Source organism: Papaver somniferum, chromosome 5 (genome assembly GCF_003573695.1).
Source record: "Papaver somniferum cultivar HN1 chromosome 5, ASM357369v1, whole genome shotgun sequence".
NCBI classification, from domain to species: domain Eukaryota; kingdom Viridiplantae; phylum Streptophyta; class Magnoliopsida; order Ranunculales; family Papaveraceae; genus Papaver; species Papaver somniferum.
The window spans coordinates 150,029,707-150,101,795 of NC_039362.1; the positions used below are offsets into that span (position 1 = coordinate 150,029,707).

General features: G+C 40.4%; 2 protein-coding genes across 3 annotated transcripts; both read right to left on the reverse strand.

The window, feature by feature from the left end:
- Positions 1-33,153: 33,153 nt before the first annotated feature.
- LOC113283181 lies at positions 33,154-38,786 on the reverse strand. Of its 2 annotated transcripts, none has more exons than XM_026532355.1 (12): positions 38,433-38,786; positions 37,852-38,120; positions 37,692-37,765; positions 37,511-37,605; positions 36,838-36,935; positions 36,182-36,265; positions 35,415-35,495; positions 35,243-35,326; positions 35,073-35,168; positions 34,774-34,853; positions 33,944-34,029; positions 33,154-33,870 (listed from the first exon to the last, which is right to left on the reverse strand). In XM_026532355.1, the coding sequence occupies exons 1-12, from the start codon at positions 38,563-38,565 to the stop codon at positions 33,374-33,376; spliced, it is 1,677 nt and encodes a 558-aa protein (XP_026388140.1). In that variant the 5' UTR covers positions 38,566-38,786; the 3' UTR covers positions 33,154-33,373. The 2 variants fall into 2 exon arrangements, with proteins under 2 accessions (XP_026388140.1, XP_026388141.1); XM_026532356.1 differs by having other exon boundaries at positions 33,154-33,852; positions 38,433-38,785.
- A 6,443-nt stretch (positions 38,787-45,229) lies between these two features.
- On the reverse strand, positions 45,230-47,602 carry LOC113283182 (probable alkaline/neutral invertase F). Its single transcript, XM_026532357.1, has 4 exons — positions 47,008-47,602; positions 46,491-46,922; positions 45,852-46,410; positions 45,230-45,741 (listed from the first exon to the last, which is right to left on the reverse strand). The coding sequence occupies exons 1-4, from the start codon at positions 47,386-47,388 to the stop codon at positions 45,356-45,358; spliced, it is 1,758 nt and encodes a 585-aa protein (XP_026388142.1). The 5' UTR covers positions 47,389-47,602; the 3' UTR covers positions 45,230-45,355.
- Between the last annotated feature and the right edge of the window lie 24,487 nt (positions 47,603-72,089).

Here is a 72,089-nt window from a genome sequence, read left to right on the forward strand (position 1 = left end):
TAACTCGCTGACAGGGGATTCGCAAGTGTTTCGACAAACTTACCTCCCATACCAGACGGGGGATCAACCGTTGTAGTCGACTCAGGCCACGACTCCTATGTCATGTACGAACCCGAGGGGCCGAGGCGATATCGTAATCGCCGTCCTTCTCTGCAAAAAATTGATATTTAAACTACCCTTCCGTATGGTTTAAAAAAAAAAGTCCCAAAGTCCACAGTCCAAAAATATAGTGCAAAAGAAAAAGGTAATCTAAAAACAAATTCTAAAAAAATAAAAAAAATGTCTTTCTCTCTCTCTTTTTTTTTATTATTATTTTTTTTTTTCGCTTTGTCTTTAACTCTAAATCTTTAAGTATTCACCAAAAGCTTTGGCAAATTTTTCTTTCGATCCAAATTCCAGAATCTGTAGTAAAAAGACAAAAACCCAAAAACGTAAAGTAGAACAAACAAATAAAAAAAACTAAAAAAAAAAAAATCTAAAAACTCTAGCCTAAAGACAAATCCGCGTCGGCGGCGCTAAAAATTGATGTGATTTCAAGTTGTTGTAGTAAAAAGTTTGTTGAGATTTGTGAAAGCAAAAGATTCTAGATTTACTAAAAATAAAGAAAACTTAACTCAAAATTTGATTTCAAGATATTAAAGATAACCAAGACACTAGAATCCACTATTACACATGAATGAATGATATCAAATATTTCATAACTCTAATTAGCCTTTATATCCTTTATATCTTAATCCACAAATAATCAAACATATTCTCAAATATTAATTGTGTTCCCTAAGCATAGACTATCAATTGATTAATCAAAGTATAATCTATCAAATTGAATCACAAATAATTAATAAAATTATGTAAACATTTAAAAACTCTGCAAAAGCAGTGATTGAGTGAATTATAATTAAACATTAGAGAAAATGAAATAATTACCCATTATTCATGTGTAAATAGCTTCATCCATTGCCTTGGTTACGCGAGAATTTAGCCTCTCATCATGTTGGAAACACACTCAGTATTCGATTTCATTGCTCAAAAATGGTTTACAAATGATGAAAAGGGAGAAATAATTCAAAACCGGGTTTGTAACAATTATATTTGTTACAAACCAAAGAACGATACAGAGGATGTGTCACTGTTACTGTAGCTCTAAGACTGTTACTGAACAGTCGCAAATACCATAGCAAAATAAGACTGCTTCTTGAGGTCTTATGTTCTTCGTGTTCTTCAATGGCAACAGCAGCAACAGGTTTCTCTGGTGATCTTATTTTGCCTCTGTGATGTTCCAAATCCTTCCCAAACTCTACGTCCCCACTTCAACTCCTCCGCACTCCATATATAGTCGATATGAACAAAAATAACTTCTCATCACTCCAAAATATTCTCACAGTAAATATAATATCTCCGGAATATTTTTGTTTCCTTTTCTTCATGTGTACGTGTCTGCAACTTTCAATCTTTATTCCAACACGCATTATTTGGTTGTGTACACCACCAGATGGTGAGAATCACTCTAGAAACATACGCCAACACACCAAGTCCCAAGAAGATCTCTCGGAAAAACCACACGCCTCTGTTTTCTTCATCTCGACGATATAGTCAAAATTCACCAGTTTTAATGGACTTACCGGTCCTGTTAAGATGAACAGGCCCAGTCCAAATAATTGCAGCGTTTTAATCTCTATAGAAGTCGTCCAAAACCAAAACAACAATATTGGGTTTTTCGAAACACGTAACTCCATGAGTTGTTCAATCTGAAATTCCAGCCAATTCTAATCCAAAACATTGGTCATACCATGCATGTTAAGCTTAATCAAGTCGTCCCAAGAAGTTTCAGTCATTGAGTCTCCATGAATCCACTCCAAAAGCCGAACCCTAATTCTGCAAGTTACTGCCACAAATTTCCCGCCAAATTTATTTTTGAAATGTTGAAGATGATCTGCCCCTTATCCGAGACCTGAGGTGCGAATAGCAGGTGGCTCTCTGGGATGCCCATTAGTAACTGGGTGCCCCTTATCTAATCTGAGAGTCCGCATAACAAATATCCTCCGGGGGGTGTTCCGCATAATTTTTCGAGCTGATTTTTCCAAAAATGTTTATTGGCCAAAAATACCTACACACACATAAAATACCATAATTAGTACAAAAATCGAGCACTAACAATACACACATTGAGGACAACTCAGACACAAAAATGTGTCTATCACGCGGCAAGTCATGGCGCGGACGGCTTGGCATGGTGGGGCCAAGGTAATGGCGCGGACGTCTTGGCATGGTGCGGCCAAGGCAATGACGCAGACGGCTTGGCATGGTGGGGCCAAGGAAAGGCGCGGTTTGGTGAGGCAAAGCATGTGGACGGCTTGGCGTGGTGGGGCCAAGGCATGGTGCGGACGGCTTGGCATGGTGGGGTCAATAAAATGGCTCGGTTTGGTGACGAAAAGTATTCACGGACGGCTTGGCATGGTGATTTGTCTTCGCTGGGTCAGTCTGCCTCTTTTCCATACTTGACTCAAATAGGAAGTCCTTTCCTTATTCAAACTCCCAAGTACCACGCCTATAAAAGGGGGCCGGCCTCTCCTTTTATTTCACACCTTTGAACTTATTTTTTCATTCTGGCCGTGTGTAACAGTAAAGTGGACGAGCGAATCCCAGGTATGTCTTCTAGCACTTCCTCTTTAACTTGTTTTTCTTGTTTTCTTGTGTTAGTGCAAACCCTAGCTGTAGGCGTACCTTTTCATGAACTTGTAAAATATTGTTCTTTTGTGTTGGTATGAATCCTAGCCGTAAATATGCTTTGCGTGAACTTGTAGTAATATTTAGGCGTGAATACCGTAATAATGTTTGCCGCCTCAATTACTGTGCAAAGTAGGCATGCATGAGCTAGTAACTGACATTCCCTTCCCGTGAAAACCTAGCTCCTAGGGTTTGCTCCCTTTTCCCGGTGTGCCCGTGTGTATTGTTCCCATGGTGGGGCGCGCCTCCTCGTCCGGGCGCAAATTTCCTGCTGCAGGATACGGCCTTGGCATGAGGTGGTGATGCAGGGTCTGTCAGTTCCCATTTCTTTTCTCATGTGCATTATGACTTTGCAACTAATTGGTTTGCGTCCAGGATGGATCTCCTGTGTCTGATAAAATAATTTTCATGCACTTTCCGTAATAATTTCTCTTCGTATTGTTCCATAGTAGTTATTTCGAAGGTAAAAGTAGCGTGAGAGAATTTCGTTAGGATGTCATTTGAGAAAAGTTCCGTACCGAAAGATGTTGGAAATTCCAAGCCAAACATAGAATGATGAGTTCTTTACAACATCCGCCACAATTAGGAAAAATCATCCCAAGTATGTGTCGATTCTTCTGACTGGTCCGGAAAGTGAAGGAGAGGCCCGGTCAGTTCGGTCTGGAGGTGTAATAAGGTTTTGTCTTCATAGGAAAGAGTATTGTGCTTCTACCATTGACTTAAAAATATGTGTGAGTCCGTTGCGTCCTTTTGAGAAATGGATGCGATTCATGATGAGCCAGGAATGTGTAAAGCCAGTTTGACCAAGGCGCAGATTATTGATGTTGTCGCGGCTTCCGCAGTGCTTCAAATTAGGAAAGATATTCCAGGCTTGGTTGCTTTTATTTCCATATGGTGTCCGGACACTCACACGGCCATATGCAGGTGGGGTGAAATGACTATCTCTTTAGAGAGCGTGGTCGTCTTGCTGAACCTTCTCGTAATAGGAAACCTCGATGTCAAGTTGTCTGAAGATGAAGAATAAATGCGCGCCGCTCTGGTTGCGAAATCAAAAAGATTCATCCGGAAAGAAAACGAGACGAGGTGCTTCTATGGATGGTGGGTGTCTCAATGGTTTCCTGATGAGTTGGAGCTAAATCAGAAAAATAGTGTACTTCATGTCGCAGCGTTCTTGGCTCTTTGGTTATCCAGAGATATTTTCGATGACGGCTCTGGTAAGAAGGAGATAAGACAACAACTTATCAAGTTTTCCATAAAATTGGCAAAAGGTGTCGTTATCCCTATTGGCGGCTTGTTTCTTGGTTCTCGGTACACACACTTGGATCATTTGGTAGAAGGTGTCGTTCTCCCAACTATTCTCGATGCTAGTGCTCTTGTGTCGGGTAAAAGTCTCCCTTTTCCGCTCGCGGAACTAAATCCATCAACAACCTCCAAATATAACATATTTTGGCAGGATGAGTTTCTCGCTATCCATGGATTCGTGAATGATGTGGTAGAAAACCGTCGCGGTAAGCCTTCTCCTGCAGTTTTAGCGGAGCACCTACTGCTGAGGGATCCTTCTTCGACCAAGCGAAAATCCATTAGCCCGAATGCAGATAGTCTCCAAGTGAAGGAGCGAAGGTCTAAAAGCCGTGCAGACGGTTCCCAGTCAGATTCGACAGCCCTACTGAATTTCAGTTCGTCTAATATGCGGGTACTATGCTTTTCCTCTTGATTTTAGTTGGATCGCGTATATCCTTGTTTCTTTTCTGAGTATCCATCTTTGTGTCTTTCCCAGGGTGTCAGCAACATGAACACCTTTACCAAACTTGCAAGTAGTCAGAAAACATCGTTTCTCGAGACGGAGGGTAGCGTGCTGAGCCTATCCACGGTGATGGGGAACCCGAGAAGGATGAAATTTCAGAGTACAGTGATGGCGAGAGTAGTTATTCCGACAGCAGTGCTGAATCTTCCTCTAGTCGGTCTGAAAGTGAATCAGTGAGTCTCTTGCATGTTTTTTATTCTTTCCTCTCTTCCTTTCTCTTTGGAAAATATCTAATCCTTGATATCATAGGGGGAAGTCGTTTCTGAAGATGTCCCTGAGACGGAGACTGGCGGAGATACAGCTTGTCTCCAACTGTGACAGCTGCACCGGGCGACCTTGAAATGGATGTTGATCGAGATGAAAACGTCGTTGTGACTCAGACAATGGAGAGTACTCCAGTGGACGCAGGTGCAATTGTCGTTAGGAATCCCTTGCCGGTTGCTGATGCAGTCGCGGGCGCCACTTTCAACCCTCCATATCTGGTTCCTCATCCGGATCATGTGTTGGTCGAGGGATTTAGCGTGCCATCCAAAAACGCGGTGCTATACACCAGGATATGGGAAAGCTACGGACATATCGCCACGACCAAGAAAATTACTAGTCGATTTGCGTTGGTTAAGCGTTTGGAGGAAGCTTTGTCTTCGATTGACGACATGTGCAATGTGACTGGTAATACTGTTCCCGAGGATGTAGTATCGAGCTGAAGGTTCCATCATGACACGTGTGTAAACTTCGAGTTCAATGTTCCTTGGTTCGTTGAAGGTTACTCTGAGGTTGAAAAGTTGTTGGCCGAAACAGTCGAAGGTCCTTCTGCGGATATGGTGAAGAAGCAGAAAGCGGAAGTCGAAAAGTTGTCCAAGAAGCTGAAGTTGAAGAGGGCGGCTCTCCAAAGCACGAAAGAGGCTTTTGCCAAGAAGAGCAAGCCATTGTTGAAAAACTTTCCTTGAACGCATTTCTGTCTTCTAAACTTCTTATTTTAGTTTTTTTTTTTTGAAAGGCAAATGAAACGCCTAGTTTACGATTTTTATTTTCTGAATTTTTGGTTTGACAGACAAATGTTACCTTGAGGGTTTTGGATTATTATTTGGAATGAACTGTTTTTAGAATAATGATGCTTTTTGGTTATGATTGTGAATGGCGCAAACATCCCAGGAAAGCCACTGAATCGTGAGCATTGCTTGTCGATAGAGAGCATGAGATGAAACATAACATGGATATTGGTTTTATCATTCCCATGAAAACCTGAAGTAGTAAACCACATATTTTTTCTAGGCAAGACTTACTCGGTTTTTGGATCTTTTGGTGAAAAAGGAATCTCCCGGATGTAAGACCGAGTTTTGTTGGAAACATCGCCGTGATTGTGGAAAGTACCCAGTCATTCCTTGTCATGTTGCCGATCCCTGGGCGGATCATTTGCTTCTTACCCCTCGGAAGTCCCCAGTCGTCCCTTGTCGTGTCACGACTGGTAATCGAGCCGCCTAGTAGCTGAGTCGTCGATTCCTGAACGGATCGTTTGATTTTACTGTCCTGACGTCTGGGTCGAGGTATGAGATCGAGGATTGAAAATTGACATCGTGACCGAAAGATCAACTTCCCACTGTGGTCGCCAATTGTTTGAGGGTGAAAACGATTTCTGGTGATTTTGGTAATTTCGGGTGTGTGGGTGAGAAACGAGTTTAAACCTTAAACAATGTACTGCAAGGGAGTACTTTAGATTCGAGAGATTAATCTGTACAAATCCGGCCTAAACCAAGAAATGGTTGTTCCAGACTTGCTTCGGTCACAAAGTGAAGGAGAAGGGTTGGTTTTGGGAAGGGAAGCGAAGAGAGTGTTGAGACCAGAATAGTTGATTCTGGAAGAGTAGTTGTTTCACGACTTGAATCAGAAAGTGGGAAGCTAACAGATTGAAAGCTAGAAAATATTTTCTGAGTGTTGTATCCTCCTGACATGAACTTGTCGTTCGGTGGAAATAGGTAAGACCTATTTATACAAGTCGAAGTGAAACGTACTCTGGTCTCGTAAGAAATGGAAAAAGGATGAGTAAATGGGAGGAGGTGGTAACCGGTAACGCATGGAATTGATGTTCCATAAAAGAAATCATTTCACCATTACTCCTTGTATTTACTAACCACCTCATCCTTATGACACTGTCTTATAACGGGCGTAGTGCATGCCGCACGCTGTAAACCGCCAAACCAATACCCAATGAGCATCCCCCAGTTTGTGACATGTGTTGACGTCTCGAGTGTTTTCATGGAAAACATGTAGCATGTTGTTGTTCGGCAAGTTGAGCTTGGAAGACTTGCCGGATCGGTGGTGACCTTCGACGATCGAGATTTTGCATCTTGAGAGGAAGGGTAGCCGTTGATTATTGCAACCCTTCATTTGGTAGCCAGTGGCATGAACGCATGGTCGGTGCGGCTTTAATATGGCCTAGTTTAGGCGCGGCCAAAAGTTAGGGTTTTGGCTTTGTTTGGGCGCGACCAAACTAGGGCTTGGCGTCGGGCCAAAGGTTGCCATGCGTCAGCTGGTAACCTTGGACGTCTAAGATCTGCATCTTAGATGGAAAAGTGGTCGTTGATCTTTGCAAGCCTTTGTTTTGGTAGCCGCATAAGGAAAGTCGGCATGGTATGGCGCGGCAAGGTGGTTGGCATACCATTGGCACATGTGCATGGCTGGCATGCCTTGGCGCGGTTTGGGCGTGGCCAAAACAAAGGTTTTGGCGTTGGTCCAAAGGTTACCATGCGTTGGTTGGCGACCTTGGACGACTAATATTTGCATCTTAGATGGAATGATGGTCGTTGATCGTCGCCAGCCTTTGAATTGATAACCGCATAGGGAAGGCCGGCATGGTATGGCGCGCCAAGGTGGTTGGCATGCCATTGGCACATTTGGCATGGCCGGCATGCCTTGGCGCGGTTTGGGCGTGACCAAAACTAGGGTTTTGGGCCAAAGGTTACCATGCGTTGGTTGGCGACCTTTGACGGCTAAGATTTGCATCTTAGATGGAAGGATGACCGTTGATCGTCGGAAGCCTTTGTTTTAGTAACCGCATAGGGAAGGCCGGCATGGTATGGCGCGGCAAGGTGGCTGGCATGCTATTGGCACATGTTGCATGGACGGCATGCCGCGGTTTGGGCGTGACCAAAACTAGGGTTTTGGCGTTGGGCCAAAGTTTACCATGTGTTAGTTGGTGACCTTGGACGGCTGAGATTTGCATCTAAGATGGAAGGGTGGTCGTTGATTGTCGCACGCCTTCATTTTTGCAACCGTGAAGGGAAGGCCGTCATGGCATGGCTTAGGCGCGGCAAGGTGGATGGTGAGGCATGCCATTGGAACATGTGGCATGGACGGATACCTTGATGTTATTTAGGCGCGGCCAAACTAGGGTTTTGGCGTTGGTCCAAAGGTTACCATGCGTTGGTTGGTGACCTTGGACGACTGATATTTGCATCTAAGATGGAAGGGTGGTCGTTGATTGTCGCACGCCTTCGTTTTGGCAGCCGTGAAGTGAAGTGTTGCATGGCATGGCTTAGGCGCGGCAAGGTGGATGGTGCGGCATGCGATTCGCACATGTGGCATGGTCGGCATGCCTTGGGGTGGTTTAGGCGCGGCCAAACTAGGGTTTTTCCGTTGGGCCAAAGGTTACCATACATTGTTTGACGACCTTGGACGGCTAAGATTTGCATCTAAGATGGAAGGGTGTTCGTTGATCATCGCCCGCCTTCGTTTTGGTAGCCGCGAAGGGAAGGTCGGCATGGCATGGCTTAGGTGCGGCAAGGTGGATGGCGCGGCATGCCATTGGCACATGTGGCATGGTTTAGGCGCGGCCAAACTAGGGTTTTGGCGTTGGGCCAAAGGTTACCATGCGTTGTTTGGCGACTTTGGACGGCTAAGATTTTCATCTAAGATTGAAGGGTGGTCGTTGATCATCGTACGCCTTCGTTTTGATAATCGCATAGGGAAGTCCGACATGGTATGGCGTAGCAAGGTGGTTGGCATGCCATTGGCACATGTGGTGCGGCTGGCATGGTTGGCATGCCTTGGCACGGAGGTGCGACTGGCATGGCATGCCATTGGCATAGTGGTACGACTGACATAGTTTGCATGCCTTGGCACGGAGGTGCGGATGGCATGGCATGCCATTGGCGCAATGGTGCGGCTGGCATGCCTTGGCGCGGAGGTGCGGCTGGCATGGCATGCCATTGGCGAAGTGTTGTGGCTGGCATGCCTTGGCGCGGAGGTGCGGCTAGCATGGCATGCCATTGGCGCAGTGGTGCGGCTGGCATGGTTGGCATGCCTTGGCGCGGAGATGTGGCTGGCATGGTATGCCATTGGCACAGTGTTGTGGCTGGCATGCCTTGGCGCGGTGACGTGGCTGGCATGGTCTGCCATTGGCACAGTGGTGCGGCTGGCATGGTTGGCATGCCTTGGCGCGGTAGCATGAGAATTACGGTTTGGCATAGATGATGTCAGTCAGTGTTAAGGGTTCTGCCGTGGAACATGACCCATGTAAAAAGAAAAAGGTACCCCGATAATTATTACGTAGGCATGCTGATTGATTCAATAAATGAGCTAATGGTCATAGTGATGTCATGTCAGATGTACAGTTTTACGATTTTGACCCTAAGCTAAAAACCACCATCAACATTAAGTCCCCTGCTTAGCTCGGAACTGGAGCATTGTTAGGAGGTAAGCATAAGATGGTGACAGGCGAGGACAAAAATCGAAATGACAGGTCGTGAAAAGATGGTCACGATAGTCCGACTAACCTTTTTTGAGAGGCAAGGAGAGTTCATGATCCGCATGTTTAGTGGCCTTGCGTAGATTCTATTTATGGTGTAGACCGTGAAGTGGTGAGATGAAGATCGTCGGCTTAGTCTGGCCATGTATCACCTTGGATGGGTTAGGGAACATCATGACGCTGGCTTGGCGAATTGTTGGTATTGGCGCGGCAAGTCATGGCGCGGAAGGCTTGGCATGGTGGGGCCAAGTTAATGGCTCTGACGGCTTGGCATGGTGGGGCCAAGGCAATGGCACGGACGGCTTGGCATGGTGGGGCCAAGGCAAGGCGCGGTTTGGTGAGGCAAAGCATGTGGACGGCTTGGCGTGGTGGGGCCAAGGCATGGTGCGGACGGCTTGGCATGGTGGGGTCAATAAAATGGCTCGGTTTGGTGACGAAAAGTATTCACGGACGGCTTGGCATGGTGATTTGTCTTCGCTGGGTCAGTCTGCCTCTTTTCCATACTTGACTCAAATAGGAAGTCCTTTCCTTATTCAAACTCCCAAGTACCACGCCTATAAAAGGGGGCCGGCCTCTCCTTTTATTTCACACCTTTATACTTATTTTTTCATTCTGGCCGTGTGGTAACAGTAAAGTGGACGAGCGAATCCCAGGTATGTCTTCTAGCACTTCCTCTTTAACTTGTTTTTCTTGTTTTCTTGTGTTAGTGCAAACCCTAGCTGTAGGCGTACCTTTTCATGAACTTGTAAAATATTGTTCTTTTGTGTTGGTATGAATCCTAGCCGTAAATATGCTTTGCGTGAACTTGTAGTAATATTTAGGCGTGAATACCGTAATAATGTTTGCCGCCTCAATTACTGTGCAAAGTAGGCATGCATGAGCTAGTAACTGTCATTCCCTTCTCGTGAAAACCTAGCTCATAGGGTTTCATCCCTTTTCCTGGTGTGGCTGTGTGTATTGTTCCCATGGTGAGGCGCGCCTCCTTGTCCGGGCGTAAATTTCCTGTTACAGGGTACGGCCTTGGCATCAGGTGGTGATGTAGGGTCTGTCAGTCCCCAGTTCTTTGCTCATGCGCATTACGACTTTGCAACAAATTGGTTTACATCCAGGACGGATCTCCTATGTCTGACAAAATAATTTCCATGCACTTTCCGTAGTAATTTCTCTTCGTATTTTTCCATTGTAGTTATTTCGAAGGTGAAAGTAGCGTGACAAAATTTCGTTAGGATGTCATTTGAGAAAGTTCTGCCGTACCGAAAGATGTTGGCAATTCCAAGCCAAACATAGACGATGAGTTCTTTACAACATCCGCCATAATTAGGAAAAATCATCCCAAGTATGTGTCGATTCTTCTGACTTGTCTGGAAAGTGAAGGAGAGGCCCGGTCAGTTCGGTCTGGAGGTGTAATAAGGTTTTGTCTTCAGAGGAAAGAGTATTGTGCTTATCCCATTGACTTTAAAATCTGTGTGAGTCAGTTGCGTCCCTTTGAGAAATGGATGCGATTCATTATGAGCCAGGAATGTGTAAAGCCAGTTTGACCAAGGCGCAGATTATTGATGCTTCAAATTAGGAAAGATATTCCAGGCTTGGTTGCTTTTACTTCCAGATGGTGTTCGGACACTCACACGACCATATGCAGGTGGGGTAAAATGTCTATCTCTTTAGAGAGCGTGGTCGTCTTGCTGAACCTTCCCGTAATAGGAAACCTCGATGTCAAGTTGTCTGCATATAAAGAAGAAATGAGCGCCGCTTTGGTTGCGAAATCAAAAGGATTCGTTTGGAAAGAAAATGAGACGAGGTTTTTCTATGGCTGGTGGGTGTCTCAATGGTTTCCTGATGAGTTGGAGCCAAATCAGAAAAATAGTACACTTCATGTCGCAGCGTTCTTGGCTCTTTGGTTATCCAGATATATTTTCGATGACGGCTCTGGTAAGAAGGATATAAGACAGGAATTTATCAAGTTTTCCATAAAATTGGCAAAAGGTGTCGTTCTCCCTATTGACGGCTTGTTTCTTGGTTCTCTGTACACACACTTGGATCATTTGGTCGCGGAAATGTGCGCTTAAAATGGCTACATGAAAGTGGATTCGTATATTCATGCCGCCTTTCTCCAAGCGTGGCTGTGGGAGCACTTCTAAAGGTATGCTCCAAAACTGTTGGTCGTACTTCTCAAGCCTTGGGGTGGTTCTAGGATACTGCGTTGGTCGAATAGGCGTCCAAGATTGGTTCGAACCTGGTTGGATACCTTGACAACTCGCACACGGTCAATTTTCTTCCACGGGCTCCGGTGCATGCGTCCATAACTCAGATCAATACCTTTGCTCCTGCTCCGAGTATGTCTTTGTCTTCTAATAAAGAGGATATGAGTGTTGGAGAGATGGTGGTCATGCGAAGCTTCACGCCCGGTCATGTGTCGTCTTTCTTTCGAGGATCTTGCAAAGAAGTTTCTTACAATATCGATAGGGAGGCTCGGCATATGGGTTTTGACCAAGCGGTCCCACTCGTTCGTCAGCCGGTTGTTCCAGAAGACTCGTTGCCAACTGTTCTCGATGCTAGTGCTCTTGTGTCGGGTAAAAGTATCCCTTTTCCGCTCGCGGAATGAAATCCATCAACAACCTCCAAATATAGCATATTTTGGCAAGATGAGTTTCTCGCTATCCATGGATTCGTGAATGATGTGGTAGAAAACCGTCACGGTAAGCCTTCTCCTATGGTTTTAGCGGAGCACCCACTGCTGCGGTATCCTTCTTCGACAAAGCGAAAATCCATTAGCCCGAATGCAGATAGTCCCCAAGTGAAGGAGCGAAGGTCTAAAAGCCGTGCAGATGGTTCCCAGTCAGATTCGACAGCCCTACCGACTTTCAGTTCATCTAATATGCGGGTACGTATGCTTTTCCTCTTGATTTTAGTTGGATCGCGTATATCCTTGTTTCTTTTCTGAGTATCCGTCTTTGTATCTTGCCCAGGGTCTCAGCAGCGTGAAAACCTTTACCAAACTTGCAAGTAGTCAGAAAACATCATTTCTCGAGACGGAGGGTGGCGGTGCTAAGCCTATCCATGGTGATAGGGAACCCGAGAAGGATGAAAGTTCAGAGTCCAGTGATGGCGAGAGTAGTTCTTCCGACATCAGTGCTGAATCTTCCTCTAGTCGGTCTGAAAGCGAATCAGTGAGTCTCCCGCATGTTTTTTCTTCTTTCCTCTCTTCCTTTCTCTTTGGAAAATATCTAATCCGTGATATCATAGGGGGAAGCCGTTTCTGAAGATGCCCCTGAGACGGAGACTGGCGGAGATACAGCTTTGTATCCAACTGTGACAACCGCACCGGGCGACCTTGAAATGGATGTTGCTCGAGATGAAAACGTCGTTGTAACTCAGACAATGGAGAGTACTCCAGTGGCCGCAGGTGCAATTGTCGTAATCCCTTGCCGGATTCTGATGCAGTCGCGGGCGCCACTTTCAACCCTCCATATTTGGTTCCTCATCTGGATCATGTGTTGATCGGGGGATTTAGCGTGCCAGAAAAACACGCGGCGCTACTTGGTGGCTCTCTAAAAGAGTCACAAACTAATACCGCAAGTGCACGGCGTCGATGTAGCTAATGTGCAAGTGCGAGTCGATCCACAGGGACAAGGTGTGTGTAGTTGAAGCTTAAGGTTTCACTAAAACTGAGTTGTAACAAAGAGTCTTGGTTGTGTTAAAACACACATGAGATGATGGCAGTGACTGAACTGAAAAACAGTAGAATGTAAAGCAAGTAAACAGGAACATGCTAGGGCTTTTGAATCCACCTCTAACTCACACTGATTATTCATCACTGACAGTAACATTTTTTTTCTATAACCACCAGCAAGAGGGATGTCTATCCTCTATATAGCAAGGGTCATTTTGATATGAAATCTCCTATCACAACTAAGGTATCTTCCCTAAGTATTAACTGTCTGTTTAAAGCACAATTAATCAAAAGAACAATATATAAAATTAAGCATGAGTTGCAGTTCAGCAACACTAGATGATTCTAACTACAGTGGATGCCTGACATCCAATGTGAAAGACTAGTGTTGAAGCCCTAAGATGGAGTTTCACTATGAGCATTTACACACATCATGGCTACTGACAAGAGCATGAATAACAAGCAATAAGCTTGGGCTTCATCTCAACCCTAGCAGAACAGGTTAGAACATAATTGACAGTGCAAAACAATTGAAAATAACACAAAACAGTTGAACTAAAAACAGGACATGAACAATTGAGGAACTGGCTAGTCCAGTCCTCTTGGTGGTGCACTGGCTAGTCCAGGCATGCCCACAACAACACCAAACACCTTCTATTTATACCATAATTAGGGTTCATACACCCAATTCCTAAAAATATCCAAATACATTTGAAATTAGGGTTTGTTGAATCTTACCCATACTTCTCTGATTTGCTTCATAGCCTTCGAACCATTCTTCTGCTTCCTCCCATGCTTCTTTGGTGCGAGTTGGTGCCCTAATCCTTACCCCTACTCCAACTAATATTAACCTAATTCTTCACTGAGAGGAGAAGGTGAAGATGTAGGTTGATAATAGGTGGATAGAAGAGTGATGGTGATGTGTGAGGGTTTGTTTACTCGAGCTTTGCTCGAGTTGGTGGAGGCAGCAGGAGAAGGTGGTGGGAATGGTGGTGCGGTAGGGTATGGTGATGTTGCAGAGGGTGAGGGAGAAAGAGAAGAAGTCGATGGAAAATGGATTGGGGTGCGTTTGTTTTGGGTATAGGGTATTTGGTACTCGGGTGTTGAGCGGGTTTAGCAATTGTTGATGAACAGCGAGGATGCGACGTTGGATGCGGAAGATGATGGATCGATCTAACGACGAGACAGAAGGAAGCGAGGAGCGACCGTTGGATGCGGAAGTACAACGAAACTGACGGCTCAAGATGGAGTTAGGTGCTGTAGTGTTTGACAGGAGCTTCAGACTTCGATGCACGACGATGAAGCGACCATAGGATGCTGAGATGATCCAATCTGACGGCTAGAAAGGGAAACGGGTATGGATATAGGAAATGGATTTGGGTGAGGGTTTTGGGCCTTGGGTATGCCAATCCCATATCTTCTTTAAGGACAATTCTTCCTCTTCAAGCCCAGTTCTAGCCTTTTGGTCTTGCGCACAACATTCTTCGCGGCTTCCTTGTGTAATTCCTCCCGACTTTTCACTACTTTTCTGCTCTTTTTTCTCCGCTATTCATCCAAACTTTATTTATTACCTAAAAATGCAAAATTAGTTAATAAAAATATTTATTCTTGAAAACAAAGAAAATACAGAATATGGGATAAAATGTAGAATTAATGCACAAAAGATGAGTTAAATGCCAAGAAAAATATATAGAAATATGCACTTTTTAGGACTCATCAGCTACACACCAGGATATGGGAAAGCTACATGATGTAGTTTTTTAAGTGGTAAATAAAGTTCGTCCAACTCGGACTTGTGTAGACTCAATTTCAGACTTAATAATAGAAAACAATAAAAATAAAGAAAATATATACACAAGGTTTGTCACAATGTCGAGAGATTACTGAGACTCAGGATTCCACCAAAAAAATACCTTGTGGTTCAAAAATCAATTCTTAGACAATTATAGCTCTTGTTTATTGACTTTAATTCTTTGCCAGGGTATATTTTTAAAAGCTTAACTGTAAATCACTAGCATGATGCATCAAAAGCACTTAGACCAAGCATACATCATCATACGACTTCACAACTAATTAAGAAAAATCATAAAACGATTAAATTAATGCAAAAAGTCATAAAAAGAATTAAATATAATTACCACACTATGCAATATGGCTTCCTCCGTCATCCCAGTGTTGGGGTTTAGCTCCTCATATTAATCATGATCTCAAAATATGTGTTTGTTGCTCAAAAAATGATTAAAAGAGTGAAAAGTAATAACACGGATTGTTTGCAACATTGTATTGGTGTTGCAAAACAGCTGTTACAATGGAACAGTTACGGAAAAACTGTTGCTTTGTCGCTGATTTTAAAACCCTAGAATAAGACTTCCCTGAACAGCGACACTTTTCTGCGACTGTCTACCGAGGGTCAATGTTCTTCAGCTGTTCTTCTTCTTCAACAGCAGCAGCAGAAACAGAGTTTGGTAAAGCTCTGATTTCTTCTTCTCTGTCTCTCCTTAGGTTCCCAAACTCTCGACACCTCTTCTATATGACCCAAGACATCTATTTATATCAAAAATACCGATTAAATCTCTCCCAAATCTTCCAAAATCTCTTTCCTTCTCTTCACGGCCAAGTTGCGGCAATTTCTTGTTTTATGATTTCTACGCGTTTCTGAGCTTTCCTTTTTATTCTAAACTCTTCCTTAGATAGATACAAATCTTTGGGAAGGTTTACATCGTTTTAATCACTCTAAAATTCCCTAAAACAGGTCACACACGTGACTTTCCATATTTTCTTGTTGTGAGAAAAATCCGTCGTTTGAGCCCAATCTAATCGATTTAAACACCAATATCAGATTCCTAGACCCATAAGGAGTCCATCCTATGAAAATCAGAGGTTTAATCGACCTCAAACTCCTCCAAATCACGATTGCCAAAACTGCTCTTTAACTACACTTTTTCCCGCCAAAACCTGATTTTTGAATGTTGAAGATGGTTACCCCTTATCCAGAGTAGGGGTGCGATTAGCATATGTCTGGAAATGGGATGCCCCTTAGTAATTAGGTTACCCCTTATCCAAAGTGAGGGTCCGAATAGCAAATGTCCTCCCATGAACGCAAAAAACACTTTTCGAGCCAATTTCGCCGCAAAATCTTATTTTTCCAAAAACACCTACAAAGACATAAAAAGCCAAAATAAATACAAATCGAGCACTAACAATATATACAATTGAGATTATATCAGACACAAAAATGTGTCTATCAAATACCCCCAAACCTATTATTTGCTAGTCCTCGAGCAAAAATAAAATAGAAATAAAATCCTAACTCACTGTCGCAGGCATCGTCGGTTGCATTTAGCGTATGCAATAAGCCTTTAAACCCCTAGGTGTCCCTAGTGGCGGAGTGTTGTCTCCGGAGGGCTTACCATAGGTATACCCACAAAACCTTTTTACTCCAGACCCTATCTATCTACACAGAACCTTGCAAGGCACTAAAGAATCTCCTTGGTTGGCATACTTATTGACTACAGGAGGAAGTACCCTGATGTGAAATTCCAATTGTTGTACACGAGTTTGCACTCAAGCATACTAAAATTCATATGAAGTGACAGAGCTCTACTCAGACAGTCGCACTATAGACATCAATATCCAGATTCAAAACTAATCACATGGATAGATCAAGAAGATGGATATATAAAAACATAGATGGTTTTGATGTTTACTAGGTGAACGGTGTTTCTCATATCTGTCTGAAGGCCTCCGCCAAAATGAACCTATCCTAATGGACTGAGATACTAGTCCGACTAATATCAACACACTGGCATATACAAGGGAACCAGTGGCAACTGGCATATACAAGGGTTCCAGTGGTCGACTTTATTGAATTTATTCCAGTTGGTTTGATGGTCTGGTCTCTTCTTTTTTTTTCAACTTTTTTTTCCAACTTTTTTTTTTTTGTATCTCAATCACTCTAATTCACCCTAGCATTGGTAACAACTTGAATCGTGAGCCCCACCTAATCCCTTAGAGAAACATAGTTTAAAAACAAAACAAAATAAAAACAGAAGTGAAAAGGACTCAACGAGATATGGTGAAACTATCATGTTATTTCTAACACCTGAGCTCTGTGCTTTTATGAATAGACTTTTTAGATGTTGCCATCTAGTCAGATTGGTTCCTCAACTCCTACAACCAAAATGCTTCCATCCACTTAGATTGGTTAGTGCCATCCTTAATAAGCATAAATTTCTAGGCACTGGAGTTTAATTATGCAACTAAAAAGTTTCTCCTATACCCCCAAACTTAAATCTAACATTGTCCTCAATGTTCTAAAGATCAAATTAAAAGCATGAACAAGGAGAAACTGTTACCATTTGAAGCAAAAGATATAAGGAAAGATATTACCGTGTTGCATGAGAATGGGTTACCTCCCAAGAAGTGCTAAGTTTAATGTCTTCAGCCAGACTAAGAAAGGATTAGTCACCTTATAAAATCATAAAGTAATAGCCGAAATATCTGTGGGTCATCAAAACCAAATAGAGCTATCACAAGTAAAAGGAATCTGCAACATGCCAAGAAAATGAACAAATAAAGCACACCCTTGTCTAGTTTCCTGTTTAAGACAACTACATCTAGTTGTGGTTCAGGTTCAGGATCTATAACTGGGTCCAAATAAAATATTTTCATGGGTTGCGTTTCCTTATAGGTTAGATCCAAATGTTCAGGTTCTAGAGTCTGGAAAAACTCAAATAAAAACTTAGAAGCACATAATAATAACTTGAATAATTGAGGATCCTCTAAGTCAATCAGATTTGACTTACACAGCTGACCACAATGAGAGTGGTGATCTTCCTTAAAAAAGTATGTCGACCCTAATCTCCTAAAGTAATTAGGTTTAGTCTCAAAACTTAATATTCGACACATTTGAAAATCAAACATTCCCACATTTGGAAGAAAAATATTTGGTGGGAAAACAAAGTCAATCTGGTTATCATAGCCTGGGTAACCACATCAACCAGAGGATGGGTTTCTAATAACTGAAATTTCTTGTGGACATCACTAGGTTCAGGAAAACGTGTATAAAGATAATCTTGTAAAATGGTTGAGGCACATATGTCAAGTCCCAAGTGAGGGATCTCTGTAAGAGCTAAAGTTAAGGCACAAGGAAAATGATAATCACCCCCAAACTTAGAGTTTTGTGTGTCTCTATAAAGACTAGTCACAACTTCCCTAATTTCAAGGTCATCTAATTCAGGAAAATGGTCAATTGATTCTTCTAAGTCAGGTACATCCTCACTCATCTCGACGAGTTCATTTTCTTTTTCTAAGTCTATTGTTTCTAAATCGCTAGATTCAAAATATACTCGTTCCTCTAAACCATTATTAGCTTCGTAATCAAAAGGAAATACTACATCGTCTAAAACGGGGGTATATCTAGTCAAATCCTCGTCCTTTTGAATAGGTGAATAATTATTAAAATTATTTGGATTTGAACTAGAAATAATATTATTATTAATCTCAGTTGGAGTAGCAAATTCCTGATCACTATGCCTATTTATTTCAAATTATTCATCAACACTATCCTCATCATAATCATTATAATAACATGAAAATGGTTGAACCTCATCTAAACAACAAGTAGTGTTACCAATTATATCCTCGTCATCTTGATTATGCAAATAACTATCCTCATTTTCAAGGGTATTATTGGAGACATTGTATTGAAAATTAAGATTATTTCGAGCAATTCTTTCGTTCGTCTCAGCTATCAGCTTGATGGATTCCTCTAAAGAAAGTTTTATTTCGTCATAAACTAAGTTATTCATCTCAGCTATCCTACGTGTCGACTCTTCTAATTTCCTGAGAGACACTTCTAAAGGAGAAATATAAGAATTTTGCTCATATGATCGGTACTTATGTGGATAGTAATTGGGCTCACCATGGTATGGACCATAATCTTCAAAAGGCTGATATTCCCAACCACTATTCACACTATGGTCAAAGTAGTAACATCTATTTTGAAACTCAGTCGGATATTCGTTGTATTGGCTATTGTAATACCAGTTCGACATTCTACTGCAGGGGTGTGAGTTGTCACACAAAATAAAACCCACTGACAGGGGATTCGTGGGTGGATAGAGTCTTACCTCCCGTACCAGACGGGCGATGAACCGTTGAAGTCGACTCAGGCCACCGACTCCTATGTCAGTGTACGAACCCGAGGGGCCGAGACAGTATCGTAACTGTTGTCCTTCCCTGCAAACAGTTTATATTTAATTTTAACCCTTCCTTAGGGTTTAAAAATAAAAATGTCCAAGTCCAAAAATAAAAATGTCCAAAAAGGAAAAGAAAAATTACAAAAATAAAACCCTATTTACAGTTTCTAAAAATAAAACAAAATAACTATATACAAAATCTTCTTCTTCACTCCTTTCAGATTCCTCTTTTCTTTCCTTCTTTGGCGATGCTTTCCTTTTATAGTACTTTTCTTTCCTTGTAGCTACGCTCCAAATCTGAAAAGAATCGAAAAATACCAAAACGCGTAAAAAAGAACAAAAATAAAAATAGTAATAAAAATAAACCTAAAACAAATCTAAATAAAAATCCGCGTCGGCGGCGCCAAAAATTGATGTAGTTTTTTAAGTGGTAAATAAAGTTCGTTCAACTCGGACTTGTGTAGACTCAATTTCAGACTTAATAATAGAAAACAATAAAAATAAAGAAAATATATACACAAGGTTTGTCACAATGTCGAGAGATTACTGAGACTCAGGATTCCACCAAAAAATACCATGTGGTTCAAAAATCAATTCTTAGACAATTATAGCTCTTGTTTATTGACTCTAATTCTTTGCCAGGGTAGATTTTTAAAAGATTAACTGTAAATCACTAGCATGATGCACCAAAAGCACTTAGACCAAGCATACATCATCATACGACTTCACAACTAATTAAGAAAAATCATAAAACGATTAAATTAATGCAAAAAGTCATAAAAAGAATTAAATATAATTACCACATGTATGAAATATGGCTTCCTCTGTCATCCCAGTGTTGGGGTTTAGCTCCTCATATTAATCATGATCTCAAAATATGTGTTTGTTGCTCAAAAGATGATTAAAAGAGTGAAAAGTAATAACACAGACTGTTTGCAACAATGTATTGGTGTTGCAAAACAGCTGTTACAATGGAACTGTTACAGACAAACTGTTGCTTCCTCGCTGATTTTAAAACCCTAGAATAAGACTGCCCTGAACAGCTTAATGTTCTTCAGCTGTTAAACAACTACACTTTTCTGCGACTGTCTACCGAGGGTCAATGTTCTTCAGCTGTTCTTCTTCTTCAACAGCAGCAGCAGCAGAAACAGAGTTTGGTAAAGCTCTGATTTCTTCTTCTCTGGCTCTCCTTAGGTTTCCAAACTCTCGACACCTCTTCTATATGACCCAAGACATCTATTTATATCAAAAATACCGATTAAAATCTCTCCCAAATCTTCCAAAATCTCTTTCCTTCTCTTCACGGCCAAGTTGCGACAATTTCTTGTTTTAGGATTTCTACGCGTTTCTGAGCTTTCCTTTTTATTCTAAACTCTTCCTTAGATAGATACAAATCTTTGGGAAGGTTTACAGTGTTTTAATCACTCTAAAATTCCCTAAAACAGGTCACACACGTGACTTTCCATATTTTCTTGTTGTGAGAAAAATCCGTCGTTTGAGCCCAATCTAATCGATTTAAACACCCATATCATATTCCTAGACCCATAAGGAGTCTATCCTATGAAAATCAGAGGTTTAATAGACCTCAAACTCCTCCAAATCACGATTGCCAAAACTGCTCTTTAACTACACTTTTTTCCCGCCAAAACCTGATTTTTGAATGTTGAAGATGGTTGCCCCTTATCCAGAGTAGGGGTGCGATTAGCAGATTCCTGGAAATGGGATACCCCTTAGTAGTTAGGTGACCCCTTATCCAAAGTGAGGGTCCGAATAGCAAATGTCTTCCCATGAATGCAAAAAAACACTTTTCGAGCCAATTTCGCCGCAAAATCTTATTTTTCCCAAAACACCTACAAAGACATAAAAAAGCCAAAATAAATACAAAATCGAGCACTAACAATATATACAATTGAGATTATATCAGACACAAAAATGTGTCTATCACTACAGACATATCGCCACGACCAAGAAAATTACTAGTCGATTTGCATTGGTTAAGAGTGTGGAGGAAGCTTTGTCTTCGATTGACGACATATGCAATGTGACTGGTAATACTGTTTCTGAGGATGTAGTCTCGATATGGAGGTTCCATCGTGACACGCGTGTATACTTCGAGTTCAATGTCCCTTGGTTCGTTGAAGGATTCTCTGAGGTTGAAAAGTTGTTGGCTGAAACAGTCGAAGGTCCTTCTGCAGATATGGTGAAGAAGCAGGAAGCGGAAGTCGAAAAGTAATCCAGGAAGCTGAAGTTGAATAGGGCGGCTCTCCAAAGCACGAAAGAGGCTTTTGCCAAGAAGAGCAAGCCATTGTTAAAAAACTTTCCTTGAACGCATTTCTGTCTTCTGAACTTCTTGTTTTAGGTTTTTTTTTTGAAAGGAAAATGAAACGCTTAGTTTACGGTTTTGATTTCCTGCATTTTTGGTTTGACAGACAAATGTTACCTTGAGGGTTTTGGATTATTATTTGGAACGAACAGTTTTTAGAATACCGATGCTTTTTGGTTACGATTACGAATGGTGCAAACATCCCAAGAAAGCCACTGAATCGTGAGCATTGCTTGTCGACAGAGAGCATGAGATGAAACATAACATGGCTATTGGTTTCATCATTCCCGTGAAAACCTGAAGTAGTAAACCACGTCTTTTGTCTAGGCATGAGTTTTGTGGGTCATTCCTTGTCGTGTTTCCGATACCTGGGCGGATCGTTTGCTTCTAACCCCTCGGAAGTCCCCAGTCGTCCCTTGCCGTGTCACGAATGGTAATCGAGCCACCTAGTAGCTGAGTCGTCGATTCCTGAACGGATCGTTTGATTTTACTGTCCTGACGTCTCGGTCGAGGTATGAGATCGAGGATTGAAAATTGACATCGTGACCGAAAGATCAACCTCCCACTGTGGTCGCCAATTGTTTTAGGGAGAAAACGATTTCTGCTGATTTTGGTAATTTCGGGTGTGTGGGTGAGAAACGAGTTTAAACCCTAAACAATGTACTGCAAGGGAGTACTTTAGATTCGAGAAATCAATCTGTACAAATCCGGCCTAAATCAAGAAATGCCCGTTCCAGACTTGCTTCGGTCACAAAGTGAAGGAGAAGGGTTGGTTTTGGGGAAGGAAGCGAAGAGAGTTTTGAGACCAGAATAGTTTTCTGGAAGAGTAGTTGTTTCACGACTTGTATCAGAAAGTGGGAATCTAACATATGGAAATCTAGCAAATATTTTCTGAGTGTTGTATCCTCCTGACCTGAACTTGTCGTTCGGTAGAAATAGGTAAGACCTATTTATACAAGTCGAAGTGAAACGTACTCTGGTCTCGTAAGAAATGGAAAATGGATGAGTAAATGGGAGGAGGTGGTAACCGGTAACGCCTGGAATTGATGTTCCATAAAAGAAAGAGTTTCACCATTACTCCCTGTATTTACTAACCGCCTCATCCTTATGACACTGTCGTATAACGGGCGTAGTGTACGCCGCACGCTGTAAACCGCCAAACCAATACCCAATGAGCATCCCCCAGTTTGTGACATGTGTTGATGTCTCGAGTGTTTTCGTGGAAAACATGTAGCATGTTGTTATTCGGCAAGTTGATCTTGGGAGACTTTCCGGCTCGGTGGTGACCTTCGACGGTCGAGATTTTGCATCTTGAGAGGAAGGGTAGCCGTTGATTATTGCAACCCTTCATTTGGTAGCCAGTGGCATGAAAGCATGGCCGGTGCGGATTTAATACGGCCTATTTTAGGCGCGGCCAAAAGTTAGGGTTTTGGCTTAATTTGGGCGCGACCAAACTAGGGCTTGGCATCGGGCCAAAGGTTGCCTTGCGTTAGATGGTAGCCTTGGACGGCTAAGATCTTCATCTTAGATGGAAAAGTGGTCGTTGATCTTTGCAAGTCTTTGTTTTGGTATCCGCATAGGGAAGACCGGCATGGTATGGCGCGTCAAGGTGGTTGGCATGCCATTGGCACATGTGGCATGGCTGGCATGCCTTGGCGCGGTTTAGGCGTGGCAAAAACAAAGATTTTGGCGTTGGGCCAAAGGTTACCATGCGTTGGTTGGCGACCTTGGACGGCTAAGATTTGCATCTTAGATGGAATGATGGTTGTTGATCGTCGCCAGCCTTTGTTTTGGTAACCGCATAAGGAAGGCCGGCATGGTATAACGCGGCAAGGTGGCTGGCATGCCATTGGCACATGTGGCATGGCCGGCATGCCTTGGCGCGGTTTGGGCGTGACCAAAACTAGGGTTTTAGGCCAAAGGTTACCATGCGTTGGTTGGCGACCTTGGACGGCTAAGATTTGCATCTTATATGGAAGGATGGTCGTTGATCGTCGCAGGCCTTTGTTTTGGTAACCGCATAGGGAAGGCCGGCATGGTATAGCGCGACAAGGTGGCTGGCATGCCTTGGCGCAGTTTTTGGCGTGACCAAAACTAGGGTTTTGGCGTTGGGACAAAGGTTACCATGTGTTGGTTGGTGACTTTGGACGGCTGAGATTTGCATCTAAGATTGAAGGGTGGTCGTTGATTGTCGCACGCCTTCGTTTTGGCAGCCGTGAAGGGAAGACCGGCATGGCATGGCTTAGACGCGGCAAGGTGGATGGCGCGGCATGCCATTGGCACATATGGCATGGTTGGCATGCCTTGGCGTGGTTTAGGCGCGGCCAAACTAGAGTTTTGGCGTTGGGCCAAAGGTTACCATGCGTTGGTTGGTGACCTTGAACGGCTGAGATTTGCATCTAAGATGGAAAGGTGGCCGTTGATTGTCGCACGCGTTCGTTTTGGCAGCCGTGAAGGGAAGGCCGGCATGGCATGGCTTAGGCGTGGCAAGGTGGATGGCGCGACATGCTATTGGCACATGTGGCATGGTTTAGGCGCGCCTTGGCGTGGTTTAGGCGCGGCCAAACTAGGGTTTTGGCGTTGGGCCAAAGGTTACCATGCGTTGTTTGGCGACCTTGGACGGCTAAGATTTGCATATAATATGGAAAGGTGGCCGTTGATCATTGCACGCCTTCGTCTTGGTAGCCGCGAAGGGAAGGACGGCATGGCATGGCTTAGGCGCGGCAAGGTGGATGGTGCGGCATGCCATTGGCACATGTGGCATGGTTGGCATGCCTTGGCGTGGTTTAGGCGCGACCAAACTAGGGTTTTGGCGTTGGGCCAAAGGTTACCATGCTTTGTTTGGCGACTTTGGACGGCTAAGATTTGCATCTAAGATGGAAGGTTGGCCGTTGATCATCGCACGCCTTCGTTTTGGTAGCCGCATAGGGAAGGCCGGCATGGTATGGCGCAGCAAGGTGGTTGGCATGCCATTGTCCATGTGGTGCGGCTGGCATGGTTGGCATGCCGTGGCGCGGAGGTGCGGCTGGCATGGTTGGCATGCCGTGGCGCGAAGGTGCGGTTGGCATGGCATTCCATTGGCGCAATGGTGCGGCTGGCATGGTTGGCATGCCTTGGCGCGGAGATGCGGTTGGCATGGCATGCCATTGGCGCAGTGGTGCGGCTGTCATGGTTGGAATGCCTTGGCGCGGAGGTGCGGATGTCATGGTTGGCATGCCTTGGCGCGGAGGTGCGGATGGCATGGCATGCCATTGGCTCAGTGGTGCGGCTGGCATGGTTGGCATGCCTTGGCGCGGAGATGTGGCTGGCATGGTTGGCATGCCTTGTCCCGGTGACGTGGATGGCATGGTCTCCCATTGGCACAGTGGTTCGGCTGGCATGGTTGGCATGCCTTGGCGCGGTAGCATGAGAATTAGGGTTTGGCATAGATGATGTCAGTCAGTATTAAGGGTTCTGCCGTGGAACATGACCCATGTAAAAAAAAAAGGGTACCCCGTTAATTCTTACGTAGGCATGATGATTGATTCAATAAATGTGTTAATGGTCATAGTGACGTCATGTCAGATGTACAGTTTTACGATTTTGACCCTAAGCTAAAAACCACCATCAACACTTGCATAAATTTTTCAGCAAGATCAGAAACAGCGTCAGAATTACCTTCTACCATTTGAGTGAGAAATATCTTCCGGTAATTATAAAAAAAATTGTTTGAGTTGATTAAACTAGAAAAAGACTTGAACTTTATAACTTCTTAAACCAAGAAAATCCAGGGAAGAAATTTGATTGAAAAAAATATTTTGCCTAGTATCTCATAGGTTGGGCAAAGAGAGTTGACTGAGCATAACTTTCCATTGTAAAATTTGTTGCAGAAAAGGAAAGTGGATAGCTGTATAAAATTCCGATAATAACTAGAGTAATAAATGGAACTAACTTGTAACAGATTTTTTTTAAATTTGAATTTGTCACAGACGCGGAATCTTCCAAATCAGTGAGTTGTTGGTGTAAATCGGTAGAGATGAACTTCCAGAGCTTCAACAATGGAAAACTTGAGAAACACAATAGCTTCAAAAAGCAACAGGAAAACTTTTACAAACGCCTCAATCACAACTCCAAACATGGTAAACACCATTTTTGAGATATCCAGTAACTGCAAACATAAGAGAAGAATGTGAGAAAATTAGTTACACATTTAGAAAACAATCAAAATAATAAAAAACTAAAGAAACCATGTAAATCAGGAGATCTCAGAACAAAAAAAAAATAATCAATGGTAAATTAACCGAGAAACCATTTGAAATCAATAAAAATGAAAGAAATTTTTTTGACAAAAGATCAGTCAACTCAGTTTTTCACCCGATCCTTAGAGCTTTATACGTGTCCCTCTCTTTTTATCCCCTTTTGAATTCTTCGGAATAAGCTTGGGCACCAAGGATTTATCATATTAAACAAGGCCCAAGGAAGTCGTCTCGTCAACATGCCTTCCGGTGTTCCATTGTTAACGACCTTTTGGTACTTTTGTATTCCATGATAAGTTGCATGTCAATGGTTGCAGAGTTGGGATTACATTCCAGGGGGTGCAGCGCGTTAGTCAACTTTTTTCCTATAAAATAAAAATTTCTATATGAAGTTGATACTTTGACACAAGGATTCTTGACATCACACATAAACTAATTGACTCTTTAACTTGCAAAAGCATGATAATAAATCGACCTGGCTACTTAACTAGCGACTCTCTAGCAACGTATCTCGACTCTGCGTGCGGGAGGGCAAGAGGCACAATAAAAAAAGAAAGGCAAATACTAACGGGTCGGCCGGTAAAGGGCATGGAGGATTTGCAAGTGTACACAAACTATAAACACGTACTAAAATTGGAGTTGTTATCCATTTGGTTGGTGAGAGTGACGGCATATTACTAAAAGAAACAACATTTACTTGATGACCGAACCAAATACAGAAATTTAATCAAAAGCGAGTTAAGCACAAATTTATCACTAAAATGAAAATGAAAACATCCTAAGCAAAGTAATATTACGACATGGTGGTGCCAAATTAAGCAACATGTTAGGCACGAGTGACTTGTCAAATGTGAATCATATTTTCTTATCTTTCTGTACTCAAAGTGGTTGTTTGATTTTTTTGTTGGACTTTTGTTTGTTGTAACATGCTGATGAAATGTGTCTCCTGTATCTACATGCGGAATTGATTAAATATTCTTGCGTGATTAGTGCGATGGTCATTTGGGCACCTGATTTATCTATCGGACCGTTTGATATTTTTCTCCTCTTATGATCGCATTCTAAGGGGTGCAGCTCTTTTCATCTGGTCATTTTTCTTAGAAAATGACAACAGGGCCGTCTCACCCTTTCTGAAGGCTCTAGGCGTGCCTTTAAATTTGGGCCTTTTAAGTGCACCAATATATTATTAAAAAGAAATTTAATGGTCATACATATATGAAACTAACAATTATTATTTGCACACACAACTTTTGAAACACATTTTTACCATATTCTTATATATTATTGTAATACATACATATCACTAAATGTAAAGATATGTAAGATTTTTTACGAAACAACATTCTGCTTATACGCTCCTATGAAAATTTATCTATATATGATATAAAAAACAATTTTGATCTCCGTTTCTTGGAATTTAGAGAATAAACAACATTTCAAATTAATATTTGTATTTATACGGGTTATTTGAAATGAGAGCAAATTGTTTTTTATTTTTTAATGTTTACCAAAAAATCCATAATAACATTGTATGCGAAAAAATATTTAAACGAAAAAAATAAGAATCATGGTGTACTAGAAAAGTTATGAGTAATAAGATTTTATCACAAATTATGTTTTTAATATGTGCGAAACATTCAGACAATCAAATAGTAATGCGTATAGTAAATAAATTAATGAAGATAATTGTAATATGTATGTATTGTTTTCCATGATATTTAATTCTACCATTTTTTCATTGTGTCCAATCTCAGATAATCTTCAAAAGTTATGCTTATAACTCTCATGTTCTTGCTTGAATAAGTAAAGATGAATACTTTTGACCATTGATCCTTGTCTTATATTTTCTTGTGAGATTTGTTAAAATCCGAGAAAATCATTTTTCTAGTAAAAACATCGCCTATTGTTCTATTTTGAGAATACCATCAAATGGAGGTGAGTTCCTAATTGAACCAGAGCTTAATTAACATATCTTTAGAGGGAGTGTGTTTGTGGAATTTTGGAAACAAAAGTCCTTTTAATCTCTTTAAGGTGAAAGAAACTAAGTTGTGAAACTTAGTGGAATCATCATTGACGACATGATATTCTTAGTGTATTGTTCTTATAATGACTTAATTCACGAGGAACCCAATTTTCATCACCTTTGTCAACTTTGTGACAAAGAGGGTGAGAAACAATAATAGTTTACTACTAATGACATATGGCTTTGTAAAACATTATCTACAGAGAGAGTTAATTAATATGTGTGCTCATCGTCCCATTTAGCAAAAATTGACATGTAAAGGCTAAGAGGGAGTACATATCAAAATAAGAAGTAGTATCACTATATGTTTGACAAAATATATTGTGCTTAAAAAGGACAAACGATACTACTCATTGGGAGAACAACCATACGCGAAATGAAAGTCATCCATGCAAATTCTGAAGGCTAGGAATATCAAAGATATTATCTATCACTGCTGAATATTCAATTACGTGTACCCAACGAACACATGTAGAACCGTAGAAGATTAAAGTTGAACGCATCTTGGCGTTTGTACCGAAAGTTAAACTTATAAAATTCCATATGTATTTCAAAAGTTTTGTCATTAAAATTGATAAAAGGGAGATATTTTTAGATAGAATGCTCGGTTGAACCTCCACTCATTGATATGGAAAGTATGTTGTCAAATTTAGACGCCAAAACTATTTCTTGACCTATAACATACTTAAGTTAGCTTCGGTCTAGATTAGATTAGGTAGTAAACTCTTACGTTCATCCCAGTTACTCGTAAAAATTAAAGATTGAAGATTACATGAAGAAATTCATCAAAGGTTAGTAAAAATGATTGATTTTTCTTTCAGACTGTTTCCCCTTCTATTTATCTATCATAGAAAAATCAAAGACTTTAGTAAATAATCGAATTGCAAAAAGATGGTTCTTGTCATAGATCAGATGTTTGCTAAAGTTTAGTGAAGTTTTGATGTCAAGTTCATGTTTGACACTGTTTTTAAACTAACATCAAGTAAATATTCTCTCATGATTTTTGAAAGTATAGGTTCACAAATATATTTGAAATTTATACATATTAGATTGCGAACTTATGTTTTAAGTACGCAATACTTGAAGACAAAGAAATTTTCCCACACCCGGCTTGTGAGTTCGCGAACCTAGTGGAGGAGAAAGATTCCTGAACCCAAACTTACTTAAGTTCGCGAACCTAGTTTTTGAATTTGCGAATCTTGATTAGAAAAGATTCTCCCGACACTTTTCTAATTGAGTTCATCAACATAAAATCTTATGTTCGTAAATCTAAAGGTAGAAAATGTCCAAAAACTTGTTTCGACAATTGTTGAACTTTCTGTAACACTCGCACTTTTAGTATGGCGCATGCTCAAAGGTGCATCATTTAAATGAGATGAAGCGTTATCTCAATATAATGTTGCGTGCTAAGAGGAATATTGGCCAACGGCGTTGCAGTGTTGAGAAACTAAGGATGCACCACTACGGTGCATAACGAAAAAAAGGCCAATGGTGCATATTCTTGCTTATCATTTGCAAAAGACCAATTTGCCTAAGAGGACTAGGTTATGCTTGGAATTTGCCTTGAAATACGAGTTAGCTTTAGTTGCTTGTCCCGAATACTTATGATTTACAATTTGTGCTTCATCCTTTCTTCGTAGGGTACGTTGGCAGCCGCAATTAGTTGCAACATTAGTGGTCCAGCATTTTGTCGATCATATCATCTACCTAGGGATATGGTTGCGATATTTTGGTAACTCGTAGCATCTGGCTCGGTTTTGCGATGCAAGAGATGATTGTTGCCATGCTTGGTGGGGTAATAAAATTCTTTTGATGCTCATAAGCCTGATTGATACACCCTTGGCTCGAGCAAGACCAGTGAATGATTTATGCTCAATGCCAAAGCATTGCAATGGTCTATGCGCAAGTCCAAGGCATACGTTATGCATAGACGGTACTCGGAAGTCAATGATGCATACCAAGATGCATCAGCACCAGCCTTTAAGGCATTACACCTTTCGCAGAACAATGATAAGTTGGAACAGTGAGAAGTTAAGTCTGGAAATACACTTAAGGTAACATGCTTGCGAAGCATGCTTCCAAAAGCAAATGGACATGCATTTTCCTGGTGCGACCCTCGAGTTTTTCTTACGATGGTATCCTCATCAAAAACAATCCCTAAATTTCAATCTCAATTAAAATAACTGATTCATCAAATTCTTGATGGATTGATCTTTTATTTACTAAAAACTCGCTAATAGCGTAAAGTTTATCTCTAACCATGAAAATAAATCAGACACACACAAAAACTGCATTTTTCTAGTTCCTCTTAATTGCTTTGATGCGCATCACAAAGTACTTTTGATCTAAATGGATGACCAAGTTCCATAATCTTTGTTCAGTTGCGAGAAAGCGATCTTGATTTCAAATAATTGATATTAGACGTGTTGGTCTTTTCTAATTTTGATAACTTTTGTTGTATGTATTTTTTTCTATTAATTTTAACATAAAACTAATAGTGAGAATTTTCTGCAGGAACTGCTCAATTACCACGATCGTAGCAATGTCACAACCTCTGGGAATAACCAATGTTTTAGTGGCGATACATGGAGCATGCTTATGGTTGTTAGAACAACAACATACAATAGACAAAAATCTGACTACAAAACCTAGTCAATTTCAACACCACAAGGATCAAGACACAATGGAGTGTATGGCATATGATCAAAATGAGAGACCTATTGCAATCCATTCAGCATCATACAATGCACTACATCTATAGAGAGGCCAATTAGGAGGCGGATGCACTAGCAAATCGGGTAGTAATCAGAAACCAACAAGAATTCTTTGAAACCACGTTTAGGGAACAACATATACGCGCTTTTTAAGACAATATGTAACTGATGACTCCATGGGTGTGAGGGTAACGTAATCCTTTTAGTTTAAATTAATAAAATATGTTTTAGAAAATGGCGAGACTTTGTTAAAATATGATCTTCTGCCAATGGTATTCATCATATTTTGAGTCTCTCATATTTTAAATGGACTTACCGGGAAGGTGATACTTAAATTAGTTAAAGAGAATTACATGTAGCAAGTTCAAACGTTCTTATATAAAAGTGTAAAAAAGAAATAATGACTAAATGAAATTGGAAACTAGTACGCACTAGTTACAAAACAAACGGCTTTCAATAACAACTAGCTAGAAAATATGACTATCAACAAAAATACTAATAGACAGTATGCTTGCATGATAAAAAGAAAAAAAATCAACAAATTGAGGCTCTAGGCAACAGCCTAGCTGGCCTAGTCCATAAGACGGCTCTGAATGCCAACTTCTACTAGATCAAACTTGACATTTTAACAAAAAAGATAACAATTTTTTTGACATCACACCTAAACTGATTGATCCTGCAACTAGCCAAGGCATATTAACATAGGCGTATTTCTTTCTCTACGTCTGAGGGGGCAAAAGGCACCATAAAAGGGCAAAAAGCTTGGTGGGTCGGAAAAAAGAATGTAGGCCTTCCAATGAATTGAAGTTTTTATCCAGTTGGGCGGTGAGTGCCACTGAAACAGCATGGCATACTTGATAACCAGCGACAATAGAATATGAATGGAATTCATATCCATTTGGGTGGTGGCTCACCAACATGTATCTTTCGAAGAAAAGCAGCCTGATTTGATGGCCACAAAGATGTAGATTGCTCTAGTTTTAAATTTGGGAAGGTAAGAAAAGGGTCTTTTTCTCGTGATCATGAGTTCATGACAAAAATGAAAATACAAAAAAGGTTGGTGGGGCTGTTGGTGAGAACCGTGATTTTGGCCATACCTAAATTTTTCTAGGCATACAAAATAATAGTCCCATCTTGGATGATCTTATAAGGGGTACCCTATGAGTAGTTATATTGTCTATATAATCTTAATACAAAAATCTGAAATCAGTTTTCTAAAAAATCAAAATCAGTTTCCCTTAACATCTCTTCTTCTTCCTCCTCCTCTAGCCGAACTCTTCCCCCTCCTGCGAAAAAAAAAATCATCATCGTGATTAATTGTCAATTCCTAAAAATTTGATCGTCGATTAAACTCAACCACATAATGAATCGTACAAAGAAAAGCAAGGACTAGGCAACCAAATCGTCTTCTAATCGATCAATTGAAGAAGAAGAACTAATTGAAGATGAAGGTGTAGAAACTGAAAATCAACCACCAATTGAACCAGAAATTGAACCAACTGCATCTCCAACTCCGGAAATGAGGATAAGAAAGTAAGTTTTACAAACCCAATCTCCTATTTGTTGTTTTTCATCGATTAAATGACGGTTACAGTGTTGGGTTCGGCTCAAAATTGAGTTGCGTTTTTAGCCGAGTTGTTCTTCGCAAAAGCTTCCTGTAAGTGTATATGAACAGTTCGGCATGAAATTTCAACTAGTCACAGATAGAGATGCATAGGGGTTCGGCGTATTCGATAATCATAATATGTGCCGAACCTAGCACATTTACGAGGTTCGGCTATTACGATATTCTCAATATGTGCCGAACCAATAACAATATTTTAACCCAAAAAATAACAAATTGATGTTTGGCTCATACGATTTTCGAAATATAAGCCGAACCAGTAACTATTCTTTTTCCGGGCTATTCAGGATGTTGTTCGGCTTACTATGAAACTTTCATATAAGCCGAACTAGTCTCTAGCAAAAGGGTTGGAATTGAAAATTATAGGTTCCGCGCATGCAGTAAACAGATTCAGTGAGCCGAACCGTTCATCAATTGGTAGATTCGGCTCATAGATGTGAGCCGAACCTCAACTTGTTTCGCCGAACCATGATCCAAAAAATCATCTAAACAACCTTTATAATTCTGAAAATTATCTTAATCACTAAACAAAATATTTAATCACTAATCAATATTACTAACACTAATACGTAAAGGGCAGAATTGCCATTAAAAAAAATTGGGTTAAGGGGTAATCTGATTTTGCTATTTCACAACCTTTTTTGTCTTTATGCAGTATGCCTAGTAAGATTTCAGTATGCCCAAAATCAGGGTTCGTTGGTGAACCCATTGCGGGATGTCAAATCTGATATAATGAGTAAAGTGTAGTGTACTGGATGGTCGTGGCGTGGATAGATACATAACATGCATTATATTTGTCTTTGGCAATTGGTTAAGACAAATGCTATCCCATACGATTTTGGGGGAAAGCTTTCTAAGATGTTGGATGAGCAAATAAACGGTTAGATTTACATTCAGTTTAGAACCCACAACTTTCACTTCGGTACCCACCATTTTCCCTAAAGGGTTCAAGGCTTCTGGATCTGGATTTTAGTTGTAGGACATAGTGATCTAACGACTTAGAAGCCGCTTTTGCGGGAAGGTATCCCGCAAGGTCGTGCGGGATAGCACTGCTCGTTGGTTAATGTACGAGGGAACTTTATCAAGAAATTCAAAACAAAGTAAAGAAAGAACTAAAATTAAATCTTTTACAAACCTGCACTTGTAGCTTGCAGGCCAGGTTATTACTAATTCCTGCGAATATGAAGCTACATTATGTACATATGAGATGCAAAGATATCTGGCTATTCTAAACGCCAAAGATTTCTGGGTAAATTTTCAATTTGCATACACTGCTACAGAGGTAAATTGAACTGCCTACTGAGTAATATCAAAGGGGAGGTACCAAACTTTTGCTTTTGGCTGCCCTATTTTGTTGGGATAATGCCGTCTGTTTGTCTTCCCACTTCAAGGGCCATAAATCTCCCCAAAACGACTTCTTAGCTAGACGGTGTAAGGCGGGATTTTTAGACCGTGTCACAATAACACGCTCCAAAGCACCCTCGGAACCATCTTGTTTGACGGATCGACAAACATGCATCATAACTTGTTTACCCCTTTTCATGGGTGCAAATATAATCCGACCCCAACCAGTTCCAAGATCAGCCGGGCATTCTTCAACTTCCTCGTCTTCATATTTATCCACTGCATCTTCTGAATCCACTGCATCCTCTGAAGCATCAGAGTTGTAGGGAACTAAATTTTCTTCGTCATCTTTATCTGCTGCATCTTCTGGAACATCGGAATTACAGGAAACTGGATCTTCTTCGTTTGACATTTCCTCATCTTCGCCAAAATCAAATCGGTCATCTGATAAAGGGTATAATCCTTAATTTATAAATGTACCATTTATGCTCCAACAAAACAATTGAATTAACTAAAACAATGAAGAGATAATTACCAGAGTCACTCTCAAATTCTTCAGGAATTTTGGCACTTAGTTCCTTTAAAGTTTCAAATTTTGTATCATCAAGCGGCCACTGGACACTGCTTAACAAAACAAACAAAAAATAACCCAACCAAAAATATTTCTGTGTCAGATATTTGTCCAATAACTTAACCTTGTTTTTATTGTCTTAGTCACAGAATCTTAAACATTAATCACTTTTAACACCAAAAAAGAATGATGCAATTAAAAGAAAAATATCTGATGACACCTTTATGTCAACAACCATCCATAATGATGTAAGTGAAATTTAAAATAGTAAGGGAAGGTACCATAATTTGGATCATACTTCGGCAGCATATCATTGCAAATGTTTCGAAACCATTAAAGGAGAATACACTTATCAACAGCTATTAGTTATGATTTAGTAAAGTGAAAAGACAATGACAGGTTTATACACTGCGAAACTGCGTAATCATGCATAATCTTGGTTGGAATTTTCCACGTGAATCCACTCAAAGTCAAATTTCCTTGAAAGATGAAGACGGCCAAAAACATTTCCAGGCTACAAAGTTTCCTTAGGTCTAACCTAGTCACAGCTACATATAGACCAAGTCCTGTGCTACAGACTTGTTACTTGAAATTCAAAATTCGAGCAATCCAGAACCTAAAATTACTTTAAACCACACACCAATTACTGCAATCAAGTCATCAAGAACCTAAACAGACTATTGTAATTTGCCAAGAGCCTAGACAAACTAAAAAAAAAAAGAAAAAAAAGAAACATGAACTTTAATATTGCTACTGCAAAGAAAAAAAGGTTTTTTTGCAATAAAGATACTTGCCTTGACCTCTGCCCCCTTCTAAGAACAACAAAGCAGAATTTCTCATCCTCGTAACCACGTAAAGGTTTACCGTTGGATCTCTGAGAATAATGAGAGATGATATAAAAATAGAAATTAATAAAATCTCGAGATTACTTCTATTCAAGAAATTATAAAGAATCTGACTACGCTGCATAAAAAAAATCTCTAACATTTATTAAAATATGGAGAGTAACTGAAAAAAATCCTACAGCAAATAATATGAAAAGGTGAACTGAAGGATTCTATGTAGCAATACATTGTTTGAAGTGCACTTTCACCTTGTACAAACGTTGCGAAGATGTCCTCTGCATGCGTTGAACAAAATGACAAAATGTTCCAGTATTTTCTAGAGGGCAAGCTCCATCGTGTCCACACTGAGTTGTAAAACAACGTGTAAAATAATATGTAGAGAAGGGGAAAAAGTAAGATGTGGATAAAAGAGACTCACAGGAGCAACAACAAATGCACCCTTTTTTGAACTCCTTAGGTCCTCCAGAGCATCGGAAGAAGCGTCATTAGATTTGCGGCATCTCTTAAAAAGTGAACCATAAAATTAGTAAGCCTAAATAAACTTTCAAGTTTCAATCGCGTAACTGTGACTAAAGAAATCATTTTCTTACCCTTTTTTCCAGCCAAAGAATATGAGACCGCATTTGAGATATGATGTCAAACCCTTGAGGTGTTCCCGGCTCAACCAAAACCTATTCCAAACTGGAACCTCGTTCAGAAAATCAAATAAAGCGAAAATCACAACAAATATATTTTGCACCTATAATGTTCTTCCATCGAGTCCTTAAACTATATATACTATAGGTTGATTACAGCACTTGATTATGTGAGTCAAAATGGAACCAAATACACCATATATGCTACATACGGCCATTACTCGTAACAGATTCGAAATGATAGAATTTTGGTGATTAGTGATATTATAAATAAGAGGCGGGGGCAAAGGTCAATGCCACCAAGATCACATTCAATACCCATTATATTTTAGAAATCAAGTTCATTTTAGGCCTAAGAAATACAAATAATGCAAAAATCACAACAGATATGTTCTGCACCTATGATGTCCTACCATCTAGTCCATTAATCAAAATACACTACAGGTTGATTATAGCAGTTGATTATGCGAGTTAGAAAGGAACCAGATACACCAAATTTACTTCATAAGGCCACTACTAGTAACAGATTCAAAATGATCAAATTTTAGTGATTAGTGAGATTATAGCTAAGGGGCGAGGGAAAGGGCCAATGCAATCAAGTATATATCCAATACCCATAATGTCATAACAATTCAGAATATCGAGTTCATTTTGGGTCTAAGAGATACATGTCAAATTTTGTCAAACATAAAGATCATCCACATTATAGTTAGTGATCATACCAGGACATCTCGTGTAAGATCCCAAAGCTGCCGAACAACTGTAATTCTATCTTGGAGCGACGGTATCTCACCAAGAACGTACGACTTGATTTTGAAACAGCAAATAAGCAAAAATTAGCCAAAATAACTTTTCATGCATAAAAGTAGACAGAAGAAGAAATTGCATCAAAAGAAGATGAGGGAACTAGAAGACTGATACAACCACTTCATGACATTTATAGGCTCACAACTCGATGGCTCAAACACACTTCCCCTTGCCTCACAGATGCAGGGGAAAACAAGAAGGATGAAGTAAAAGAAAGAGAGGCAAACAAGGAGACATGGTATATCTGTAGGAAAAGATTTTGAGTACTAATTGTTTTTAAGCAGTGGCTAGTTTACGTGTAACCTTTTATTAACCATCCATAGACTGTCTAATTGTGTAGATTAACTTTATTAGGAGGAAACACAATATCTCCAGCACACACACTTTGTAGAACTTAAAAAGAACCGACCCATCTAATGAAACGGTTCAACACATCTCGCAAAAATTTAGCAAGATCCAAATGCAAAAAATTCTTAATCATAAGATCATTTAAGCAAATGTGTCATCAAAAAAACACAAATACACACACAAAAAGCCAGATAACAAACCCATGTAGGGAACGGAGACTTACTGCAATGACGAGGTCGTGTTCCCTCTCAGATTTATCGATATTTTGGTTTAGTGCTTGAATGCTATCGTAACTCTTAATAAGTGGCAAGCCCTTCATACCTTAAAATCAAACACAGAAAAATCAAGAGATTATTAAAGCATCAAACACCAGCAAAAACCTTTACCATACATGAAAGGAATATCACTAAATTTGGACCTATGTTTTTTGGGATGAGGCATATGATGCAGCTTTGGAGAATAAAATATGGACTCAAGCGCTAGTCATACATTATTTTCCAGCAAGAAAACTTAATATAGGTGATATATTACTCAAAAGACAATAAGTGGGGTTTAATCTCAGTGAAAGAAGTGAGCGCAAGATTTTTTTAACAAAATAAAAGCCTCTGGGCTATATTTAAGGTTAGGTTGGTTAATTAGGTCTTCACTTAGAACTCGGCACCTTGTCCGGATGAGGCGCCTAGGCACCAAAACTCCCACTTTGTCACCTAAGCTACGCCTAGGTGGCGCCTTTTACAACACAACTTTGGACATAGAATACTTAAGATGATAGTATTTTCACTACAAAACTGAGTTTTTTTTTTTACCAATGCCTATATAGCATGGAAGACTATTGATCCTGGATATTTTTTTTCTTTGTTATTAGATACTTGAGTAGTGCAGTGCAATTTAATTACCTGATATAAGGCTTTGAGCTGCTCGTTGCATCGCCTTAGATGGCTCTACTAAGTTAATTTTCTCCAGCGAGTGAGGCCACATTTCCCTCAGAGCCCTGCATAGTTTTCACAACTAAAAATATCGGAAACAAGCAACTACAAAGCAGTAAAACCCAGTTTAGAAAGTGAACCAGATCCTCACCACAGAGCAGAACCAGTACCAGACCCAAAATCCAAAACAGTAGTAGGTTCAAAACCAGGTAATCTCCTCCTAACCTAAATACACAAACAATTAACTCAAACCTCTTAGCCTTTCACTAAAAAGAAAAATGAAAAAGAAAATTTGAAATAAGGGTTTTTACCTCTCTAAAAATTCTATGACAAGCTGAATAAACTGCGGGCATTCGAGAGGCAACATAAGCTAATGTTTCAACATCTCTGTACTTCAATCCACTATCACCATAGGAAGTCTTAATTTTCCATCTTTTCCCTAACTGGTTTTGGGATCTCAAAGGGTCTTCAACCAATGCCCTCGAGGTACTTGCATTCAGGGTTTCATTATCACTCTTTATATTAGCAAAAGATTGACTTAAACTCAGTACATTTCTCTTCATATGCGGGTTTTCCTGCTCTGTAAGTCACACAGTCAAATTAAGAAAACTATAACTATCACAGGATCAAAGAGATGGAAACTGAACATTATATATATGAACCTATATATTTCACACAGACAATTTAACAAACACTGTAACTACAACTAGAAATATAAAGACATGAACATTATATATATGAACCTATATATTTCACACAGACAATTTAGCACACATTGTAACTACAACTAAAAATATAAAGACATAAGACAATACATATTTCTTCTTTAACTTGTTGATATAATGAATTCAATTGCAAAAGAAGTTTTTTTTTTTTGTTGTTGTTGACTAACCTCGAAGGTATTTCTTAATGGCTCTACGAAGTCGGAGAGGAACAATATGAAGACGTTCTGATTGTTTTGCTGCTGATCTTAGGGTTTCTGATGTAAAGACCTTTCGTGCTGTTTCAGGTATCAAAGATCCCATTTTCGATTTTCCGTGATTGATTTTATGGTAGGGTTTATTGTAGGGTTTACTGAAATGTAGAATACATACAATTTCAATATAGCTCGCCAAATGGTGGTGCCAAATTAAGCAGCTCGTTAGGCATGAGTGACATGTTAAACGTCAATCATACAGTATTTTCTTTTTTCTTTTCTTTCTACACTCAAAAGTGGGTGCTTGAGATTTGAGAGGAAAGTCATTCTGTTACTTTCTTTGTAGTGAATATTCGTGCGACGATCATTTGGACACCCGATGTCTATGGGACCGTCTGATATGGCAGTTCTTCTCGTCTAGTTACTATATCATTAATTTGGATAGCACATCGGAAGTAACTTTTTGATTTTTAGAAGTCGAAAATTTAGAAGTCAGTTTAGCTGTAAAATTTCAAAAGGAATTTTAGAAATCGAAAAGTTAACTTTTTGTGAAGCAAAATAATTATGCTTCTGATTTTGATTTTCGGAGAAGAAGTCAGAAATAGATTTGTATCCAAATGCGCTATAAGAAAATATCAACTCTTACAGTCCTACTAATCAAACTTGACAATTTGACACAAGGATACCAAGTTTTTTGACATCACACCTAAACTAATCGATCTAGCAACCAGCCTAGGAGTATCATGTCGGGATTTTCTTAGGGAATCACTGACAACCGCGGAATAACGGATCTTGAGATATTATGATGAATAATAAGTAAACCAAGCACAAGCAACTATAATAATACGAGAAAAATAAATCAACTCACAAGACACAAGATTTATAGTGGTTCGACCAATACATACAACTTGTATATATTGTCTACGTCCACTTTGAGCCGCGCCAACTCAAATCCACTATGAAGAAAAACGATTACAACGTCGTGTGAATCCCAGCAAATCCTTGGTTACACCGCAACAATTACCCGAGACGATAACCTTGTCTCTTTTTCCTCACCAATATGCTCTCACAACGAAATCCTAGCTTTAGCCCTAAAAGCTATAGAAGAAATCTCTCACCGATCTCTTAATCGTTTTCTACACAATACAATTCTACAAGGCCTAATTACCTATTTATATAGGTTACAAACTTGGCCACCAAGAATCCTAGCCGGTTTAGGAAACCCCTTCCCTAAATAACCAAGGCTAACTTTAGGAAATAATAATTAGTCTTCAATAACTAACAATCTCCCACTTTGAAGACTCATTTATTGTCTTCAATTCTCCTTTTCTTAAACTTTGGATTGACGGTGCTAAAAACACCTTCTTTGTCAGTGCGGCTCCCTTCCCAGATCCTCATTCTGAGATACCAACTAAAGCCTTGTAGAGCTTTAGCTTGTCTGATGTAACTCCCTTGGTAAGCATATCCGCCGGATTCTTCGAACCAAGAATCTTCTCGAGCTTCAACTCTCCTTCTTCTAAGAGATCCCGAATGAAATGATAACGAATATCTATATGCTTCGTCCTAGCATGATAGGCTGAGTTCTTGGCTGAATGTATAGCGCTTTGACTGTCGCTAAACACAACACTATCTCGTTGTTCCTTACCCAACTCATCTAACAAACCTCGTAACCAAATCATCTCCTTGCTCGATTCTGTTACTGCTACGTACTCCGCTTCCGTAGTAGACAATGTCTCCAACTTCTGTAAACGTGAGTTCCAACTCACTGCAGCTGACACCATAGTATAAACATAACCTGTCGTACTTCGCCTTTTATCTACATCTCCTGCGAAATTTGCATCCACATAGCCCCTCAAGATAGAACCACCTTTTCCATAACACAATGGTACGTTTGTGTTACCTCTCAAATACCTGAGAATCCACTTCACAGCTTCCCAGTGTTGTTTTCCTAGGTTGCTTGCATATCTACTCACTACTCCCACTGCATGTGCAATATCCAGTCTCGTGCACACCATAACATACATTAGACTCCCAATCTCCGAAGAATATGGTACGTTAGCCATGTACTCCTTTTCTTCATTTGTCTTCGCACACTGCATACTTGAAAGACGAATTTGATTTCCAAGTGGAGAACTAACTGGTTTAGCATTCTCCATATTGAACCTTTTCAACACTCATTCAATATATTCAGCCTGACTAAGCATAAGTACACCCTTAGCTCTGTCTCTTATGATCCTCATACCAAGAATCTTCTTTGCTTCACCAAGATCTTTCATAGAAAACTCACTTGCTAATTGTTTCTTCAAATTCTCAACTTCTTGTAGATATGTTTCGGCAACCAACATATCATCCACATACAGTAATAATATGATGTAGTCAGAACCACACCTTTTGAAGTAACAACAATGATCTGCATTACACCGTGAGTAACCACCTCTATGCATGAAGTTATCAAACTTCTTGTACCACTGTCTCGGGGCTTGTTTTAAACCATACAAACTCTTCTTTAGCTTACACACCATCTCTTCCTTGCCTTTATGAATCCTTCTGGCTTCTTCATGTAAATTTCTTCATCTAGGTCACCATGAAGAAAAGCTGTCTTTACATACAACTGTTCAAGGTAGAGATCTTCAGAAGCCACTAGACTTAACACTACTCGAATAGTAGGCATCTTCACAACTGGAGAAAATATCTCGTTGTAATCAACACCAGGTTTTTGATGGAAACCTTTCACAACCAACCTCGCCTTGTAGCAAACTTCTCCATTTGCTTCAGACTTCATCCGATAAACCCACTTGTTATGCAACGCCTTCTTACCTCTTGGTAATTTTACTAACACCCAAGTGCCATTCTCCTTAAGTGAATTCATCTCATCTTCCATAGCAAGTTTCCACTTGCCTGAATCATCAGCCGCTAGTGCTTCTTTAATATCTTCAGGTTCACTTCCATCTGTAAGTAATAGATAATTCAGAGCATACCTTGGGTTTGGTTTTGGAGTTCTTGATGATCTTCGTACTTCTTGTGGAATTATAGGAGTAACTCCCACTGCAACAGGAGTATCTTCACCTTGTACTTCTCCGCCATCAGCAACACCGTGCCCTTCTTGTACCACACCTTCTGCAGAAACATCATCAATATCGATATACAACTCCTTATCGACGTTGCTTGATCCGACATCTTCAACTTGTGTTTTATTCCTGTCCTTGTACAGCTCATTCTCATAAAAAGTGACGTCTCTACTTCTAATAACTTTGTGACCCTCGTAGTCCCAAAGTTTATACCCAAAAGCGTTATTTCCGTAACCAAGAAATATACACTTCTTTGCTTGAGCACCTATCTTAGACCTCTCACCGGGACTAAGATGAACATAACCAACACAACCAAAAACTTTCATATATGAAAGATTTACCTTTTTGCCGGTCCAAACCTCCTCTGGTATCTTCATATCTAATGGACTACTAGCTAGGTGTCATATTGATTAGATAAGCAACTGTCTCTGTTGCATGTGCCCAGAAGGTCTCGGGCAAACCAGACTGCAACCTCATGCACCTAGCACGTGCATTCAACGTCCAATTCATACGTTCTGCTACTCCATTCTCATGTGGCGTCCTTGAAACTGTCCTCTCCAAACGAATTCCATTTGTAGCACATAACTGTGAGAATTCTGTTTTGTCATACTCACCACCGTTGTCTGACCTTAGACACTTCAACTTCATACCAGTTTCCGTTTCAACCAAAGCTTTCCACTTCTTAAACACTTCAAACACCTCGTGAGATGCAACATCAATTGGTCATGAAGTAAAGCCACACCTTCCTTGAGTGATCATCAATAAAGGTGACATAATATCGGAACCCTCTGTGAGATGCAACATCAATTGGTCCTCATAAATCCGTGTGAACCAAATCAAGTTTTGCACTTCTCAAGTCTCTTCCTCCTGTGCTGAAACTAACCCGTTTTTGTTTTCCAAGAACACGGTCTTCACAAAAACTCATATCAACAGACTTCACCTTAGGTAGATATCCTCCTGAACATAGAATCTCCATAAGTTAGTGTCTTCACCACTACTATAGTAGTTCCATCTGAAGTCTGGTATAGAGTACCGAATCTAACTCCACGAGCTAATACCATAGCTCTTTTCTTCACTTTCCAATTGTGTTTCGTAAGCACAACTTCACAGTCATCATCACAAACTTGGCCCACATACACCAAGTTCTTCTTCAAATTTGGAACATGTCGTACATCCTTCAATTTCCATGTCAAACCGTTGACTTTAAAGATCACATCACCCAAACCAATGATGTCGCATGCTTCACCGTTACCTAAGAATACTTGGCTATAGTATCCTTCTTTATAAGAGATCATAATACTCTTATCACCCGTTGCATGGAAAGAAGCTCTCGAGTTTACAATCCAAGACTCATCTTGCTTGTCCTCAGAGAGTAGTATAAAACCTTCTGTAATCACCTTCTTGTTATCAACAAGGACCTTCACCGGTTCCGCAGCTGCAACTACGTTGACCTCTTCTTGATTACCTTTGTTTCCACTATTATTAGCACCTTTGTTTTCCGGACAATCGCGCTTGTAGTGTCTTACTTTCTTACACGCCCAACACTCAACAATACCTCTAGGTCGGGATTGAGATCTCCCTCTAGACTTCTATCTAGATTTGTTGTTGTTGCTCCTGTTTGAACTCCTGCCTCTATCTTCTTCGTGCATAGTTAATGCCGAGCTTAAAGTACTAGAACCATAACCTTGTTCTATTCTTCTCTCCTCTTCAACAATTAATCTTTGTTGCACATCATGAAGCTTCAACTTCTCGCTCCCTGCGGAATTGCTAATGGTTGTCCTTGCAGTCTCTCAACTCTTTGGTAATGACGACAACAACCGTAAAGCTTGAACTTCATCATCAAAAGTAATACTAACTTTTGAAAGTTGAGAAATAATTGATTTAAACTTCCCAAGATGTGCTGAAATCGCTTCGCCTTCTTGCATCTTCAGATTAAATAGTTGTTCACAGAACATAATCTTCCCCGAGGCTGATGACTTTTGATACAACTTTTCAAGTTCATCCATAAGATCCTTCGTACTAGTTTCCTCATGTACGTTATTGTAGACTTCCTCCGTTAGACATCTACGGATCACGGCTATACACTTGCGATCAAGAGTTGTCCATTCATCGTCTTTGCGTGCTCCCTTTTTCGCAACTCCACCCAATGGATCAGCAAGGTCTTTCTCATATAGGTAGTCTTCCATCTGAGACTTCCAAAACGCAAAGTTCTTCCCATTAAAAACATTAACCCTAGCTACCGTACTTTCGTTATTATCACCCATAACTCCCACTCCAATCGTACAACGATAAACCCTAAAGCTCTAACCCGAGCTCTGATACCAGTTGTCAGGATTTTCTTAGGGAATCACTGACAACCGCGGAATAAAGGATCTTGAGATGTTATGATGAATAATAAGTAAACCAAGCACAAGCAACTATAATAATACGAGAAAGATAAATCAACTCACAAGACACAAGATTTATAATGGTTCGACCAATACATACAACTTGTATATATTGTCTACGTCCACTTTGAGCCGCACCAACTCAAATCCACTATGAAGAAAGACGATTACAACATCGTGTGAATCCCAGCAAACCCTTGGTTACACCGCAACAATTACCCGAGACGATAACCTTGTCTCTTGTTCCTCACAAATATGCTCTCACAACGAAACCCTAACTTTATCCCTAAAAGCTATACAAGAAATCTCTCACCGATCTCATAATCATTTTCTACACAATACAATTCGACAAGACCTAATTACCTATTTATATAGGTTATAAACTTGACCACCAAAAATCCTAACCGGTTTAGGAAATCCCTTCCCTAAATAACCACGGCTAATTTTTGGAAATAATTAGTGTTCCATAACTAACATATCCCATACTTCCTCTACATTAGAGGGGGCAAAAGGCACCATAAAAGGGCAAAAGGCTTGGTGGCCCGGAAAAGGACAAGTAGCAGCATGGATTTAGCTAAAAGAAGCAGCATGTACTCGGTGACCAGCTTCAATAGAATATATATATGAATGGAATTCTTATCCGTTTGGTTTGTTAGTGACCTTTATTTAACATGCAAAAATAGACTCTTCAAAGAAACGGAGACTTTGCAAAGAAAAAAAAGCATGTAATATTTGATGCCCGAAGAAACTATGAAGTGGAGATCTTATCCATTTGGAATTGGGTGGGGAATATGATGGTGGCTTACCAGCATGTAGCTTTCAAAGAAAAGCAGCATGATTTGACGGCCAAAAAGATGTCTTTTTGCTATAATTTTGAATTTGGGAAGGGGTATGAAAAGGGTCTTTTTCTCGTGATCACGAGTTCATGACAAAAATGAAAATATAAAGAAGGTTGGTGGGGCTGTTGGTGAATCTATTGCCTGTCATATCTGATACGGCAGGAATTGATAATGAGTACTGGGTGGCCGTGTGGGCGTGGATAGGTACATCATATTTGTCTTTGGCATTTGGTTCATATATGAACTTTATCAAGAAATTCAGAAAAAGTAAAGAAAGAGGAACTAACACCAAAAATGAAAAAAAGTGCTAATCCTGCATTGCCAATTCCTTAATTGATAATTCCTTAGTTGCAGGCCGGGTTAATTGCTGATTCCTTACGGATACAAAGCTACATTAAGTTAGCCATTAAGCAGCAGTTGCCAAGAGTTTTGATTCTTGCGCAGGTAAAAGACTGGATATGTGATATATGCAAAACCTATGAAATCATGACGATGTTATTGCAAACTTAACCATTTGTTTTTTTCAAACTCAATCCATACGAAAATAAAAACTACCAAAGAGTAGTTCTTAGTAATAATTCAAATGAAATGACAACATTTAACACTCATTTTCTAATTTTTGATTTACTCCCCTTATCGTTTCTTTGTAATTTTGTTACTGCTTGTACATCTTCTTCCAAAGTTGCTTGGTCAGTGCAAGACCATGAACTTGATCTCCTCATCGTCAATGGTTTCATCTGCTTGTCTTCTTCAAGTGAAATCAAACCCAAATGAGTTGGATCTTCCAACATCATTTTTGCTACCAAGTATCCTGCAATAGACCATGTCTGGTATTTCCTGGCTTGTTTGCCTACATATCTACCAAGTTTGCCATCATAATATTCTGGCCAACTGTCCCCTGCCAATCTTCTCTCGACCATGTCGACTGCTCGTCTTGCAATGTGGGGTCTTCCAGTCTTTATACAGGCAGCCGTTAAAAACCATAAAAGCACTGTCACACAAGAACAACATTGAATTGAAACACATTAAAATTCAATACAACTTCATCTGCCCACCCAAATTGCCAAATTGCAATATGATAAATGAAGATAGACTAATTACCTGGCCAAGATCCACCATTGTGGTAACTCCATCTAGTATTCTTGGGGTCACAACCTGTCACAATTCGCCATTCATGGTTTTCAAGTGCTGGATATGTGATTTTAAGAGGCATCTCTCCAACTAGTTCTTCCCAACGAGCTTCGATAAGATCCATTATTGCACTGGATTGCTCTGGAGTTGCTAAAGATGATAGGATAGCAACACAATTACCTAAAAGGAACCACCGGAAATCCATCTTTGCCGGACTGACGTTTCCAATGAAATAACCACCGCGAGTTGGCATAAACTCAAAAACCCAATCTGGAATTGAGTCAGGAATGACGTTAAATTTGTTAACTGCTGTGTGAGAATACTCTTCTGTTTTGTATTGATATATATCGTTAAGCTGTTGGAAGTCTAGCCAGAAGTAACTTCGCATATGGTAGCTAAGTGCATGCAAACGTTTTGAAATCCTCTCCATGAATTCTTCCCCTTCTTTGTCATGATTAAGCATTGCTAAAGCACACCTCAAGGCCATGAAGAATAATGCTTGAATTTCAATCGGATAACCGTAAACTCCCTGCGAAAAATGAGTTTGCACCACCAAATTAAACAAGAACAATGTACACATTATGAAGCTGTTGGAGTCAATAGTATTACCATTCTCCTATCAATCATGGAGCATCCGTCGGCACAGAGCAACGTCGGGAAAGTATCAAATCCCTCTGACAAACATAGATCCAGTATAAGCTTCATTCCCTTTTGACATTCAGGTGTTTCTGCCAAAGACGAATCTCCAGTAGATTTTGTATACGCACGGAGCAAAATAATCCACCAAAAACCAGAATCAACCGGTGCAACTCTCCCTATTGCACTCTCACCAAAATCTGCAACTAAAGAATCTGATTTCCTTATAGGATCATGAAGCACTTTAAAACTTGCTGGCATTGCACCTGCTCCGAGCTTAAACCGATCTATTTTCTTCTCCCATCCTTGGAGGTGAATGGTTTTCAATATGAAATTCTTTACTATTTCAGGTTCACCATTCATTAAAAATGCCAAAGCACTCGGTACAAAATCACGAACGAAAACCTGTTGTACACATTAAAACATCAACAGTTGAGTACTAGCCACCGACGTCGGTCGATCTATAAAAGAGGCTTAATATATATATTACCTGATCGTAGTTAAGAACTTCCTCAGACTGGTGATCATAAGCTGCGATGGTTCCAACCGGTTGTCCGTTGAAGAAGACCAGCGAACGGCGTAAAGCCTCCCAAGCTTCAGCAACCATCAAATGAGGTTCGAATGAATGTCTGGCAAATGATCCCGGAGTATCAAAAACAGAACGTCCTCCGGGAGAGTGTGTTTCAAAGTCTAGTGCTCTACCAATAGACAACTCACTACATAAAGACCTCTCATCGAAAGATCTCTTTCTTTCAATTTTCACAGGCCTTGGTGGCTTGTCAAGAAGCTTTGATATATCATGTTCTTGATCATTTTCTGAAGCAGCAGTTCCATGGCTAATCAGACCATTCTCTTTTAGACCAATATCCATACTCTCTCTTTTAAGTCTTTGTCTCTCAGATAACTTCAATGGAAACGAATAGAAAGAAGTGAAACAACTAGAATTTGGTATCCATTTATAGAAGAAAAAGGACAAAGACTTTGGATAATGGGAGATTTAAACTAGGAGATTAATTAGTCGACAACAGTAAGATTCCGGTGGTGAATTACTACACCTTTAATGCTGGAGCTAGTAGACTAGTATAATAATTGTTACCGGTATTACCGGTTAATAAGTTAATGAGCCGGGCGGACATGAATTATCTGTTAATATGATCTTACGTGGAAACACATCAGCTCGGAACTCGATTGATCCGTCCTTGGACTATGGAAATTTCTTTCTAGACTGGATTTCTTGTCTTATTTTAAAGAAGATTTTGGGTCTATTTCTTTTAGGTGCAGATTTTGGTGAGACAGGGAGGTTCCACAAGCTTGAATTTGGAGCAAAAAGCCGTAAACGGAACAGTCTAAAACTAAAAGTCAAGTCATTTGACAGTTAGTTGGTTGATATCCGCACCAAAATTAAATTTGCTAGTATGCTTTTGCTGCTGACAGGGAGGATTTGCTTTTGTGGACCGCAACAGCCAACAGGGGATGCATATTTGAGCTGTATGAATGAGTAGGTAGAGCACTCAACCGGCGTGTTTCAGATTATGGTTGCTTTTTCTTTCTTCCTTTTCTACATATTACGTGAATCGGAGTTCCGCACAATGAGGTGCATATCAAGTTATCTTTGCAATTTGCATATAAACACTCTTTGTTCGAGGTAGTACACGTGAGATCCAACAACAAAAAAGAGAAGTTAGTGTTGCATTCACATTTGCCAATGCAAAGCTAACGGAGCGGTGGCGTAGAATCCGTAAATCTTGAAGCCTGCCCAATCCTAGACTCCTCCTAGTTAAGCGAGTCAACTATGGTGCCTTTTTCAATAATACTCGACTTCCAAATTCATCGACTAGTGGAATAACCTATGGGAGAGATGTGTCTGATTCTCTGAAACTGTAATTAAAATTTAGTACTGCGAAATTATTCTCACATTTTAAAATTCTTTTTCTTCTTGCTGAGAGTTTCATCGAATGGGGCATTTAAGAGTGAGTACCCAACCCACCTAGTCAATGACAATTCATAAATAATAATTTCTAATCTGGATAAGAAGCAGAAATAGAAGGGGGGCCATAAGGCGCACTGTAACTCGACGAAGAGAAGTGGGTTCTGTCGAATACGGTGGGTCCAGGCTTAAAAGGCCAGAGGGGTTGTGAACAATGGGAAGGCAAAGTGTATGCTCTTTTTGCAATGAAAGAAATGATAATGTTGTTGGAGGTCAGTACTAATGTTGAAGAAACATTTTAGGGATACCTAAGGACTTTTATTTCATTGAGCTTGGCTGGTTGGTAGCTATATGCAGTGGAAGGCATACATTATTGCTGAAGACACATACATGAAAAAAAATAATTTCTATAATTACAATAATTTTCGTTTTTCACTCGATTGCCTTTCCGAAAACATTACAGAAAAATAATTTCTATAATCACAATAATTTCCGTTTTTCTCTCGATTGTTTTTCTAGAACATCGCTAAGTTAAATTTTGATGGATCTAATTTCTTTAAGAATCATGTTTCTTCCAAGAGTCATGTTCCCCGCATAAACTCATTACCAAGAGCATTTGTGTCTATGAGAATTTCTCCACCACCATTTAATCCACAACATGTTGGTGACCAAATCTGGATGCTCAATAATTTTAGTCTATTCCGGGTAGAAACTGGGGTTCAGATTCTATTGGTTCAATCTGGATACCAGATTCAGGAGTTACATGACAATTTTGAAGAGTATGAAGGTGCGAAACAAGTCATGATAAGGAATGTTAAGCTTCATCTGGCACTTTCTAGTAATATTATTACTACTTCTTGTGGTAATTTTACTTTTGATTTGAATAATGTCTTGTTTTTTCCTTTTATCAAGTATAATAATATGTCTATAACAAATTTTATTGTTGATAGTCGTTGGTCATTTGATATTTTTTCCCATGTGGATATGTGATCGACTCTATTCTGAATAATCAGATTCTTGCTAGAAGACTTATGCACAATTTTTATCCACTAGAATCCAGTTTGATTTCTGCTTCTCCTCACCACTTAGCTGCTAGTTCTACGATGGCTTCTCTTACTTCGTGGCATCAAAGGCTTAGTCATGCATCCTTGTTGTTGATGGTGAGTTTTTGACAAGGGAAAAACTTGTAAATTCGCCTCTGAACCAGTATCAGAGACATGTCTATAAGTATATATATTTGTTAGGGCTTAACGGGTTTAACCATCGAAATTCTCTCTCTCTCTCTCTATATATATATATATATCATACACAGGTACGGAGTATTTCAGTACCAGTACGCTATCATACTGATTGGACGGCTTCTAAACGGAGTGACCGCTAGTGTAGAGCAATATTTTCCTCGGGTTGCCACTGATGTTGGTGAAGACTTCCCTTCAGATGGTCTATGCATGTACAAAATAAACATGTTACTGAAGGTATCATATTTAATACAAAGTCGTATCGAACATCATCTCAAGTCGCAAATTCCCACAGCCGAGTTCCTTGAACATGTCATATTGGCACTTTCATGTTCAAATTAGTACCTGAATGGAATTATCCGAATCTGGGAACGACATACCGCCGCAATTCAAAACCCTAAGTCATGTCCAATTCCGCGACACATCTACCATAGATCATGGGACCTTGGCCAAGTCATGGCAAACCTATTCCTTAATCATCATAGTTGTTACAATTTGGCCAGGCCTTGGCCAAATTCGTGGTATAGCTTCCAAATCTCATACAACTTTCCCATACCTTGGCCAAGTTCGTGGCCTAACTATCATGGATAATACAACTTGTCCAAGTCCTTGGCCTATCTTGCCACGCTCAAATCACCTTGGCCAGCTGAGACCAACTCCCTTGGAAAACCTCCTACAGCTTGTAGGATCTTGGGCAACCTCGTTATTGCTCCAAGGGACCTTGGCCAGGTCCATGGCATAGCTATCACAGCTCATGGGACCTTGACCAGCCACTCCAAGTCCATGGCATGGCTGTCACGACTCGTGAGACCTTGGAAAGCTACGACCAAGTTCATCCCATAACTATTACCTGTCCATGGGACATTGGCCAATCATGGCCAAGCCTATAACATAGCCGAAATTACCCCCACATGTCATTAATACGTCACGGCCAATTTTCTAAACCGTAAATACGTTATTAAGGGACAAGGACAATCGGTCAATCAAAAACAAACCCCAATATGCTATTAAAAGGGCCAACTTAGCTCCAGCTACCCTAGTTAACATATATTCATTGTCAATATCCTTCTACCTAATAATTGGCCATAGCCGGTCAAGTCCATTAAAAACCTAAAAGTCAGGACCAATCTTAACCTAAGTGGTTATAACAATTAAATCATAGCCAAAATTCCTAACTTAACTACCTAGGTTGATATAAATATTTCATGACCATTGGAAAGTTATGGCCAAGCCCTAATTCTCGTATGTTAGGATATGGCCAAGTTGTCCGCTCTCATGCCTTAGATGGCCAACATCAAGTCACGACCAAACACATATTGGCCCAATCACCCTGATTGTCCACTAACGTGCTATGATGGAATACACGTGCTCTAAATGACCATGGCTAAACCGTGATCCAATTATTTCGGTCTTAATCACCGTGAGTGCCCCTGAGCATATTAGGCCACTTTTAATATCGCGGCTTGCTAAGCTGATTTTAGCACCACCTTAGGTACATAATCTGCCACAACATCTCCAATAGGTCACTAATTGAACTTGTTATGCTCGTGACCAAGTTATGGCCCCACCATTCTTATCTCAGCTGTTGTAGCTAATACGAAAGGTATTAAGCCATTTTATGGTCGCAGCTTGCCAAGCTGGCGATAAAGCCATTTTAGGCCATGGCGCGCCAAACCCTAGCACCATATTAGGCCACGCCATGCCATGCTACGCCCATAGCCACATTAACACCTAATCTTACCTACTGCAGTTGAGGCTATATATATTAGGTTATCTTTTGAATCTCATCTTGCTAGGTTAACTCTAACGCCATTATAGGATATGGCGTGCTAACCTTAGCGATATTTTAGGACATAATGTCGCTTGCTATTTGTTGGTGGTGGTTTTTAGCTTAGGATTAAAATCGTAAAACCTTGCATCTGATGTGACGTCACGCTCCAAAGAAACGATGCCGTGAGTGTTAACCTCTCCACCGGCATATTTATTAAGCCATTCAATATATTCACATGAACTTTATCCAGACTGGAGAATGTAGCAACCATCCCAAACGCTCTGTAAACTTCGGCATCTCGCCGATACAAGACTCACTGAGTACTTTCGTGTGCTATGTTCCCCGGCAGAACCCTTAATATCGGTATGGCATGACGGATTTATGTTCACTCGCAGCGGAGTAGCATGAACCTCCAAGTACCAAAGTTAAGGCCATCGCACGAAATGCTCAGACGGAAAGCACACTGCATTTTGTAGATAAGGAATTTTGTGACGGCATACAAAATCCAGCCAATTATTGTGATAACTTACAAAAAACTCATAAACCAGACTAATTTGCAAAATCAGGGTTTCACGCCCCGCGCAATAGACTAGACCCCGTTGGTCGAAAAACTATGCTTAGCCAAACTAGGCAATTAAATTCTCCATAGCGCACTGGAAGTGTGGCCACACCCTAGCTTGCCAGACCCACTTCCCATCGACCAATCAGGTCTCTCTAAAACCGCCAGGCGCACTAAAAGTGTAGCCACACCCATGCTTGGCCGGCCCCCCTCTTACATTAACCAATCAGGTTGCTTCAAACTCTCCACAACGTTGAAAAGGAGGAAACCACGCAAGATGGTCGCAAAGCCAATTGGCTTCCCAAAACCTGCGCCAAACACGCGTGCCAGACGCACATGCCAATCAGCATGCCAAACATGCCAAGCAGCATACCAAACCCGTCAAACGCGCATGCTAGACGCACATGCCAATCGGCATGGCAAACTCGCGAAAACGCACATGCCAGACGCACATGCTAATCAACATGCCAAACATGCCAAGCAGCATGCCAAACTCGCCAAACGCGCATGCCAGACGCACATGCCAATCGACATGCCAAATTCGCCAAACGCGCATGCCAACCGACATGCCTAACTTGCCAAACGCGCATGCCAGGTGCTCATGCCAAACGACATGCCATATATGCTAAACCCTAATTTAGAAAAAATTGTCAGGCGCCGATAGAAGGTATCCAAAATCAACGTCTATCCTTCCTCATGAGATGCGATCTCAGCCATCCAAGTTCGCCACCGAGCTGACAGACTTGTGGAAACTTTCAGGCGACCAGCCGCCTAAAACTAATGACCATGGCATGCACGAGACATGTCGGCCATGCTGCAATGTCACTGGCGCGCGCTCAAAGCGCCACTTTGCCATCATCAGGCGCCAACAGAAGGTAGCCATAATTAACGGCTACCCTTCCTCATGAGATACAATCTCAGCCATCCAAGATCGTCACCAAACTGGCAGACTGGTGGAAAGTTTCAGACGATCAGTCAAGACGAGCCTAATATCATCAGATACTATTTTCCTACGGAAAGTCTTTTGGTTTTGGCTCGCCACACGTAGCAAAGTGCTACATGTTTTCCACAGAAAACACTCAAGACATCAAACATGTCACAAACTGGGGGATACTCATCAGGGTATTGGTCTGGCAGTTTACAGCGTACGGCGTGCAATACGCCCGTTACAATAAAGTGTCATAAAGCGGGGCGGTTAGTAATGGAAAAGAGTAATGGCGTGAGAGGATCCACCTCCCTCATTATGAAAACATAAATCCTGACGTTACACGTTACTCTTCCACCACTTAATCGTTTTCACTTCCTATGAGACCAGGGTATTGCGACTTGTATAAATAGGTCTCACCTATTTCCGCCAAACGACAAGTTTTTTGGTCAGAAGAACAATACAACATTCATAAATCACCTAATAGATTTTTCATTCAGCTAGGAAGTCCACTTTTCTGATAGAAGTCACAAAACACCCACACTTCCAGAACGACGATTCTGGTCTCAACAATTTCTTCGCTTCCCTCCCTAAGACCAACCCTTCTCCTTCACTTTGTGACCGAAGCAAGTCTGGAATGGCCATTTCTTGGTTAAGTCCAGATTTGTACAGATTGATCTCTAGAATCAAAAGTACTCCCGTGCAGTACATTGTTTAGAGTTTAGACTCGTTTCTCATTCACACACACGAATTTACCAAAATTAGCAGAAACCGTTTTCACCCACAAACAATAGGCGACCACAGTGGGAGATTAATCTCTCGGTTACAATATCAACTTCCAATTCCAAATTTCATCCTTCAAACCGGATATCAAGATGGTAGAAGCAAACGACGCAGGTTCAACAGCTCAGGTGTCAACTATTACACGATGAGGAATGACTGGGGACTTCTCACAGTCACAACGGTGTCTCCCACAAAACTCAGACTTACGCCCGGAAGATCCATTTTGTTGGGAGACCCTAAAATAGAGTAAGTCTTGTTATAAAAAGTACATGATCTGTTACTTCAAGTTTTCACGTTGATAATAGGAACCGATAGCCATGTTATCCCCAAAATTTCATCCCATACTTTCTACCATCATATAACATTCACGGTTCCATGACTCTCCTGGAATATTTGTGCTACTAGCAGTCATGATCAAAACAACATTATTCTAAAATTCATTCCAAAAAAAAATCCAAAACCCTCATAGGTAACAATTATCTATCAATCCAAAAATCCAAATAATGAAAGAAAAGAATCAAACCATAAACTAGGCGTTTCGTTTGCCTTTCAAAAAAAAAAAACCTAAGCAAAAAGAAGTCCAGAAGACAGAAGATATTCAAGTAAAATCATTCATCAATGGCTTGCTCTTCTTAGAGAAAGCCTCCTTCGCGTTTTGGAGGGCCGCCTGTTGATAGACGCATTTATGTGTCTATTTTGTTCTCAATGTTCTGTATTGTTAGACTCGATTAAGTAATTATTGTGTTATTTTGTGTTCTTGTAGGAAATTTTAGAGAAATAAGCCCTTGCGGCGAAATGGGCTAAAAAAGCAGTGTTTTACACCCCGGAGAAATGTACCGTAGGCACCTCAGAAATGCACCGGAAGCGTCCCAGAAATGTCCCGGATGAACACATAAAAATTACTATTTCCACCCCAATTGATATTTGCACCCCAGCACTCTGGATAAGGGGCACCTTCTTCAACAATTTGAATTTGTGTTTTTGGCGGGAAATGAAGTTTTCAACTGGCAGAATTTTGATTGTCAAAATGAATAAGTTAGAGTGCGATTCAATCGCTGAAAATTGGCAGAAAGATGTGATTTGGCATAAGGAACAAAGTTTGGGTGGTGGTTTCGATCAAATTTGGCTGGAATACATGTTTTGATTCTCGAGTTCAAAACAGGGCAAGCATGCACTGGAGGATGATAATCACGCGTCGTGGAGAGTTATGGACGTGTTCTGATGATGTGGAATGGCTCGAGCATCACTTTGGGTCGTGAAGAATCGATTTGGAGCGTGGAGGGAGGAAGTTTACGCAAGAAATTCCAAGTTTGGTAAGAAAATATTCGGAAAATATTGTTATTCACTGCCCGCATAATGAAGAATTATATTGGAGTTATTGGCGAGATTTGGAGCTGTTGTTGGGTATAAATAGGCTCTTTGGGTCTACTAGAGAGGGGGTCGAGAGTTTTGGGAGCTAGGGAGAGCTAGAGAAGACGAAATCAGAGTTTAACAAAACTCTGTTTCTGCTGCTGCATGAAGATGAACACGAAGAACAATAGACTGTAAGAGACTGTCGTTCTTCAACAGTGACAGCGACAGTGGAGTGTGGGTCGTAGTTTCCCAAAGACTACAGCATTTCATATGTATCTTTCTTGTGTGACGCTTCCTGTGGGTCGCACATTAGCTGTTTACACCATTTTCTCTTCTTCTCATCATTTGTAAACCATTTTTGAGCCATAATAAATTATTTTGAGAGCATTTATACTATGATGAGCTAATTCCCTCGTAACCAAGGCAATGGAGGAAGCTATTCACGCAACATAAATGGGTAACTATTTCATTTAATTTTATAATTCACCTAATCGCTGCTTTTCCAGAGTTTTAAATTATTTGAATGATTGTCTTAATTATTTGTTATTCAGTTTGATAGGTTATGCTTGGTTTAATCTCTTGATAATCTATGCTTAAGGTTTACAAATAATGTTTGAGAATCTGTATGATTGATAGTGAATTAAAGATAAAAGAGGACTTAAGAATTGAGTAGAGTTTTGAAATATTTATCATTCAATTTTGCATAATAGTGGAATCTAGTGTCTTGGTTACCTCTCGCACCCATTGTTAATAATTTTGTATATAATTTTATTAAATCTAAAAATTCCATTTCCTTCACAAGTCTGAAACGAATCCTATTTACTATAATCACAATCAAAAACAATAATCACCTGTTTCAGCTTCAACTCCTGGGACAACTTCTCGACTTCTTCCTCATGTTGATTAATCAAATCCGCAGAAAGGCCGTCAGCCGCTTCGGCCTGCAACCTTTGGACCTCAGAAAAACCTTCACAAAACCAGGAGACGTTGAACTCAAAGCCCACGCACACATCCCGGTGAAACTTCCAGCTTGAGATTACATCTTCAGAAACAGTATGGCCATACACATTGCACATGTCATAAATCAAATATAAATCTTCTTCCACGCGCTTGACCAGCGCAAATCGTCTAGTGATCTTTTTGGATGTGGAAATATGTCCATACCTTTCCCATATCTTGGTATACAGCGCCTCATACATAACTGGTACGCTGAAACCTCCAACTAGCATGTGACCTTCATGAGGAGTCAAATATGGAGGGTCAAAAGTAGCACCTGCAATTGATTCCGCGACCAACAGGGGTTCCTTAGCGACAATTACACCTGCATCCATGGGAGCGTTTCCTATCATCATGGACACAACAACATCTTCACGACGATCAATCTCCATCTCCAGATTACCAGCGGGTACGGTTTCCATGATTGGAGACACAGTTATATCTCCATTATTGTGAATCTCCATCTCAGAATTATTTTCAGAAGCATCCTCCTCCTGTGAACACCACCAGTTGAATATTTGTGCGGTATAAATAAATAGTCCAAGAGGAAAACGTGTGGGAGACTCACCGGCTCATCTGTGTGCCCACCGGGATTGGAAGAGGACTCGTTTCCCCGCTCTGAAGAACTTCCCCCATCACCGTCAGACTCTGAGTTTTCTTCTTCATCATCTTCCTCTTTACTGCTGAGAGGCTCAGTATCGCCAGTCTTTTCTTCAGAAGGAATCACCTTTTGGCCACTTGCAAGTATGGTAAAGGCGTTTATCTTGTTGAGACCCTGAATCAAAAGGGAAGAGATGTTCAGTGACAAAAATTCATAATATTTATGCAAGACGACCAAATCAGGAAGAAAATCATACATAATCGCATATTGGAAGAACTAAAAGTCACAAGAGTCGTCGAATCCGACTGAAAACCACCTGCACGGTCTTTAGACCTTCTCTCTTTTTTCTGGGGACTGTCCACATCCAGGCTGGGAGATTTCCGCTTAGCCGTAGGAAACTCCCTCAACAATGGATGTTATGCTAAAACTGCAGAGGAGGGATTGCCACAAGGATCTTTGATCACGTCATTCACAAACCCATGGAGGTCGAGAAACTCACCCTGCCAGAACACATTGTATTTGGAGGTCGTCGACGGACTTCGTTCTGAGAGCAGGAAAGGGAGGTTTTTACCCGGCGCAAGAACACTGGCATCAAGAGCAGATGACAACAATTCTTTCGGAGCCGCCGACTGACGAAGAAATGGGACTCCTTGGTCAAAACCCATATGCCGAGCAGTCCTGTCAATATTATAAAGGACCTCCTCATAAGATCCCCTGAAGAAAGATGGCACGTGTCCAGGTATACAGCTTCGCATGAATATGATTTCTCCAACGCTCATATTCTCTCCAGCAGAAAGCAAAGTCATATTTGGGGCAGCAACAAAAGTGTTTGGCTGAACTATGGATGCATGTACCGGAGCCCAAGGACGAAGTTAATTGCATAAGCATTGTCGAGGAAGTCGATGAGCTTCGACCCGGATTTTGGACGCTTGTTCAACTAGCGGAGTATCCCAGAACCTCCATAGGAGTCAGAAAATGAAGCCATCGGCTTAGGAGCATAATTTTTTAAATGCTCCTACATCCACGTCTGAAGAAAAGTGATGTGAAAATACGAGTCTACTTTCATATGACCATTAGAAGCATACATGTCCACGGTCAAGCGATCCAGAAGGGTGTACAAAGATCCAAGAAACAAGCGGCCGATGGGGAGGACAACACCTTTCGCTAATTTGATATCCAATTTGATGAGCTCCTATCTTATATCCTTCTTGCAAGAGCCATCATCAAGAATATCTCTGGATAACCACAGAGCCAAAAATGCAGCGACATAGAGCGTACCGTTCATCTGATCCGGATCCGAGTCTTTCGAGAACCATTCAGACACCCACCAGCTGTAGAAGCACTTCGTTTCGTAATCTTTCCGAACAAACCCTGCTGACTTGGCAACGAGAGTGGCGCGCATTTCCTTTTCCTCATCAGACAAAGTAATGTCAAGGTTCCATGTTATTGGAAAATTCAGCAGGACGGCTACACTCTCTAAAGAAATAGTCATTTCACCCCACCTGCATATGGCCGTATGAGTATCCGGACACCATCTGGAGATAAAAGTGACCAAGCGCACGATGTCCTTCCTGATTTGAAGTGTTGCATAAGCCATGGCCGCATTGATGATCTGCTCCCTGGTCAGACTGTCTCTTATGCAGTCTTGACTTATCATGAACCACAACCATTCATCAAAAGAACACAATGGAATCTGACAAGCCTTGAAGTCAATAGGAGAAGCAGGATACTCATTTTTCTGAAGAAAAAATCGTATCACGCGCCCTGGCCGAACTGATGGGGCGTCTCCTTTATTTTTTGAACCACTCAGAAGGATAGCCACATATTTGGGATGGTTTCTATTAACCGTGGCATACTGTGTAAAGAATTCGTCATCCGTGTTGGGCTTGGATTTGCTAACGTTTTTCGACATAGCAGCAGGACTATTCTCGGGTGACATCCTAATAAAATTTTCTTATACTGCTTTCACTTTCAAAATAAATACAATGGAGCAAAACGAAGAAAAGTTACTACCACAAAAAAAAAAGGTGCATGAAGAATACTTTATCACCGGCGGAGAATCTATTTTGGTCGCAAGCCAATTTATTTTGGTCGCAAGTCATAGCACACGTAGCCAAAAGGAACACGCATATCCAAAAGAGTGGGGACTGATACTCACTTCAACGAGTCATGTTTTGCCGCGGGAAACGTGCCCCTAGCCAAAACCGTGTCTCGCAGCAGGAAGTATTCTCTCGACCAAAGGGAGAGTGTGTCCCACCACGGAAATTGTGCACACGGCCACAAAAGGAAATGGAAACCCTAAAGCTAGGTTTTCATGGGAGAAGAACTAACGGAGGCCACCCATCCGTGCACGCCTACTTTGCATAATAATGGGCTTCCTTACTATCAATGTGACGGCTAAATTACTATTATACTGCTAGCAGAGAAGAATCATTCATACAAGAGTATTTCTATGGGTTTATGGAGGATATGCCCATGGATAGGGTTTACACCAACACAGAAGAGCACACAAAAGAAGAAACATTGAAAAACATACCTAAAATACGCTCGCCTACTTTTGCTGCTGCTCTCTCCGCCGATCCAAGCCTTTGCAGCTAGCACCAAGATATGAAAACAAAGCAAACAATACGAAATTAAGGAAGATAGGTAACGCCTTTTATAGGCATGGTGTTTTGGAGTTCGACTAGAGAAAGGTTTCTCTTTTGGGACACGCACGAAATAAGGCAGCTGGGCCCGCGGTGTTAACATTCCATGGCGCTAATCTTCACGGACAAGCCAACAATATGCCAACGCTCCATGGATACATATCTACCACTCCTAGACGACGCCATCTCTGCCCACTCCAAGATAGCCGCGCCATCCACCACGCCACGGACGCAGCCAAGCCAGCAGCACCACGCCAGCGCCAACAGTCCGCGTTCTAGCCCCGTGACAAAGTTCTGCATCCAAGCCAGCAGCCATCTCGTCCATTCTGTGTCCAAGCTAGCCGCACCACTCCACGGACATCCCAAGGTAGCCGTGCCATCCGCCATGCCTAGATAGACGCACCCATCCGCTACTCCAGCTAGCAGCGCCATCCTAGCCATTCAAAGCAGCTCCATCTCCACCAACCAAGGAAACGCCATCCTGGTCGTTCAAAGCAGCGCCATCTCCATACGTTTTGTGACCTATCCACCTAGCGTCATTCACCAATTCGCAGACCAAATTACAATGCCATCTCTGTCAATCAGTAGCCAAAATTTCAGCGCTGTCGCCAACACCCTATGGCCAAGTTGGAATTACGTAGAGCCGCCAACACAGATTCCCCATGCCTTCCACCAAAGGTTAGTTGAATCTCCTTGGAAACCTTTTCATGTCTTGCTATTTCGATTTTACTCTTGTTTGTCACCATCTCATGCTTACCCCGCAACAATGCCACTGTCACGTGCTAAGCAGGGGACTTAATGTTGATGGTGGTTTTTAGCTTAGGGTTAAAATCGTAAAGCCTTGCATCTTATGTGACGTCACTCTGCAAGGAAATGGTTCCATGAGTGCTAACCTCTCCACCGGCATATTTATTGAGTCATTCAATATATTTACATGAAATTTATCCAGACTGGCGAATGTAGCAACCATCCCAAACGCTCTGTAAACTTCGATATCTCTCCGATACAAGACTCACTGAGTACTTTCATGTGCTATGTTCCCCGGCAGAACCCTTAATATCGGTATGGCATGACGGATTTATGTTCACTCGCAGCGGAGTAGCATGAACCTCCAAGTACCAAAGTTAAGGCCATCGCACGAAATGCTCAGATGGAAAGCATACTGCATTCTGTAGATAAGGAATTTTGTGGCATCATACAAAATCCAGCCAATTATTGTGATAACTCACAAAAAACTCATAAACCAGACTAATTTGCAAAATCAGGGTTTCGCGCCCAGCGTAATACACTAGACCCCGTTGGTCGAAAAACTATGCTTAGGCAAACTAGGAAATTAAATCCTCCACATCGCACTGAAAGTGTGGCCACACCCTAGCTTGCCGGCCCCACTTCCCATCGACCAATCAGGTCACTCTAAACCGCCACGCGCACTAAAAGGGTTTCCACGCCCATGCTTGGCCAATCCCCTCTTACATTAACCAATCAGGTTGCTTCAAACTCGCCACAGCGTTGACAAGGAGGAAACCACGCTAGATGGTCGCAAATTCAATTGGCTTCCCAAAACTCGCGCCAAACACGCGTGCCAGACGCACATGCCAAAACCGCCAAACGCGCATGCCAGAAGCACATGCCAATCGGCATGTCAAACATGCCAAGCAGCATGCCAAACTCGCCAAAACGTGCATGCCAGACGGACATACCAAGAAGCATGCCAAACTCGCCAAACTTGCATGCCAATCGGCATGCCAAACATGCCAAGCAGCATGCCAAACTCGCCAAACGTGCATGCCAGACGCACATGCCAAGCAGCATGCCAAACTCGCCAAACGCGCATGCCAATCGACATGCCTAACTTGCCAAACGTTCATGCCAGGAGCACATGCCAAACAGCATGCCATATGCTAATTAGGGTTTCGGCATGCTAAACCCTAATTTAGACAAAGTTTCCAGGCGCCGATAGAAGGTAGCCATAATCAACGGCTATCCTTCCTCATGAGATGCGATCTCAGCCATCCAAGTTCTCCACCAAGCTGACAGACTTGTGGCAACTTTTGGGCGACCAGACGCCTAAAACTAATGACCAAGTATACGCCAGGCACCACTTGCACAACCGTGCCACTGGCATGCACCAGACATGTCGGTCATGCCGCAATGTCACTGGCGCGCGCTCAAAGCGGCACTTTGCCATCATCAGGCGCCAACAGAAGGTAGCCATAATCAATGGCTACCATTCCTCATGAGATACAATCTCAGCCATCCAAGATCGCCACCAAACTGGCAGACTGGTGGCAAGTTTCAGAAGATCAGTCAAGACGAGCCTAATATCATCACATACTATTTTCCTGTGGCAAGTCTCTTGATTTTGGCTCGCCACACGTAGCAAAGTGCTACATGTTTTCCACAGAAAACACTCGAGACATTAAACATGTCACGAACTGGGGGATACTCATAAGGGTATTGGTCTGGCGGTTTACAGCGTGCAGTACGCCAGTTACAAGAAAGTGTCATAAAGAGGGGAGGTTAGTAATGGCAAAGAGTAATGGCGTGAGCGGATCCACCTCCCTCATTATGGAAACATAAATCCCAACGTTACACGTTACTCTTCCACCACTCAATCGTTTCCACTTCCTATGAGACCAAGGTACGTTTCATTGCGACTTGTATAAATAGGTCTCACCTATTTCCGCCAAACAACAAGTTTTTTGGTCAGGAGAAAAATACAACGTTCAGAAATCACCTGATAGCTTTTTTATTCAGCTAGGCAGTCCACTTTTATGATACAAGTCACAAAACACCTACACTTACAGAACGACGATTATGGTTTCAACATTTTCTTCGCTTCCCTCCCTAAGACCAACCCTTCTCCTTCACTTTGTGACCGAAGCAAGTCTGAAACGCCCATTTCTTGGTTTAGTCCAGATTTGTACGGATTGATCTCTCGAATCAAAAGTACTCCCGTGCAATACATTGTTTAGGGTTTAGACTCGTTTCTCATTCACACACACGAATTTACCAAAATCAGCAGAAACCTTTTTCACCTACAAACACTATTTTATCGACCATGAACATATCATTCCACATGCCATGCGACTATTTAGCACCCCCAATATATCACGCTAAGATTGTGGCCATATTAGGCCACGCCATACCATGCTGGCCCATAGCCACATTAACACCTAATCTTAACTGTTGCAGTTGAGGTAAAATATATTAGGTTATCTTTTGAATCTCATCTTGCTAGGCTAACTCTAATGCCACTATAGGATATGGCGTGCTAACCTTAGCGTTATTTTAGGACATAATGCCACTTGTTATTTTATCCACCATGAACGTATCATTCCACATGCCATGCGACTATTTAGCACCCCAATATATCAGCTAAGATTATGGCCAACACATATCTATTTATATCTTAACTTCCATGGAAAAGAGTGGACATGTTATGCTACTTTTAAGCCATTAGCATGCCATGCTAATATTTAGCACAATAACCAACTATTAATGTGCCAACATATATCTCAGAAATTTAATAGGTCATAAACATGCCACGACCCTCTCTTGGCGCCCTAGTTGGTCGTGGCCAAGTTGTTTTCACAATAACTCCACAAAGAACGAACAAACATGTTTATAAGACAACACATCAACGACTACGATTTACCCAAAACAAGATATAGTCCATGACTCCTCAAATTCCTACGAAACATCAAATACATCACACGGGGTGGGGTGGGGGGGGGGGGGATGGAGGGGATTCTTCATGGGATACTGGTCCGGCGGTTTACAGCAACATGCAGCGTGGCAACATCCCATGATGAGAAGTTACGAGTAGTGGTGACGGTTATAGCAGTTTGAGAGATAATGGATACGGTAAAAGGAGTTTTACATAAACTTCCCTAAAATATCTCACCTTACCTCCATTATCTCCAAATTCTCCATCTCTCTACAATCTCATGACCTCCACTACTTACGAGAAAAGCAGTGTGTATTCCAAACTACTATAAATAGGCCACTTAGCCTATTCAGAAAAGATAACAATCTTTTCATACCCAAAAAGCTTTGTTATTCTTCATAGTTCAACACCCAAATACATGATTTAATACCACTACAATTTCTTTAACTTTTCTGCTTCCCTCCCCTAAGACCAACCTAGCAGGTACGTGTGGAATCTATGATTATTAGACAAATATCAAAAAAAATTACACTTTATCATAAGAAGCATCGATATTAATATTGAAGTGGTTAGAAGGAGGATGTTTCCAAATTTGATTACTGCCCAGTGAAGGACATAACTCTGCTGATGATTTGAAAAACAGTGAAGACATTGATTAATCAGGTATTTAATATTTTTAACTGTGTTCAAGATATTTGGGTTTCTGTTGTAAAAACTTGTAGCACATGTTCTTCCAAATCTGCCAACTGGTAATCATAACAGTGACTATCCATATATTCTATGAGTCATGTTGCTTGACTGTAGAATCTGAAAACCAACTCTTAATCCAAGAAGCTAAAAACGTATGAGTGAAAAAAATGATGCTAGCATTTATGTTCATCGTTAACTAGATTTATCTAGACGTGTCACATCCTATGATAAGATGTTCAAGAGTTTCAGGAGCTTGATTGCATAATGGACAGAAAGTATTAATTCCATCCTTATAGACACTTAGCTTCACCATTATTGGAACAATGTTTTAGAGGCACTTCAAATAAAAAACTGGACTCTATGTAGTGTATTAGATTGCCAAAGGTGTTTCCAGACATTTTTTTGGGACAAATTGAGTTTGAAACTGTCTGTGCCGAGGAGTTAAAGCATTTTATTGGATTTAACAGATGAGATACCTTTTCTTTTTGGTTCCCATATAATAGTGTCTTGGCCATGTTTAACTAGATACATTTGCAGAATGAAATTAGTTATGTAATCTTGGAACACTGCTCTAACTAGAGGAACATTCCATCTTCTTGGATTTTGGAGCATAAGATCACAAACATACAATATTATAGCAGGTTCTACATAGCTGCTATTTGTAACCGGAGGATGATCTAGACTGAAAAACGGGGGTCTAACAACCTCACCCAATATTTCGATTAGCAATCTGTATGGACTAACTCCAATATACTTTTTAGAGAACCAAATAGACAGTCAGACTCAATCTAGATAAAAGTATATCAAGGAATTAATATATCTCAATCTCTCGATTTGATCTTTACTCAAGTAAATAGAAATCTGCGAGTCTTTATCAAATACTAGAAAGATAAACTTGGATAATATCGAAGACCAATATCCAAGTGTCAATCAATTTAAATCAAAAACCAAAGGTTGGATATTCTAGTTAATTAATATTAACGCACAACATGTGATATTTCAATTATATAACAAAATATAATGTGGAATAGAAATAACACAGACACCAGAAATTTTGTTAACGAGGAAATCGCAAATACAGAAAAACCCCGGGACCTAGTCCAGATTGAACACCATACTGTATTAAGCCGCTACAAACACTAGCCTACTACAAACTAACTTCGGTCTGTACTGTAGTTGAACCCTAATCAATATCACACTGATTCAAGGTACAGTTGCGCTCCTTACGTCTCTGATCCCAGCAGGATACTACGTACTTGATTCCCTTAGCTGATCTCACCCACAACCAAGAGTTGCTACTACCCAAAGTCGAAGACTTTAATAAACAAATCTGTATCACACAGAAAAGTATACGATGATAGATAAATCTGTCTCCCACAGATAAACCTAAGATTTTTGTTCCGTATTTTGATAAAAATCAAGGTGAATGGGAACCAATCAATAACCCGGACTTATATTCCCGAAGAACAGCCTAGAATTACCAATCACCTCACAATAATCTGAATCGTATGGTAGCGAAACTAGATATTGCGGAATCACAAACAATGAGACGAAGGTGTTTATGATTTATTTTTATCTTTCCCTATCAGAAATATAATCTCAAGTTAATTATTCAATTGAACTCGTACGATAGAAAATGGCAAGATCAGATCGCTCAACTACAAGAGAAGTAGTTTCGTCTGGCTTCACAATCCCAATGAAGTCTTTCAGTCGTTAACCTACAGGGTCTCGAGAAGAAACCTAAGGTTAAAGGATAATCGACTCTAGCAAAACTAACTAGTATCACACAGAGGGTGTGGGGATTAGTTTTTCCAGTTGCTAGATGTCACCTTTATATAGTTTTCAAATCAGGGTTTGCAATCCAAGTTACCTTGGTAACAAAGCATTAAATATTCACCGTTAGATGAAAAACATGATTTAACCAAGATAATATCTTTCAACCGTTAGATCGAAACTTAGCTTGTCGCACACAAATGAAATGTATTTTATTTAGGTTTGAGTAATCGTACCCAAACGTGTACACTTAGTTGGTTCACAAATAGTTAATGAATGGTTATCCATATAAGTACTTCCATATTAACCATATTCATCTTCTTCGCATAACTAGTTCAAATGACTCATAAGAACTAGTTGAAGAGTTATTCAATTGCTTAGGTCTTTATGAATCGACACAATTGAAACAAAATCGGTTTGATTCACTTGAATCAATTCATGAACAATATAGCCACGGTTTGCAAAGATCGCATTCCTTATTGATTTATTGTTTAAGTTCATGAACTTCCGATTTGAGAAATATAACCAGCTTGGGTACGCGTACGGGTACTTGTACCATAGCTACCGGATTTGAGTTTAGAAACTCATCACAAATTTTTGGTTGAAAACTTCTTGTGGATACGCGTACGGGTATGCATACCTAAGGTGACTGGTTTAACAGTTTGCAAACTTACAAACTCAGTAGAAATTTTCGGTTCGAAAACTTCCCCTGGTACGCGTACCCAACCTGTCTCCTTCACCAATACCGTATGCACACATATGCACACACTTGGTTTCCGGCACATGAATTTATACACTAATGTGCGAACACACTATATTTGCTTATATCCATAGTTGGTTACGTAATCTCAACTCTACATTTCAATCATTTAAACATTCTTCTATAATGTTATAACAGTCGTTATTCACAACTATCGTCATCAAAGCTATTTTCAAGATTAAAACGTCATCATGACTTTCGTCACGGGTTAAGATGAAAAGTGGTTAAAGCGAAAGCTTACCAACACATATTTCGAGAAAAAGATAGGCGAGTAAACTCGGCTCGAGATAGCAAATGTGTATGTATGAAAACTATCATACTTATACGGCTTTGTCTCAAGAGTATGAGATAGAGTAGATAGACTTTCGAGTGATATATAAGTTCAAGTCTCCACATAACTTTTACTCGGATGAAGTTTCACTGGTTCCTTGAGTAGTTCTTCGTCTTCGTAAGATGATCGCCATGGAGTCTGGAGCTCAACTGCACTAAACTGTCCTAAACCGAGACTTAGCTATAAGTAATCTAGAAATCAAGACATATAGTTTTGACAACTAAACTTGACAAACATGCTTGAGATAGCAACACATGCGAGTTCGACCGAGCAATGCTCTAACAATCTCCCCCTTTGTCAATTTTAGTGGCAAAACTATCAATACATATAGATTACAAAATAAATAAAACTTTGTAGCTTCTCGTCCGCATGCTTGATCTCCTTGGTGCTTCAACATTACTCGAGAACTTCGTATTTTCCAAGTACTCCCATGATTTCATAGATGTTCAATTCAACATCATAGTTGTTGAAGATCCGTAGCCATAACAATGAGAAAACAAAAGCTCTCGATCATTGTTATACAGTGTCATAGTATTATTACACAGTATCAAAATTCTTATATCACAACTTCGACAACAATACTATGGTGATATATATCACTCCCCCTTAGTCAATACTTTCATCTCAACATGAAAACCACTCCCCCTTACATAATGATCCATAAAACACGTAAACCATATGTATTTGTAGTGTGTACTACATATTAATTCTTCCCCTTTTTTCAATAAAATTGGAAAAGGTACGAAAACGGGATCCTAATGAAATTTCCATGGAGATGCTTCAAGACCAAAGAAAAGTACATATCAACTTTTTTAGATGCAATCATAAAGCCGAAGCTAAATGCATTCATCAAGGAGTTTATAAAGATACAAGATAACCCCTAAAAATATTCCACAGCCGCACTCCCCACAAAGAGATGGAAATTAAGCGCAAGTTCAAAAGAACTCTCCCCCATTTGATGTCATTCCCGAAAGAACAATAAGAGCGACCTTACTTTTACAAGAAAAGAAGGATTTTAAGATAACACTAAGATACTTAGAAGATATATCTACTAGAAAAAAATGTGCAATATAGACTTACACCTCAAGACATTCCAAATTCAATTGCCCAAAAGATCGATATAATAACAGGGGCAAGAGTTATGGAAGACTAATGAACCAGAATGACACCAATAGACTGCCGTAAGTGTTGAAATGTAGCAGTATCTAATGGTTTGGTGAGCATATCATCCCATTGCTGTTACGAGGGCACAAACTCCATATTAATGATATCATTTTCATAAAGATCTCGAATAAAATGATACCTTATGTCAATGTGCTTAGTCCTTGAGTGCTCAACTGGATTTTCTGTTATGCTAATTGCACTGGTGTTGTCGCATAAGATTCTCATTATTCCAGTGTTGATTCCATAATCAGCAAGCATTTGTTTCATCCATAGAATTGAGTATAACATGAGCCTGTAACAATGTATTCTGCTTCACATGTTGAGAGGGATTGTGAATTTTGTTTCTTGTTATGCCAAGCTACAAGATTTAGTCCTACATAGTAGAAACCCCCTGATGTACCTTTTCTATCTTCTACACATCCTGCCCAATCTGCATCTGAATAAGCAGTAAGATCAGTGTTAGTATCGAAGGTGTAAGAGAGACCATACCCTATAATGTGATTAATATAGCGTATTATCCTTTTTGCAGCTGCAAGATGAGACTCCTTTGGATTTTCCTGAAACCTAGCACAACAACCTACACTAAAATAAATATCAGGTCGAGTGGCTGTGAGATATAAAAGGCTTCCAATGATAGATCAATAAAGTTTTTGATCAATATTTACACCTTTATCATCTCGATGCAGTTTACTAGTGGTAGGCATAGGAGTTAGTTTAGGAGTAGACTTATCAAGGCCAAATCTTAAAATAAGATCTCTGGAATATTTCTCTTGAGATAAGTAAATTCCATCCCTGTGTTGTTGAATTTGTAAACCCAAAAAGAATTTTATTTCACCAACATTGCTCACTTCAAACTCCTTTCCAAGGGACACTTGAAACTCTTGTGCAAGTTTCTCCGATGTTTATCCATAGATGATGTAATCTACATAAACTTCATCAATCACAACATCTTTTCCACTCCACATGGTAAACAATGTTTTATCGGCTTCTCCTCTCGAAAAACCTTTCCCAAGAAGAGATGAGGTCAGTTTTTTGAACCAGGCACGAGGTGCTTGTTTCAAACCATATAGCGCCTTATTAAGTTTAAGGACGTGATTTGGGAAGTCAGGGTTTTCAAATCCCTTAGGTTGAGATACATAGACTTCTTCCTTTAAGGTTCCGTTTAGAAAAGCGGATTTGATGTCCATTTGAAATAACTTTACCTTAAGAAAACAAGCATGAGCTAATAATAATTTGATGAACTCAAGGCGTGCCAAAGGAGCAAAGGTTTCGTCAAAGTCGATTCCTTCGATTTGTGAATATCCTTGAGCGACAAGTCTTGCTTTTTTTCTGACAATAGTGCCAAACTCATCAGACTTATTCTTAAATATCCATTTGGTGCCAACAATATTGACATTTGGAGGACAAGGTACAAGCTTCCATACATCTTGTCTTTGAAATTGATTTAACTCTTCATGCATTGCATTCACCCATATGGGATCGCTGAGAGCTTCATCAATATTTCTTGGTTCTACAAGTGACAAATAACAACCAAAATTGCATAAATTTTGAAGTTGTCCTCTAGTTTTTGCAGTAGAATCTCTTTCTCCAATGATACTGTTTGGATCATGATTTCTTTGAACCCAAAGATGTCGCGGTGGGACACGTTCTTGTTCAATAGGCATTATCTGATCAGTGTTTTTCTCCTCGTCACTAGAAAGATCATGATCAACAACAGTAGGTATAACTTCAACTGAATCCGGAATTTCTTTGACTTTCTCAGTTGTCTCGGTTGGAGGCAGCTCAGCAGGAGAAAAATCATGGTGAAAATCACTAATATCATCAATGATAATGTTAGCAGATTCCATCATTACTTGGGTTTTGAGATTAAATACTCGAAAACCACGACTATCAGACGCAGAGCCCAGAAACATACCTTCATCACTTTTAATATCAAATTTCCCTATTTGTTCTAGATCTTTCAGGATGTAGCACTTACTTCCGAACACTCTAAGATAGTGTAAGTTGGGTTTTATACCATACCACAACTCATATGGAGTGTTTAAGGTTTTAGACCGTAGGTAGACACGGTTGATCAAGTAACATGTTGTAAAGACAACTTCTCCCTAAAACCTTAGAGGTAAGTTTTTGTTGTGGAGCATTATCCTGTCCATTTCCTGAATATTCCTATTCTTTCTTTCAGCAACTCCATTAGCTTGAGGAGTGATGGGTGGTGAGTATTGTTGAATAATCCCCAGTTTATCACATAATTCATATACTTTGGTGTCTTTGAATTCACTGCTACGGTCGCTTTTAATTTTCTTTAGTTTACGACCTTGTTCATTCTGGATCCTATTAACAATAATCTTAAATTCACCAAGGGTTTCATTCTTATGAGCTAAAAATGCTACCCAAGTGAATCTGGTGTAGGTAGTCATCTACCATAAACTAAGGCGTACTTCTTTCCTCCAACAATGGGTTGTTGAATTGGTCCGAAAAGATCCATATGAATTAAATCAAGTGGAGCCTTAGTGAGAATATCTCGAGATGACTTATGGTGAACTTTCGTTTGCTTACCCTGTTGACAGGCGCCACATACACCGTCAATCTTTGCATTGATTTTGGGAACGCCTCTAACAAGTTCCTTGTTAATGATCTTAGTTAAGAGACGATAATTGATGTGACCAAAACGCTCATGCCAAAGATGTGTAGATTCCACCTTAGTCAAATTGCGACAGTTACTAAACTGAGTATCAAGAAGATAACAGTTATTTTTGCCACGAGTTCCCTGATAAATCACTTTTCCAGTTTTGTCTACAATGTCACATCCATTTGCATTGAAAACAACTTTATGGCCTTTGTCACAAATTTGACTAATAGAAAGAAGATTTGAAGTCATATCTTTGACGTATACTACATCATGGATTTCTGGAACACCGGGAAGCTTGATCTTGCCCTTCTTGCTAAGGTAGCAACATCTTCCATCTCTGAAGCTAACTGGTCCTCCTTCAAAGTCGCTTGTAGAAACAAACCATGAAAGATCTCCAGTCATATGTCGGCTACAACCATTGTCAAGAAACCATTGAAAGAGTGATGTTGATTTTAAAGCAAAAGCTCCTATACTAACACTACTTTCCTGTTTAGAATTTCTTGTTAGTATTGTACACCTTTTTAGACAAGTAAACAGTTGTTCAGTTTTCTTGTGAAGATTACTCGCAACATTTATACTTTTCTAAAAGCATGTACACGTATGTTGAGTGTGATTGTGAGACTCACAAAACATACAGGGGCCAACATCAGTAATCTTATTTGAAAAGTTCTATCAACTTTATCAAATCATGCACTTTGTTTAACACTTGACTTACCGTGATTCACTAGAGAGGAATCAAAGGGATTATTCATCACAACTGAAGGATTTTTGACAGATTTCAAATCCATAAATTTTGTAATTTCTACAATAAGATCAAAGTTGATCTAGATTTGTTCATCCAACTTCTTTTGGAGAATAACAAGATTTTTTGAACATTCTCTAAGATTGTGATTTATTCCTGGTGGAGCGTTTATAGAGACTTTACTGTCCATCAAGTGAGATCGCTTACAAACACGGACTTTTGAGGTCTTAAAAGTGTTTGCCTGCTCTGATACCAATTGAAAAATCGGGGGTCTAACAACCTCACCCAATATTTCTATTAGCAATCTGTATGGACTAACTCCAATATACTTTCTAGAGAATCAACTAGACAGTCAGACTCAATCTAGATAAAAAGTATATGAAGGAGTTAATATATCTCAATCTCTCGATTTGATCTTTACTCAAGCAAATAGAAATCTGCGAGTCTTTATCCAATACTAGAGAGATAAACTTGGATGGTACCGAAGACCAATATCCAAGTGTCAATCAATTTAAATCAACAACCAAAGGTTGGATATTCTAATTGATTGATCTTAACGCACAACCCGTGATATTTCAATTATATAAGAAAATATAATGTGGAATAGAAATAACACAGACACCAGAAATTTTGTTAACGAGGAAATCGCAAATGCAGAAAAACCCCGGGACCTAGTCCAGATTGAACACCATACTGTATTAAGCCGCTACAGACACTAGCCTACTACAAACTAACTTCGGTCTGTACTGTAGTTGAACCCTAATCAATATCACACTGATTCAAGGTACAGTTGCGCTCCTTACGTCTCTGATCCCAGCAGGATACTACGTATTTGATTCCTTTAGCTGATCTCACCCACAACCAAGAGTTGCTACGACCCAAAGTCGAAGACTTTAATAAACAAATCTGTATCACACAGAAAAGTATACGATGATAGATAAATCTGTCTCCCACAGATAAACCTAAGATTTTTGTTCCGTATTTTGATAAAAATCAAGGTGAATGGGAACCAATC

Excerpts from the sequence above, each read along its gene's own strand:
- LOC113283182 (XM_026532357.1), bottom strand. The coding sequence starts at position 47,388 with ATGGATATTGGTCTAAAAGAGAATGGTCTGATTAGCCATGGAACTGCT. Across the intron at positions 46,923-47,007 it reads AAGTTCTTAACTACGATCAG|GTTTTCGTTCGTGATTTTGT; the intron begins GTAATATATATA and ends TGTGTACAACAG. Across the intron at positions 45,742-45,851 it reads CAATGGTGGATCTTGGCCAG|TGCTTTTATGGTTTTTAACG; the intron begins GTAATTAGTCTA and ends CTTGTGTGACAG.
- LOC113283181 (XM_026532355.1), bottom strand. The coding sequence starts at position 38,565 with ATGGGATCTTTGATACCTGAAACAGCACGAAAGGTCTTTACATCAGAA. Across the intron at positions 38,121-38,432 it reads CATTAAGAAATACCTTCGAG|AGCAGGAAAACCCGCATATG; the intron begins GTTAGTCAACAA and ends TGTGACTTACAG. Across the intron at positions 35,169-35,242 it reads GTGCATTTGTTGTTGCTCCT|TGTGGACACGATGGAGCTTG; the intron begins GTGAGTCTCTTT and ends TTTACAACTCAG.